The sequence below is a fragment of the Cupressus sempervirens genome, chromosome 11, assembly GCF_028749045.1.
Source record: "Cupressus sempervirens isolate cs-2001-9-10 chromosome 11, ASM2874904v1, whole genome shotgun sequence".
Classification (NCBI taxonomy): Eukaryota; Viridiplantae; Streptophyta; class Pinopsida; order Cupressales; family Cupressaceae; genus Cupressus; species Cupressus sempervirens.
In genome coordinates, this window is record NC_143128.1 from 44,318,176 (window position 1) to 44,390,264 (window position 72,089).

The following is a 72,089-nucleotide window of genomic DNA, read 5'->3' on the forward strand; positions in this document are numbered from 1 at the left end:
GAAGAGATTTGGGATGGAGGATTGCAAAGCCATGTCTGCACCCATGATCACGAATTAGATGAAGGTAGATACATCTAGGGAGAAGGATGTAGATCCCACCTTATAGAGGCAATTAATTGGTTCACTTATGTATTTGGTCAACACTAGGCTAGATATAATATTTGTAGTAAACTCTCTTAGTTTGTTCATGGTTGAACCAAAGAGAATGCATTGGAGAATGACTAAGAATGTGCTCCATTATTTAAATGGTATAGTTGAGTATGGGATCATATATGTTTGAGTTGAAGGTATCAGATTGATAGGCTATACTGATGTAGATTGGGTAGGTAGTACAATAGACAAAAGGAGCACTTCACGGTGTTGTTTTAGTTTGGGATCAAGAGTTATCTCTTGGTTCAGTAAGAAGCAAAAGTTTGTAGCTTTGAGTCCAACAGAATCATAATACATAGCAGGTAGCATGACAACATGTGAAGCTATATGGCTTCAAAAGTTGTTAGTAGCCTTATTTGGTCAGAAGGTTGAGACTACTGTGATAAACTATGACAACCAGAGTTGCATCAAGTTGTTTGAGAATCCAGTATTTCATGATAGGTCTAAACATATAGACATCATATATCATTTCATCAGAGATTGTGTACAAGGGGGGTTGTTCAACTACAATACATACCTATAGAGGAGCAGGTAGCAGACATTCTGACTAAGGCATTAGGGAAGGCAAAATTCATCTTCTTCAAAGATAAACTGGATTTCATGCAGAACACCTTCCTTGCTAAGAGGGAGTGTTAGTTTTAGCAGCTTTGAACAATTGTTCGTCCATATGTGATTAATTAGCAAATAATTATTTTACTAACTAAGGGGTTAGAGTTGGGACAAATATTTGATAATTAATTGAATCCTTTTAGAAGCAACTAGAAACCAACTTAGTTAGGGTTGTTAAGTTATTTTAAATCTCGATTGTCAATTGAGAATCAATCTCAGCCATTGGTTTCCCAACATGAGTAGTATAAAAGAGGGTTAGAGGGTATTTGGAGAACACAAGCTAGAGAAGCATTTGTAGTGTTAGCAAATAAATTTACAGCGATAGCAAATAGTCTTGTAGTGAGCAAGGGTGAAGTGATAGTATTAGGGATAGAAGCAAAGGAATATCAACGAGAGAAATTGGGAGGCTGTCAGAGTTCTGCTAGTAAGAGGTAAGGAATTTTGTATGTCTTAATTTGCTGAAGTTAATATAATTCCTCATTTGTAGAACTGGTTTTCCCTTAGGGGTTTTTCCAGGAATAATTTGTTCGAAAATATTGTATTCATTATGTTTCTTATTTCTTTTTGTATTTTATTGGTGAAGTTGTAGTTGTGTTATTTTACGATATTAGCTACAAATTAATTTTTGACAGTTAAATAATCATTTTAGATAGGAGATTAATAATCTGCAATGGTAATTTTCATAATTATTTTTTCAACTTTAGAAATTGACATGTTTTGTTTGTAAAAATTAATTGTAACCCCACTAAAAAATTAGTTCTTCATAAATAAAAATTAATAAAAAAATATTGTTATTAGCTTGATAATCTTTGCCCTAATAAGCAAGGTGAGTAGAATAAGGCAGGGGTCCCATGGAGGGGGCTTGGGCTCTATTTTCTGGGAGCTGGAGGTCCCATGGATTTTTTTTGGGGGGGCTAAAGTTTTAATTGGAATCTTTTCCTATTTTATAGGAGCCCCTACTTTTTAGCTTTTTCATTTTGAGTGGATGCAAAAGGGGTGGTGCTGGAATTAGCTGCACTAGTCTAGGAGAGAATTATACCACTTGTCAACAACCTATTTTCATTTTCCCACCAAAAATAAAAAAATCCAACCAAAGTTGTGAAGAAATACAATTTTTATATTTAATATTTCATTTTGTGTGTGACAGTGACTGCACATTGCAGAGGGAGTGATGCGGTGCAAGGCAGGAGAATCCTCGAAGGAGATGTCCTAGCCCCCAACAAATAACCACGTAGCGAAAAAACCACAACAAAGCAACAAAATGCAAGATTTGATACTAAATAACAATTCGTTATTCATAAAATATAACTGATTACATGTAATATTCCCGGTTGTAAGGTCTTCCGGGTTAGGGCCAAATACAAATAACAATTACAAAAATCAGTTGTGCAAGATCCAACAAGATCCACTTACAAGCCCAACCTTAGCTAGTCTAGATCCACAACTGGATAAGAACACCAAGAAGAATCCACACTTGTACCCTTAGGTCCACCAAGCAATCCTCTGGTTCTTAAGCCATAGCCCGAGCTCTTCAAAGTTCGCATCTCTTCTTCATTCCATTCCCCCACTCAATGAATGCATGCCTAAAAGATTCCACAAGGCCTTTACTTATACCCAACTAAGCCACAAGTCGTCCCAGTTAATTACAAACATAATTAAATTCCTTACATTTAATATAGGTCAAGCCACAAGTTGGCCACAACACAAATTAAATACCCATACATAAATTAAATGCCATAAGTCGGCTCACAGACAACTCGGCACCAAAAGAAATCAAGACCATGCCGAGCGTCAACAAAAAAAAGTCAAGCACCAGTAAATCCCAAGCCATGCCAAGCAACCAAAAGACCATGCCAAGCTCCAGACCATGCCGAGTTGCCAGACCATGTTGAGCTCCACAGACCATGCCAAGCTCCGTGATCATGCTGAGCTGCCAGACCATGCCGAGCTCCACAATACTTAACCAAAACCCATCCAACATGCAGGATTGCAAGCAAGCATAGAATGCTCCTACATTAAGGAGGAAGCCAACAGAGGAAGCAGAACAAAGGTACTGTTGTTTCCAATGAATATTTTTTTATTTTTCATTGCAGAGAATGTTAATGTTTCTAGTTTTCCTTTTCACTACCTTCACTATAGGATATTTGCAATTGCATTTTGGATGTTTGATGGAATGGAATGTTTTAGGTGTGGGTTTATAGGTTTTCCATAAGTGTTGTTCACTTTTTCTTCATCTGCGATGGTGTTCCTAGTGAAATAGATGTCCCCTTCTCCTTATTTCATTGTTCCATTACCAATCTCGTTAGTAGAGTCATTTTTTTAAGTCAATATTTCCCAAAACTTATTTGATGCAATTTGTGCGGATTGATGCAAGACAACCTATGATATGATTTTGATGAGCGAATGCTTTCAAAGAAATGTGCTATATGTATATGATTTTCTTACGAGGAGTCGTATTTGTTGAGTTGGGTTTGTTTGGTATGTCTTATTTCTTCATCCCTTTCATGTGATGAATTTTAAATTAGGGGATGGGTACTTATTGCTCTATATTTATATAAGATTGATTGAATGGATGTAATGTTATGTTTTTTTTTCATGTTTCTATTCTTCGGCTATGGACTATTTGGCATCTTTTCAGTAGTGGATATGCTAGACTTGTGCATTTCCTAGACCTTTGACTATAGAATGTGAGCACCAGAGTTTTGTTTTTTAGGTTATTTTTGTTGGAAAAGTAGGTTGCAGGAGCAATCACCTTGTTATCTACGCAATGTAGGTTGATGTGTTTTACTCTAATTTTTGTTCTAAACTAAAGAGTTTGAGATTGTATTGCTGGACATTTTACCGATGAGGAAGTAATTGAGATAAATCTATTTTTAGGGTGTGGGTTGCAAATAATGTAGTGACTACGAATCCAAAGACAATTCTCTTTGCTCTTTTCTTTCATAAATTTAAATAATGACCAAGTCCATTTAAAAAAAAGAGGAAATTGATACATAGGGGGATTTGGGTAGTAGAAAGATAATCCTTCTCTCATTAATGTCAAAGCATGGAATATAATATGTGTATAGATTATCAAACCTATATGTGTGTATTCCCAACCTTGTTTCTTTTTGAGCATCCTCTATTTGTCCAACTTAATGACATTTTTTAATACTAACATGGTCAATGAAATTCATAGTTTTTCTCTATTGTCTATAACAATTCAATAGGTTTAACCACTGAGGTTGAAGTGAAGTATATTTTTTTCACTGTAATCTTTGTTCTCATTTTTAGAAATATTAGGATCAAAGTTATGAATTAAATCATCCCAATAAGTGATTATAATCAAAGCTGTCAATGGAAGAAATGTTTTTGGGTGTTTTTTATAAACCAATTAGGATGTGGGCTGGAGTTTGGCTAAGTTGGATGGATTGGAGGTGTGTTGAGATTTGTGTTTTTCTTAGAAGAAAGATAAGCAATTTCAATGACCTTTTGAAATGTACGTGGTCTCAACATTGCAGGTTGAAGTGATTAGGATCAGCCATATGAATTAATTTTGGGTTTAACTTGGGAAAAATAATAAATCCATTATGATATAGTTAGATATTGTTCAAGTGTATTTAAGGTTTAAACGAGCAATGGTGGTGAGTATTTGTTAAAATCAAAATTAGGCAAAAATATTTGGAGGCATATAGTTCATTTGGTGTAGTAAGTCTCATTATTAATTGATAAAACTAATTTTAGAGACCATCTTTTGAATAGGCCAACATAGATTATAAAATAGTTCACCTGATTTTCTACTTCTTAGGCTTCGAGTTCCACTCATATATTAAATATGAAGAGAAAATAGAGTTACTATGGGATACTATATTCTATATAATGGCTTTAGGGCATTGTATTGAGATAGAAGAATCAACTAAGAAGGTATCATACCAAGAAAACATGCTCAGGCTCTTTTATTGAAGCTTCTTCAATCTTATGATGATTGCTTTTTCTATTAAAACTCTTTTCCTTTTATTAAAATCTATCATTTGAATCATTTAGAAAACACATATTAAACGAAAGTAATAGTTTTATCATTCAACACCCCAAGATTTAGCACATCATCCATGAAAATTTAGTCAAGAAATTTTTTGTAGTTCTCAATCAACAATTTAAGCTTGGTATTTATGAACTAGAAGTGTATAAGATTGCTACAAAAGTGCTCAAGTTTTTTTTCCTATTCTTTTCAACATTCTATGCTTCTCGTAGAATTTGAAAGACAACATTTCCATGTTTTACATTGAGGGGAGTAACTCAAGGTTCTTTCACATACTGTAATTGTACTTGTGACTATGCATTAAGATCAAATATAGTATATTATAGTCGTAAAACATTGTCCTAGGTTTATGAGAATTTAAACTTTCATGCTTTTTTCTTATAAACTATAGTTAACAATGATTGATTGTGACATAAACCTTACAATCAATCTGTTTATTTTGGAAATGGTCTATAAAATCAAGAAACTTTTTGGCAATATAACCCAGATTATCTTGAAACAAAAATATTATGGTAGCTGAGTTAAGGCTAGGAAATGGAAGTGGAAGTATATTCGACTATGTTTCAAGTTCAATTTGTACAATACCGTGTAATGGCAAGAGACAAAGAAATATACTTTAAGTTCACTACATTGTTCTCTGTATCAAAATGATCCTGAAGACAATAGTATGATTGTTTTTTAAAATGGCTTTGAAAGTTAAAACTTGTTAAGATATCCATAAATCATTGAAAGATAAATTCTTTGAAAGTTTAAACTTGCTAGTATGTTCAATGAAAGTTTGAGTGACATGGAGCTCTTTTCTTTTGTATATAAATTCTAATGCAACCTTGGCAATTATACAATGTTCAAATTTTTATGTCGTACTAGTTAGTTATTTCTTATGTAACTTATGCATCTCAATCCAATCTTGTTACTCAAAAATTATAAATTTTGAATCTTTATTTACAATGTGAAGCAAGATATATTTTTTGGAGTTATTATGGATCAAAACCTACATCATCTAGTACCAACAAAGAGTGGTTTTAGGAGGTTTACAACAATGTTGTCACAAAATGACATACAAGATGATGATATAGATTCCATAAATGAAGACTTCAATGATTTTGTACCAAGTACTCAGACAATGAATGAAAATTTCATCTCTAATATTTCTCAAAATATAGAGAGTGAAAAATAAGAAAGGATACCATGTACTCCATTTGAACAACAACCAAAAGTTTAAGAAAAGACAACCTATGATTTATTCTACACAGAAAGGAAGGACATGATGGACCATTTTAGACACCACAGTCCTCATTAAAGCAAAATGCAATGAGAAAGACACACTTTCAAATGACGGGCCAATGAAGAAGGCTACATTAGCTACTGAAAAGTGGAAAATTGTGGAAGAATATTGTTCTCATCGTCTTTCAAACAACAAATCAACGTTGAGACCGATGGGAGCATGTTTTGCCAGACTATAAGATAATAAGAGATTACAAGTTACAAATTCCCTCTGCCCATGATTGTTATTGGATTATGACAAGAAAAGAAAGAGCATAAAAAAAATTCCATCAAACTTTCCAAAGGAGCTTATAGATGCAATGGAGACAAATTTTGGGACTGATAGAGTTATTGATCCTAGAAATATTACTATTGACACATCTTCCAACACTTATACATGTAGTGAAAAAAACTCTATTCCAACTTAAAACTCTCTAGGGGATGAATTTGATACAATGAATTTAGCATGTCAAGGGTCAGTACACACAAACAATGAAAGTGAAAAGGGACACTGGCAAAAAGTGGAAGGCAACTTTGAGAACAACTAGCATGAAAAATACGATTCTTGAAAACAACAAACTAGTTGTTTCTACATTATAGTTTGCTGAAGAGGGCCGCATGAAATGTCATGAAAAAGACCATGCTATGATGGAAGGGCAAGTAGAAAATGATGAAAAATTGATCAAATTGGAAGAACAAAAAGTCAACATGCAGATGAGCCTAGTTGTTGCCCTTAATTCCATAGGTAAGCAATGGTTAAGATTTTTGAATCATTTTCAAATAAAAAATGATTCATCTTACTTTTAGTATATATATAGGTTAAAGTTTTGTATGGCATTTAAATAATATTTTGTTTGACATTTGAAATCATTGCACTTGCTTGTCTTGTGCACTAGTTTCATGGAACACTTGTGCTTATTTTCTTTTAAATATTTCATAATTTTATAATCCATTGTCATGTTGTCAAATGTTGCTTTTGCAATTTTTCCAGTTCAACATTTGGTTACACATACTTGCAATTAACATTTTCCATTTGCGAATTTCACAACTTAGAATACAATAGAGATACATATTTGAGCAATTTGGATGTGAAAGCAAATTACTGATTTAGATTAGGCTATAACTCTATTTTTAAGTTCAAAGGAATAAAATTGACTACAAGTTTGCAAGTTGTTTCTATGTCACGATATATCTAATCTATGTATCTCATATAACTGTTGTAATAAGTCAATCATAACAACAATAGCCATGAGAAATATGAACTATGTTTATAGCAGCAATATCTTGTGAATGCAAATTACTAATTTGGATTAGGTTGTAGCTCTATTTCTGAGTTCAAAGGAATACAATTGAGTATAATTTTGAAAGTTGTTGCTACGTCATGATACATCTACTTTGTGCATCTCATATAACTGTTGTAATAAGTCAATCATAGTAGCAACAACCATGAGAAATTTGAACTGTATTTATAACAACAATAACTTGTAATAATTCTTATTAGTTAATACAACAGATTCTTTATCTTGGTTAAAAAATGTTGGTGTATATTATGTTATTGTTATATTCATATTAGAATTGTGTTTCTTACCTTTTTGTTTATGTAATTTCTCAAGTCTTAAAAACTTAATGTTTCTTTGTGTTTTTTTTTTATGGCAGGGTGGAGTTCAATACTACATAATGAATTCTAATTCTACCAAAAAAATGTAATTTCTTCTTGCTGTTGCATCAAATGTTATCTAGTTGGTAATACATATTTGGTTTGATACTCAGATTTCAAAATGTGTACAAAACAATCATAAGAAATGTAGAGTACATTTCTCTAAGAGAATACAATTGTCAAGCATGGAATCAGATGACATGGAAATAGTCCTTCATGCAACCAGTTATGAGCTAGAAGGTGAGATTATTGGGAATGATTTATCTGTTTCTCAGTGGGAATGAAGAATTCAAGGTGAGTGGTATGTCAAGCCACACTCTTTACATTGGTGGAACCACTACATTTTTCAAGTTAGATGTGATGATGAACGTTTTTGCAACATTTTTAGGTTGCCTTATGCATTATTCAAAAACCTTTGTGAAAATTTGAATGATGATGTGAAGGAAGGTGTAATACCATATTCATTGGCCAGTACCATAAAAAGTAGGGTACTTTCTGTTGAGAAATAGTTTGCTATTATAGTTTTACAATTGTCATCAGGAATGACAATGCTTAACATTAGTGAACTATTTGGTTGTGGTAAGTCCACTATTGTAAGAGTTCTAAATTAGTTCATTAATGTCTTTTATACTCAATATCAAAATCATATCTAGTGGCCTAGTAATCAGATGTCAATTGAGCATGTGAAAGAAGGTTTCTGTCAGAAACAAGGATTTCCAAATTGTTGTGGAGCAATAGATGTAACTCATATTCAATTTCATCTTCTACCTAATGAGTGTTCTTCTGATTGGTCTGATCATGATCATAACTATAGCATGTCATTATAGGCAATTGTTGATAGCAATATGTATTTCATGGATATTCTTACAGGATGGTCTGACTTTGTAAATGATTCTAGACTTCTACAAAACTTAGGTTTCTATAGAATGTGTGAAGGTGGAGAGAAATCAAATGGGCATCTAGTGTCAATTGGCTCATTGAATATGAGAGAGTACATTATTGGTGATGTGGTCTTGACATGGTTAATTACGCTTTTTAGTGGAGGTCTAACAACTAGTCAAAGAGAATTCAATTTTAAGTTGTCATCAACACATATTGTGGTAGAACGTGCATTTGGTAGGCTAAAAAAGATGTGGCAAATTTTGGAATAGAAACTATATATTGTTGTTGTGTATTGCATAATATGACATTAAATGTGCAAGATGAAGATGATACATGTGATGATATCTTCGATGAGAGGGGAACAAATTTGTTAACTAGTGAGTCAGCTGATCCAGTTGCAACAATTGCTCAAGAAGCATTAATAACTTTTGTAAATGGTGATATGAATAATGTAAGCATGTAGAATTGTTAAGAAATAAAAGATAAATGCTAATTTGAATTTGCTTTGTAAAAGTTTATATTAATTTTCTTTAACTTTTATTATTATAGGAATGCCAGAACTTTCATATACAGAATTCAAATCAATTTACATATAGCTTCCTTGAGCAATTTAAATGTGTTATAAATTGATATAGTTTTTTCTCATGATGTTTAATATGATTTAAAGATATGAAAATAAATACACAAAATCGATAAAAATGAAGTATCATATAATTTTTAAAACATTTCAAATAATATAAACAATTATTTTTAATTTTTAAAAATTTAATATACTTAAACAAATTACAATATAGATTGCAACACAATTTTTTATAATGTCATGATTGTAAAAAGTTCTTATATATGCAAAATAACATATTATAAAATTAAAAATATAATTATAATTTTAATAAAGTATGAATACTATAACAAAATTCAAATCAATTTACATATAGATTCCTTGAGCAATTTGAATGTGTTATAAATTGATATAATTTTTTCATGATATTTAATATAATTTAAAGATATGAAAATAAATAAATAAAAAGATAAATATCATATAATTTTCAAAACATTTCAAATAATGTAAATAATGTTTTATTTTATTTTTAAAATTTAATATACTTACAAATTACTGATTGGAAACAATTTTTTTAAATATTAAAAAGTTTAACATATACAATAAATTTAATTATGATTATAATAAAATAATGTTATCATAAATTAAAAGTTTTAGCTTGGTTTCATTTTAAAGTTTATGGGACTAGCTTCCTTGAATTTAGGAGCTAATTTTTTAAAAGTGGATTCACATTTAAAAATTCATGAGACGATTTCCTTTTAAATGTTCCTAAAAAATCTCAGGGCCATAAGACCCCAATCTAAGGTAGGGGTCTTATGGGAGGGGCTACTGCTCTATTTTTTAAATGGAAGAGGTCTCATGAGATTTTTTTTGAGGGTTGGAGGATAATTTGGAATCTTTTCCTCCTTTTTAGAGTGCTGAATTTGTAAATGGGGTGGGGGTGGAGAAATTTTAGCCACAAGTCAACAATTTATAGAAATTCTCCCACTAAAACCAAAATTTTAGAAACAAAATTTAAATTTTATTTTTTAAAAATATATAATCAATTACACATTGCTTAAATTGAGGAGATAAAACTGTGAGAATGAAATACAATTAAAATTTTATGAGACACTTTATTTAAACATTCCTAAAAAATCTTAGTAGTCATAGCTCTATTTCAAGGAAGCCCTCATACCCAGCCATAGGTATGCTTAAATTGTTGAAACTGAACATTATTAACCAGTTTTTTGGTTGGTGCAAGATTGCAGGGTTTTCAGATCTCAAGATATTAGGGTGCGGTCCCATGAGGGGGGCTTGAGCTCTATTTTTTAGGAAACAGGTGGTCTCATGAGCAAAACATATGGCTGGGGTCCCATGAGGGGGGGCTACAGGTCTATTTTTCAGGTACAGGAGGTCCCATAAGAATTTTTTTGAGGGGCTACAGGTTTAATTAGAATCTTTTCCTCATAATAGGAGCCCTGCTTTTTTAGGAAGCGGATGAAAATGGGGTGGAGTTGGAAATAGTCCTACCCGCTTAAGGAAAAATCTAGCCATTTGTCAAAAACTGAGACTTTAAAACTAGAAAAGTCTTTCATCATAAAATAAATTTTAGAAAGTTTTTCCTTAAATTTGGAGCTGAAACTCAAATTACAAAATCCATAAGACCACTCAACTTACAAATTTTCAAAAAAAAATCAGCGGGTGTAGCTCTATTTTTAAGGAAGTTGGCTTCCATGGGACCCTAGTCTAATTGTGCTATAGGATTATTCAGAATCTTCTCCTAAAAAGTAGAAGCCCCTCATTTTTAAGAAGCAGGTGAAAAAGGGGTGGGAAATTTTAAATTTCAGCTTATTTTTAATGCACATCTTCCTTAAATTTCGGAGCTAAAATATTAAATATCATAAATCATGAAACAGCCACTTTAAAATATTCTCTAAAATGTAACAAGCGGCTTCACTCTATTTTGTAGGAAGCTGCCTTCCATGGGAGCCCGGTCTTCGCTGCTTTTTTTTCGTTTTAAGGAGTGCAGCAGTTCCAAGAAAAGAGAGGTCGCAAACCCCAATGCACGGTTTGCCGGGAAAATAAAGTTGTTGCACAGATGCCGATTAGGGTTTTACATTTGTTACTTGCAGGCGAGAATGCAACTACCTCTTACACTGTACACAGAATGTTGGTGGCAGCTGCTGTAGTTGGGGCGTTTTGATTTTCCAATACAGTAAGTTTGTCTTATCTGGAATGCAACTTGTTTTTGCAGATTTCTAGCGAAACAGAAGCCAATTTTTTGGGTTTTTCGTTGTTGAAGTTGTTCAGATAGTGTACTGAATTTTTTAAGATAAAGTTTTTTAAGTACCCTTGGAATGGGTGCTTCTTTCTTGTATGCCAACATATTAGAGACTACCGGAATGCCCATAATTTACGAGGGTTTTGTAACAAAATCTTTTCTAGGGAATCATTTGAAACGCTTTCAAGAGACTGAAAAACATAGGTGGGTTGATTTTCTTTTAAAGTAACAGGCTGAAGTTCTCAGGTTCAGAATGCAAACTTTGAGAGTTATAATTTAACTCTCAATTATTATCTGTGGGCTAAGGCTTGTGGAATTATTATAGAGGTCTACCATACTAAAGTTATAGAAATATTGCATGCACAGGTTGATCTATTCGTGGAGGTTATCTGGCAAACAGTCCATAGTCAAATGGTAAAATGCCAAATAACAAAATTTGTAAAGTTAAATACGAAAGCATTGTCTTAAAATATTACAGATTTGAAAAAACTTTGTGGTAAAAATTAAAACAATTAAGCCCTCGTTTTGCAAAGGCACCACTCTGCAGTTTGTTGTATCTTGCCAAAAATATTGAGCTTTTTATCGAGCAATCTCGACGTAATTTCAAACCAAATATCAAGACTAGCTTAGCTCTCTCTTTGAATTTTTTTTGAGGAAAGATTATAGTAATTAAAAAGAAATATCTACTTTAATTTAGTGGCAAATTTGTTGTTGTGACTTTTTGAACATGAAATGCAAGGAGCTCTTTTAAACATAGCTTTTTGGTAACGCAGACCAATGTAAACTTTTTTGCAGGCTTTTACAACCTCGTATCCATGTACTCAAAAAATTAGCGAAGCAAGAAAGAATATACCTAGTTGAATTTTGTGACAAATACAAACAGCTCTTTTTAAAAGAGCTTATTGCTAACATGAACCAAAACTAATTTGTTTTGTTCCAAATGCAAACAACTCTTTTTAAAAGAGATTATTGCTAACATGAACCAAAACTAATTTGCTCTTATCTATTAACTAAAAATTTTAAAAGACCAAGAAAGTATGCAATTTACTATTTTCCTTTTAGTAAACTGAGGTAACCTATGAATTAAACTACGACTATACAAATTTAAAACAGAAGGTTAGGACCAAGAAAAAGTGCAATTTGCTATTTTTCTTTTAGTAAACCGAGTTAACTTCTGAATGGAACTACCACTATACCTATTTAGTACAGAAGGTTATTATCAACTGGGGCACAAAAACTACTATTCTGCTGCTCCATCAATCACTTTAGTCATGTATTGGGTGTTCGGTAGTAATGTTTACTTGGATTGATTAATTTTCTCAGAATTGGCAAACAAAGCCATTAGAAAGAATAAGTAAAGTGTTGTATCCTTCTCCAGTCTCTTTGGATTTGTCAGTTCATGGATAGGAGCTAGCAAGAAAGAGTTGAATTTTATCCATATTATGAAAACCTCTGCATGGAAGAGTTTTCTTGTTTTGGCAAGATAACTTTTAACAGATAGGTTTACCGTTTACATAACTATTTGAATTTTAAAATCATTCTGCACATTTTACACCCTCTAATCATTTATTCAGCACGGTGTAAAATGAACTCCAACAATACCTAAATTTGTTTCGAAAATACAGAGTAAAAAATGAATTCAAATTTAAGCAATTTATTTGTTTATGCCTCTAATTGGGGGACATGCAGTAGCACATCTTTAGGCTCAAGCATCCTATTAAGTGTAGATTACTGTATCCCTCGAGCCTCACCAGCGACTTGGCTAGCATTTGATGCTAAAATGAATTTCTTTGAATATAGATTGTTGTATCAAAAGAACCTGCTACCAATTCTTTTACAATCCAAATCCTGTTTCTTCATAATCCCTAATTGATAGTGGATTGTACCATCATTTTGATACTTAGGGAATTGTGAATTTGAATAGTTTTCGTGTTGTACAGGTTGAGCTTTCTGCGTCACAATACTTAAGACGTACCAGTGACACTGTTTCATATTTTTTTGGAACTATATGAAAATACCCTTATCTTTTGGATGGGCTCTGTTATATGGTAAGAAGTTACAGATATAATTATTATGATTCTGGGACTGAATTATGCCTTCTTTGAATTAATTGTTAATTTAAAGTTGTTAGCAACGAGATGGATATACATCAGTTGCAATACAAGAACTTTGTATTTTTTTGTCAAATGTGAAAAATAGCTAAAGGTTTCTCACATGGCATGGGCATTCCATAGGCGTCCAAATCTAAATTTTGCTGGTATTTTCTCGTTTTGTCACGCTTGCCAGGAACTGCGCTACAATGCAGCTCCTATTCTTAAGATAGTGGCCAAATAGCATTAACCATGATTCAAGGAAACCAGGCTGTAGGCATTGATTTTGGAACGACCAACTGTTGTGTTGGTGTGTATGACAAGGGGCGGGTTAATATAATTGAAGATGAGCAAGGAAATACAAACTTTCAATGCATGGTTACAGTCTTTGGCCGTGACGTTGTAGTAGGTGAAGCTGCAAAGGACCAATTCACAAGCAACCTACGTAACACTGTTTTTGACATGAAAAAGCTTCTTGGGCGAGGCTTTAGGGATGGTGTGGTGGAGATTGGCAGAACTAGTTGGCCTTTTAAGGTGGTTTGTGGGATGAATGATAAACCCATTGTTGAAATGAAGTTTAATGGAATGGAAAGGCGATTTGCACCAGAGGAGATATCGGCCATGGTCTTACTCAAAATTAAAACAATTGCTGAAGGGCACCTAAATTCTATTGTGAAAGACGCAGTGATCACGGTTCCAGCCTACTTTAACAATGTGCAGAGACAAGCTGTAAAAGAAGCTGCCACTATTGCAGGCCTTCATGTCATGCAACTTATGGATGAGCCTACAGCTGCACTAGTAGCCTATGGACTCGACGCCGCTACCTATAACTCTTCCACACCAAAAAAAATTCTTATTTTTGATTTAGGCGGGCATTCTCTAGACATCTCTCTGCTCTCTGTTAAAAATGGTTTGGTCCAATTGCAAGTCTTAGGTGGTGATGAGAATCTGGGAGGCCGAAACTTTGACAGTAGTTTGGTTGATTACTGTGCAGAACAGTTGCGTCTTAAACATAATCTGAGTATCCACAATGCCCAGGTGGCCCTTTCCAATCTTCGCATGGAGTGCGAGAGAGCGAAAATACACCTCTTCTACGAAGGAAACTAAAGTTATAGTTGATTCTCTGTATGAGAGATTCCATTTCATTCCAAAAATTAGTCGCTGTCGATTCGAATATATCAACGCCCGTTTGTTTGTGAAATGCATTAAAGCTGTTGAAAAATGCCTCTTGAAAGCTGGGCTGAAGAGAGAAGAGGTGGACCATGTGGTCCTGGCTGGAAGTTCCACTCGCATTCCGAAGGTCCGAAAGACAATTCAGAATTTCTTTTCTGGAAAGGAAGTGTATGCCAGTATATGCCCAGAGCATGTTGTGGCATACGGGGCTGCTGTGCAGGCAGCGGTATTAATTGCAGAAAAAATAGATTGTCTGTAATTAAATTTAACGCCTTTGAGCTGTGAAAAATCAATTATTGCAGTCACCGATTATTAATTTCTTATCGTAAACGATTATTAAACTGCTGAAAACAAATTCCCAACTAATATTGAAAAATAACACAACTGCAACTTCACTTATAAAATACGGAAATAAATAAACAACACAATGAACACAATATTTTCGGAAAAATTGTCCTTGGAAAAACCCCCAAGGGAAAACCAGTGCTCCAGATGAGGAATCATATTAAACTTCAGCAAATCAAGAGATACAAAATTCCTTGCCTCTCACTGGCAGAACTCCAACAACTTTATAATTTCTCCTGCTGATATTCCCCACTGCTATCCCAACACTAACATTGCGCCTTTGCTAACACTGCAAGACAATTTGCTATCATTGCAAAATGCTTCTCCAAAACTTGTGTTTCCAAATGACCCAATGACCCTTTTTTATACTACCCTATTGGAAAAACCAATGACCGAGATTAAATCAAACCAACGGCTGAGATCAAGACAACTCAACAGCCAATAATAGAATTGGTTGCAAGGTGTCCAAAAGGGAATCACTAAAATTAGTAAATAATTATCCTTGCAACAACTATTTGCTAATTCTTGGCAAGTGGACAAACAGCTGTCCAAACTACCCATAACTAATGCTGCTATACATAGATAAGGACGAACAGCTGTCCAAGCTACCCATAAATACTACTGCTATTTTCGGGTCAGAAATAACAGCTGTCCAACTAACAATAATTAACACTCCCTCTTAGTGAGGAAGCTGTTCTGCATGACACCCATCTTATCTCTGAAGAAGATAAATTTGGCCTTTCCCAAAGCCTTCATCAGAATGTCTGCTACCTGCTCATCTGTAGGTATGTATTTTAGTCGAACAATACCTCATTGTACACAATCCCTTACATACATCGTCATGCTTTGTGCTCACCTCTAGAGCACCTGTCACCGTCTCACGAAGCAATTTAAGTGCTCCATGATGAATATGGCCCATCCTCCTATGCCATAGCTCTCCAAGATCTCTAGGATTACTGTTGCTCATGAATGCCTTAGGAGTATCAAACTGCAATCTATAAAGGCGACCACTTCTAACTCCAATAGTTATGGGTGATTTTCAATCCTTGTGCTTAATCAACACATTTGTCTCTCTAAAGAGTACATTATACCCCCTATCCTGAAGAACAGATACAGATCAAATTCATACCTAAGCCTGACACATATAACACATCATGAAGTAGAATTATTTTTCCATTCTCCTTCTGAAACTGAACAGTCCCTTTCCCAACAGGGTTGAGTTTGGACAAGTTTCCCATAGAAATCTGGATGTTGGTGTCCTCCTCCTTGTAACTGGAGAAGTACTCTCTAACTCTTGTCATATGAAATGACGCCCCACTATCTATATACCAAACACACTATGAGGTTGAGCTAACCATACAAGCTATGAGTGCAAACTCATCTTCCATTCTACTGGAGAGTTCTTCCGCACTTGCTGAAATTGCCACTTGCTTCTTACCCTTCTTCCTCTCTGGGCAATCACTGACATAGTGGCCAAACTCGTGACATCTAAAGCACTTGACCTTAGAAAGGTCGTTCTTCTTCTTCTCACTTTGTGAATTTGATCCTTTGCTAGATCCCTTCTTTGCTTTCTCTTTACCCGCTAGGGCAACGTTCTCTTGTTCCACCTCATTCTTCTGACTCTTGTTGGCCCCATTGACAAGACTTAGTCTAAACTCCTCCTGAGTGAAATCAGTCCATAGTCGATCCCAACTCGATAAAGTATCTCGTCCACTGACAACTTGAACAAAGACACTCCATTGTTTAGTAAACCCATTTAGGGCTATTCTCACTAGCTCGTCATCACTAGGGCTATCTCCAATAGCTGCTAACTCATCCTTGACAAGTTTGAGCCAAGTGAGGTAACTTGTGACGTCTTCTCCCTGATTCATTCGGGTATTCTTTAGCTTCTCTTTGAGAATCAACTTCCTGTTGGTGGTAGCATTCTGGTATAGATTTAGAATGGCGTCTCACATCTTTTTTGTCGTATCTAGCTCTGCGATATGTGGAACAATATGATCCTTGACACCATCAAGGATAATCTTCCTCATTTGGCATCGTTCTTTCTATATGCTGCAAGTTGGGTTGCATCCGTTGGTACAGGTACAACACTGGTAGCATAATTCTTGATACCATTCTCTTCCAACAATAAAAAAATTCTGGCCTTCCAGACACCAAAATTTGAGGCACCATCCAATCTATCTTGATCTCTCAAACCAGCTGAAGCCATCTCAAGGGATTAAAGCAATAATAAATCTAAAGAGATCAAAATTTCTTTCTTAGGGCAAAACTCTTCTACCCTTAACAACACTCTGATACCATGTTCTAGGAGCCTGCCTGAGTCCGTACGATGCTTTCTTCAATCTGCACACGTGGGTCTCTTTGCTGTGTGCTACAAAGCCTTTTGGTTGTTCTATGTATACCTCCTCCTTCAACTCACCATTAAGGAATGCTGTCTTGACATCCATTTGATGGATTTGCCATCCCATTTGTGCTGCAAGTGAGATTACAACTCGTATAGAAGTATACCTGGCAACTGGAGCAAATGTCTCCTCATAGTCTGTTCCCTCCTTTTGAGAGAACCCCTTTGCCACGAACCTCGCCTTGTATTTCTCGATGCTACTGTCTGCCCTGTGCTTTATCTTATAGATCCAACATGATCCAACTACAGCCCTATCTGTTGGTCTAGGTACTACCTCCCACACATCATTCTGCATTATTGAAGTATATTCCTCAACCATAGCATCTCGCCATACCTGATGTTCTACAGCTTCCTGATAGCTAGAAGGCTCACTATTTACCAACTGACTAACTATTGCCATAGTCATTGAACTTGGCTGGTTGTCTTCGTTGTCTAGTACTCTTCTTAGGAGCTCCCACAAACTCCTGAGTATCCCTTTGTGTATCTGGAACCACATGGTTCCCTCTGCCAACTGTAGAGGATGAAATGTCAACCTCTAAGTCTTCTAGATGCATTTCCTGTTGCACCTGTTGCTCTATACTCTGTGAATCTTCACTAACTGAGTCTACACTCGTACTGGTAACTGTACTTGAGCTTTGTTGCCCTTGACTTGGTCTTGGAGCTTCTGTTGGCTGCTCACTCTGATCATCTGTTGGCAAATCCCTGGATCTCCTGAATGCTTTGTCCTCCATGAACTTGACATCTCGTCTGACAATAATTCTTTTAGTCCCCAGAATGAAAATCCTATATGCTTTTGAGGTCTCACTGTACCCAACAAAGTACCCCCTCTCTGCAGTCTGATCTAACTTTGTACGTGTATCTCCAGGAATATGGCAATATGCCAAACTCCCAAATATCCTGAAGTGACTAACATCTGGCTTCTTCCTTGTGAAAGCCTCCTTTGGTGTCATCTTCCCTAGCACCTTGTGTGGAACTCTATTCTGAATGTAGATTGCTGTATTACATGCCTCTGCCCATAAGTAACGGGGCATGTCCTGGTCATGTAGCATAGCTCTTGTTGCCTCCGATATAGAACAGTTCTTCCTCTCAGCAACTCCATTCTACGGTGGATTGTAAGGAATAGTCCATTCTCTCTTGATTCTTTCTCTGGTACAGAACTCCTGGAAGACATTTCCTTTGTACTTGCCTCCATTGTCTGACCGAAGAACCTTTATCTTCTTTCCTGTCAAATTCTCCACAAGAGCTTTGAACTCTTGGAATCGATTGGAAATCCTTAGTCTTCAAGAAGTATATCCAGGTCTTTCTAGAGAAATCATCAATAAAAGTAACATAATACTCATATCCTCTAAGAAATTTTGTCGACATCGGTCCACAAACATCTGAATGTACTAGATCAAGAACACCCTTAGATCTGATGTCACTCCTTGGAAAAGAAGTTTTGCCCTAGGAAAGAAATTTTGATCTCTTTAGATTTATTATTGCTTTAATCCTTTGAGATGGCTTCAGTTGGTTTGAGAGATCAGGATAGATTGGATGGTGCCTCGAATTTTGGTGTCTGGAAGGCTCGACTTTCTTTATTGTTGGAAGAGAATGGTATCAAAGATTATGCTACCACTGGTTTAGTTGTAACTATAGATGCTACACAGCTTGCAACATACAAGAAGGAAGATGCCAAGGCGAGGAGGATAATCTTTGATGGTGTCAAGGATCATATTGTTCCACATATCTCAGAGCTAGATACAACGAAGAAGATGTGGGACGCCATTCTGAATCTGTACCAGAATGCTACCACCAACAGGAAGTTGATTCTCAGAGAGAAGCTAAAGAATACCTGAATGAATCAGGGAGAAGATGTCACAAGTTACCTCACCAGGCTTAGACTTGTCAAGGATGAGTTAGCAGCTATTGGAGATAGCCCTAGTGATGACGAGCTAGTGAGAATAGCCCTAAATAGGTTTACTAAACAATGGAGTGTCTTTGTTCAAGTTGTCAGTGGATGAGATACTTTACCGAGTTGGGATCGACTATGGACTGATTTCACTTAGGAGGAGTTTAGACTAAGTCTTGTCAATGGGGCCAACAAGAGTCAGAAAAATGAGGTGGAACAAGAGAACGTTGCCCTAGCGGGTAAAGGGAAAGCAAAGAAGGGATCTAGCAAAGGATCAAATTCTTAAAGTGAGAAGAAGAAGAAGAACCTTTCTAACGTCAAGTGCTTTGGATGTCACAAGTTTGGCCACTATGTCAGTGATTGTCCAGAGAGGAAGAAGGGTAAGAAGCAGGTGGCAGCTTCAGCAATTGCGGAAGAACTCTCCAGTAGAATGGAAGATGAGTTTGCACTCATAGCTTGTATGGTTAGCTCAACCTCACAGTGTGTTTGATATATAGATAGTGGGGCGTTATTTCATATGACAGGAGTTAGAGAGTACTTCTCCAGTTACAAGGAGGAGGACACCAACATCCAGATTTCTATGGGAAACTTGTCCAAACTCAACCCTGTTGGGAAAGGGATTGTTCAGTTTTAGAGGGAGAATGGAAAGATAATTCCACTTCATGATGTGTTATATGTGCCAGCTTATATACGAATTTGATTTCTGTATCTGTTCTTCAGGATAGGGGGTATAATGTACTCTTTAGAGGGACAAATGTGTTGATTAAGCACAAGGATTGGGAATCACCCATAACTATTGGAGTTAGGAGTGGTCGCCTTTATAGATTGTAGTTTGATACTCCGAAGGCACTCATGAGCAACAGTAATCCTAGAGATCTTGGAGAGCTATGGCATAGGAGGATGGGCCATATTCATCATGGAGCACGTAGATTGCTTCGTGAGATGGTGACATGTGTTCTAGAGGTGAGCACATAGCATGACGACGTATGTAAGGGATGTGTGTTGGGGAAGTTTGCGAAAGCATCTGGTGTCACTCTTTGGAAAAGATGCTTTCGCAAACTTCCCCAACACACATCCCTTACATACGTCGTCATGCTTTGTGCTCACCTCTAGAACACCTGTCACCGTCTCACGAAGCAATCTAAGTGCTCCATGATGAATATGGCCCATCCTCCTATGCCATAGCTCTCCAAGATCTCTAGGATTACTGTTGCTCATGAGTGCCTTAGGAGTATCAAACTGCAATCTATAAAGGCGACCACTCTTAACTCCAATAGTTATGGGTGATTTCCAATCCTTGTGCTTAATCAACACATTTGTCCCTCTAAAGAGTACATTATACCCCCTATCCTGAAGAACAGATACAGAAATCAAATTCATACCTAAGCTTGACACATATAACACATCATGAAGGGGGATTATCTTTCCATTCTCCCTCTGAAACTGAATAGTCCCTTTCCCAACAGGGTTGAGTTTGGACAAGTTTCCTATAGAAATCTGGATGTTGGTGTCCTCCTCCTTGTAACTGGAGAAGTACTCTCTAACTCTTGTCATATGAAATGACGCTCCACTATCTATATACCAAACACACTGTGAGTTTGAGCTAACCATAAAAACTATGAGTGCAAACTTTTCTTCCATTCTACTGGAGAGTTCTTCCGCATTTGCTGAAGCTACCACCTGCTTCTTACCCTTCTTCCTCTCTGGGCAATCAACTATTGCAGTCACTGATTATTAATCTCCTATCGTAAACGATTATTAAACTGCTGAAAACAAATTCCCAACTAATATTGAAAAATAACACAACTGCAACTTCACTTATAAAATACGGAAAGAAATGAACAACACAATGAACACAATATTTTCAGACAAATTGTCCCTGGAAAAATCCGTAAGGGAAAACCACTTCTATAGATGAGGAATTATATTAAACTTCAGTAAATCAAGAGATACAAAATTCCTTGCCTCTCACTGATAGAACTCCGACAACCTCCTAATATCTCCCACTTATATTCCCCATTGCTATCCTCACACTAACACTGGGCCCTTGCTAACACTGCAAGACAATTTGCTATCACTGCAAAATGCTTCTCCAAAACTTGTGTTTCCAAATGACCCAATGACCGTTTTTTATACTACCCTATTGAAAAAACCAATGACCGAGATTAAATCAAACCAACGGCTGAGATCAAAACAACTCGACAGCCAATAATAGAATTGGTTGCAAAGTGTCCAAAAGGGAATCACTAAAATTAGTAAATAATTATCTTTGCAACAACTATTTACTAATTCTTGGCAAGTGGACAAACAACTGTCCAAACTACCCATAACTAATGCTGCTATACATAGAGAAGGACGAACAGCTGTCCAAGCTACTCATAAATACTACTGCTATTTCCGGGTCAGAAATAACAGTTATCCAACTAACAATAATTAACATAAGCATTGGAGTTGCAACCCGATTTGGTGCCAAGTTAGTTGTTCCAAGAAATACACGTATTCCGTTCAGAAAGGAGGTTGTCTATCGCCTAAGAGAAGTCAATAACACTACGAGCATACAAGTTTATCTAGGCGAGAGGCCTAATAATCTAGAAAATCTTTTGCTAGGAGAGCTTTTCTTTGGTGGGATGCCACATGCGTGGAAAGAGTCTGTCACAGTTTGCTTTGCCATGGATGATTCGGGAATATTGAAAGTGTCAGCTCAGCATCAGAAGACGGGCTCAAAAAGCGAGCTTATTATAGATAAGGAATGGGGTAGTCAACTTGGTAAAAATGAGATGGAAAGAATGTTAATTGATGCAGAACGATTCAGTTTACAGGATGATCAATTCATAAGAAACTTTGTGGCACGTGAAGCGCTCGCAAATCAAGTGTATGATATGAGAGAAAAAGTAAGAAAGGAGAAGCTGAAGATACAAGAGATTGAGCAGGACGTTGAGGACGCCATTGCTTGGCTGGATGGAAATGACAGAGCTCCAACATGTCTGCTTGAACAGAAATTAAACGATTTAAAAAATAATAAAAAATTAAACCCACTTTGGGGGTTTGTTGATAAGTGATGTGAATATACTAGATCTGCATACTATTCGGTGCCATTGGCAGTTTCTATCCCTCTAGACAGTATTTTGGTTTGCATGTTTTTAATGTAGAAATTAAAAAAAAAAACTCGCATGTATAGCGCAAAATTTTGTTTACCATCTATACAGGAACTTTCAATAATGAAAGTCAAAATGTTCATATTTGAAATGTCATAAATAATATATATTTACCAAACTTCAGGACGAGCATCGTATCTTTGACATAAACATATTTATTTATCTTCAATTTTATGATACTTTAAATTTCTAATTTAAAGTTTGTCCAATATTTTCAATTTTCAATGTTTCTGATCATATTATATAATTTGAAACATTGTGAGGATGAAAAGTATCATCAACTTAAATCAGAAATGGAAAAACTAATACTATTGACCGGAAATCATGATGTAATGTGTTACTTTTTTTCATAAAATTATGAATATTGTTAGAATATCATTTGCTTGAATATACAGAACATTCCTCCATCAAGTTTCATTGATTTGCGCCCCTATATCTTACGATGTCTGCTCTGTTAGATATTCTTTTGTTATGTTTTAAATGTGCTTCTATGTAAGATATTCAATCTGATTTTATTTTGTTACACGGTAAGTTGTAGTCATTAAATCTTTTCATTCTATTTGTTTATTGAATTATGATTTTTAATGGAAAAAAATTTAGATGTGCTCTCTTTATGTATAGGTGATTACGGACTATTTCTTACATTTTATACAGCGCACCAGGGGCATTTGCTCGCACGAGTGCAACAGAAACATGAACTTACATTTTGGCTTCTCTCAAGTAAATTATTTTTGGTCTCTACCTTTAGGCGGAAACTAATGCAATTGGCTATTAGTCTGTCTTTGGAAAGACACCAACATTTATTCTGGGCCCTGGGGTGATGTTTTTGCATTAAACGGATTTCCCTCGTCAGTTTTGCTTTTCTCTGATTGGCAGTTAATAATTTTCTCCATGGTTTTTTATTTTAAAAAGGAAAGCGTCAGTTCTTAAAATTTATGATGTATTTTTTCTGTATCTCCAAAGTTTCCAGTGCTCAATTTTTTTATTTAGTTGCCAGCCTAAAACTGTTAGTTGATGTCGAAGCTCACTTGGATCGTAACTTTATTATCACAAGGAAAATATAAATGTGTTGGTTTGTAAAATGTTTTGGGGGACGGGAACAGGGAACGGGGGATGGTGAGGGAGGTATTTCCAGGACTTTTCTTAGAGGACCGAAATAGGGGACGTGTTCCTGTTTAACATGGGGGAAAACAAAAAAATATTTGACTGCCTAAAACAAGAGAGATTTGGTAGCTTGGAATGTCCAAAGTCTTACAAACTCTCTCACTCTACATAGTGCAAGAACGAGATAAAAGAAAATTTGACAGCACCTTCATAACAACTTAAAAATATCACGTCCATATTAGCAAATTCCAATTTAAAACATCTGATAATTCATTACATTGAGAGAAACCAAAAGAAGTAAAAGAAAAAGACCGATCATTCATGAACTAAATTCTTTTTAATGTAATGTACTGAATTTCTCAAATCAATTCATTAATTCTCATTGATAAATGGATCTTTACACTAACAAATTATAACTTCTCACCAGAACCACAAAGATTATAGCTGAAACAGTCATTGTGTACTGAATGTGAAGTATCTTCTCACTAATATATAAAATTTTCTCACCAGAATCAGAAATCCTTTTCTGCTAAATGTAAAGTCAAAGCCTTTCTAAGTTTCAGCAAAATCTTCTGCACATTAAGCAGAAAACTAATTTCCCCTAAATTATTATAACAAACTGCTTCAGATTTCTCCGCCACTCTTTAATTTCTATATTATAGCGTCTTGAGCTTTGCAAAATTTTTGTAAATCATAATTAGAAAGCGATCATGAAATTGGTAAGATGATGAATAGATTACATTATAAAATAGGATCAAGATTCAATAAAATCGCCAAACCACTCATTACAGGCACTGATAAGGGGAAATTTTGCCAGCGCAACTGCAGGATCCCTGAACGGATCGCCCATGTTACCTTACCCCAAGAGCAAACTGGCAACAAAAATTTACAAATTCTTGGCTTTCTGCCTTGCTTTCCTCAAGACCTCGATGCTCCAACCTTAGAAGATACATGTTCCAGGCAAAGCTAATATTTAGCTTAGCTTTTCATCGATCTTAAGAAACCTACACGCTTCACAAAAACTCTGGAAATCAAAACGAATTAATGGCGCCTATCAGCCAAAGGAAAAAGTGTAACAAATTTAAATAAAAGCTAAATGATAACTTAGGGTTTGACGCACTGCTATTTTTCATCCGAAATCATAAAAAGTTTTTAACCCGTACTCATCTTAATAAACATCACCGCACCTGCTCGCGAGTTCTCTTCAAGAGCGAAAGAACAATAAAAGGATCACACGAGTATCGCCTAAACTGCAAAACCATTAGTTTTAGACAAAATCCAGTCAAAACATTGACAGAAACATGCAATAGGTGAGAGATGAGTGGTGAAGGAAATAGGTATAGGAGGTATTGGAAAAACTCATAAAAGCCTTCAATCGTGAGAGAGTTTGTCCAATACTCCCATACCAAAAGCCTCCTTTCCACAACACATCTGTCACCAACAACACATAATTCGTTGCAGACATCTGGATACCATAGAACTGGTCGCCTATTTATCGAGTTTCGTAGTTGTATACGAGTCAAATACATGAAATTTCCATGTGAGTTCGTCTGACCGTAGGTAGCACGTAAAATCCATGATAAGTAGTTGGAAATGAAAGTTCCATGTGAGTTCGTATAGCTGTACGTCGCATATAACGACCGTTCCATGATAAACATAGGTAGCAAGAAAGTTCCATCTGAATTCATTTAGTTTTGAGTTTTATTATTACTGCAGGTAGCGGGTAAGTTTCATGCGAGTCATGTGAGCTTCTTGACATTTCATTGAAGGTACAAATTCAGTGTTTGGTTTTTAGAATTGTAAGAGTATTTGTTGATATTGTATTTAATAACTGTGACTTTAAATGATTAAAAATAAAAAGTTTTATAAATATAAATTCAATTTTTAAATGAAGTATTAATTAATTTTATAATCAATTTAAAACTACTATTACTAACTACTACATAATATAAGTTTATCTTAAATTAAAAAATTATTAATAACACATTTTATATAAATAATTGTAGTGTTTAAGTTATGATAATGATTATGTTTATATTTATGTTATTATAAGAATATTTGGTTAGAATTAAATTATGGTTATGGTTTGAATTAGTTAAGCATCAAATAAAGTTGGGGCTAGCATGCAACAGAGAGAAAATTATGGTAAGAGTTTAATTAAGGGTATATTACAAATATACAATTTAGGAATATATTTAGCTTTAGTGTTCAATTTGGTTTAGGATTCTTAGTGTTAGTATTAAAGTCTTACAAAATTTAATATGAGGGTTCAATTAGGGTGAGAATTATGCACTGAGGTATTTAACTCCAAACTTGAGAATGGCTTATATTACAAAAATAAGTCTTGATTACTATAATGTTAATAATATAGTAAGTAAAATTCTATTTGCAATTAAGTTCAAGGCTTATAATTACACATAATTACTCAAGGTAACTTAATACTTGCCTAGTCATATGAACAACACTAGATAATTATTGTGACCATTTTAGTGTAAGACTTTAATTACATGTAGATAACTATTGAATGATAAAATAATTAGAACAATCATTGCGAACAATGTGCTCCCACTTTATTGACATCCATGGAGGAAGATCATTTTTTATAAAAATAAGCCACACTGAGTAAATAGATCTCGTTTCTCCAAATAGATTGATATTGTCTGTTGTCAATCAAAGCCTAAGATTTTGAGGATCTTTTGTAAGGTGTGACCACTTTTTGTCTATGTTCGTAAATGTTGAACCATTTTCAAGCATTTGAATAATATTATCTTGACTTTTATTACATGCATGGTAATCCATAAATTGGGTCAAGCTATTACAATTGAACAATTGTTGCAAATGTGGAGTAATGAGGATGTAACGAAGAACTTTGTGAGACACCATTTTTTAAATTTGATCTGGTAGATATCTACTTGTATCACATTTAGGACATTCTGTTGCAAATTCATGTTCTTTATTGTAAATAATATGATCATTGGGACAAACATCTATTATTTGATACTCCATTCCAATATCTTTCATAGTGGTACATAATTTTTGGTACGAGTGAGGGAGAATATTTGATGGTGGTAAAAAAAACTCACCTATCAATCTACAAAAAAACAAGTATGTTGTTAATATAAAAATATAAATGGTACATGCTTAACCCTTTATTTGTTAGCCCTAACTAATCATGCTGAAGATAATGGAGATAATGTATGTGGAATAGTTAGATCAATTGTTATGTTGTCATTGATATCAAGACTGAATATGTAAGACATTATGCTAATTCAATAAGGTACCATATCATCTGAAGGATGTAGTGTTAATTGATGAAGAATTTTTTTAAAGATAATGATGAAGAAGAAAATAGAATGGAAGAAAGTGTTGACGAGTATAAGGATTTCAATGGGCACTTGATGAGTTATACTTTGAGAGTATAATGTTGATTTGATTGTTTTACCTAATTTGTTTAAGTGTTGAAGTGGAAAGATAAAGAAAGAGTGAGTTACACTGAGCTAGTTAGTGAGGTCGGTAAATAAAGGAACTAATGGTTATCAAGCTATCATAGTAGTCACTAAATGTATGTTAATTGAATGAAGAATGAACTATGTTAATTGAGAAAGTCTAGTGTTAACCAAGTTTAGTATTGATCAAACGAGTGTAGGTTAATTAAGCAAGGGAAAGATTAATAGTTTTTAGAAGAATTGAATTGAAGGCTAACATTTAATGAAAATAAGGATTGATCGAGAAGTTTCTAAGATAAGGACAAAGCTTGTTATGAGATCTATGGTTGGCAAAGTTCAAATAAGATTAGATGGAGTATATTTAATGATTTGAAATGAAGCTCAAAGTTCAAGGAGAAAGTGTGATACTTGAGTGTCTAGATTCAATATATCCAAGTTGGATGAAGATCAAACAATGGTGATTAAACAACAAAACATGTAAGATTTTGCTTCAAAATAACCTATCTTTTTAAGAGATGAATGAGATATTCATTGTTGTTGAACTAAAGGGGTCACCGAGCAGAGCATCATTGTGAAGTCTAGAAGAAGTGTGAAGTCAATGTGTATGTGAGTGGATCATCTCGTAGGAAGAAAGAGGAAGAAGAAGAGAAAAAGGATGAGCAAAATAGAGATTTGAAACAACAAAGGTAGTTGCATTTATTAGATCATTTAACTATTACTCTCTTACAATTATAGTAGAAAATATCTTAATCGAGTGGACTTAACAGTCTTATTTGTAAATCCTTTTTAAGGTGGCATTCCTTTGAATGTTTGTAAGTCCTTTAAAGTAGGCCACTCAATTGAAAAGTGATAAGGTCAATGATATTTGGGGTAAATCTTGAAAATAGGCAACATTAATAGTGTGCATGTAACCTTTAATCAAGTTGGCTCCTAACAGAGCTCACTTCAAAAGAGTGAAAATTTTGAGTTGTTGGTTCCTAGGTGTTTTTTCCATTAACATGGTTTCTACATTAAAAATGTGTAAAATTGTGTGGATGATTATGTTGCATGTTTATTTCATGTTGCAACTCAGTATATGGAGTTAATAAGGTTTGTAGTTAACTTTGATAATTGGTATACATTAATATTTTACTAGTAAAGCTTGAGTTAGACAACATTGTGAAGTTTATATCTATTACCGAGCTTGTTTATTGGAAGTTGAAGTTGTTAAGTTGTTGAAAATATCATTAAGGACCTGCGGGGTAACTGAATATAATTGATTCCCCCACTCTTAGTTATCTAACATTATTGACTAAAATGACATATATGACAAACCTTAGCATCGTTAACATTGTTATGTTCAATAAACCATTCATAACCTTAAAATTCACCAACCAACAATACAATAGATAGAAGAGTTGTTTGAGAGACTCTATAAAGGGTTGCATTTGCCTTCTCAAGTAGAGGTATATCATAGATGACATCTATGTCATCATGATCATCATTGAGCACTTGAATGTAACATCATCTTCAAATGTTTTTTTTGCACATTATCATCATCTTCTATGAGATCATGACCTTCAGCTTCTATATTTGCACCTCCATGTTCCTCCGGTTCCAAAACCATATTCTCCAAGATGTGGTGGGCCATATCACATACTGCCTTGGGGAGATCAGGCTATATAAAAATGATGAACATAAATAAACCATGATCATGCTCTCATCATCAAGTGATTTCATATGCATATTGATTCTTAAAATAATATAACAAACAACTTACCACTGGATGATAATCAAACCCCCCTTCAATGTGACCATTGTCCTTGCAATGTCTCCTATCTATTTTGATTAGGATTTTTCTATTGTTTAAGCCCTTACAACTTTTGTAGGGACAATAATATTTTTCATCACATTCTCTTTGGAAGTTAGACGACAATCTAGCGATCGTCTCCCTATATTGATCTAATTCGCTTATATTATTTGACAAGCAAAAATTGGGCTATGGAAACTTTAGTTTATAACCTTCAAAAACTAAGAAAAATGATGTTGAAAGTCAACGAATCTTCTTAGGCCTAGTTATATATAGATATTGAAAAGTTAGTTATGGAGAAAAAAATAGATGCCTTTTGAGTATTAGGATACAACACCAGTCACATAAAACATTGCTTCTTTGCTAACATCTTTCTAGAGACTTTAATCCTCAAACATTCAACCCAATCACCTTTTATAACAATCAATTAATTACTGTAGACAAATTTATGGATAATATTATTTTTAAAACATTTACCAACTACATGAAGCTCTCAATTGATACTCAACATTATATATAATAGCACTTGAAAGTAATGCAAAGAAAGAAAATATAGAATTACCTATTGATTTTTTAAAAATGACTAGTAGAGATCTCAGATAAAAATCTTTGTCAAGCTATCAGATCTTTGGAAACCTGCAAAAGATCTCAGTATGTTAGGTAAAATAGTTTACTATTTTATCAACCCATTGGTATCTTCTTTTATTGCATCTACCATCCTAAATCATACATGTACATATCTCTTTTACATTATATTTAGGAATTGACACGTATATAATTCATTAGTTTTGTATTTTGCAAATAATATTTGGGTAAAAGCACAGACCCGTGTCACCTTTTTGTAAAGGAAAAGGCTAACAAAAGTATAAATATTCACCTTCAATGACATAAAATTAGTATTATTATTTAGAAGTTGAAAATGAAGTAAACTAATGAAATGTGTATAAATGGTTGAAGTTTGGGATTATAATTTTAATAATTATTTGGAATAAGAAATAAATATTTTCCTAATTTTTATAGATAATTTTTTAGTTGTTGTTAGGGGTTTAGTTCCCACCACAAAACTATATGGAAATGAACTTATTTCTATCTAAACTCAAACTATGTTATAAATAACACATATATCTAGAACATTCAAAAATTAAAGTTGACTTTAGACCTATATTTTCTCTTTTATATTGATTCAAAATTCAATTCACCCAAAATTGATAGTTCTCATATCCCACCACATTTTTCAAAAAAAATCTATTCTAACCAGAAGAAAACTTATACATTCTAAAAGAGGACTCTCTCCTCTAGAATGTCGTATAATTTTTAATTTTTTTTGATATGATTTAATATTTTTTCTTTCTCAAAATTAACATCTTTTTTAGTGTTAAAATATGTGCTTGTAAATTTTTTTAATTACAATATACTATATCTAATTAAAACACTATAAACTCTATACGAGAATATTCTTCACTTTGAGCTATATAAAATAGTGTTTTTATTTTACTAATTTTTTTTTGTGGATCGATAAGAGGTTGAAGCCAAGACTCATTATTATTATGTGATTTATTATTATTTATTAAGCTTGTGTAGAGTCCCACCTAAGACCTCTCCAATAAGAGGCTCACAATTTACCAGTCATAAAAAATAGTAAGAGTTATTGAAACATCAATTTTCTAAAATAATATTTTTATTTTAGCAATTGGATACAAATCAATATAGAACATGCATTTAATAGACATTTCCAATTGGAAAACTATGAGACCATATATAACTTAGCTATAATGAATTTATCTAGATCATATGTTTGAGAAAAAATGATTTTTGGATAGAAATACTCAAATTCAGTCATTCTGATAAGTTAGCATGAAAAGTATCATGCCTTCATGTTGGTCTTAGAATGGTTTTGATATTTGAGTGTCAACACACTTAACCACTTTTTACATAGAAGCCAAATACACTATGTATCTTGAGCTACAGTATGTGCTGAGCTAGAAATTCAATAGGTGCCGAGCATTATATAGGTGCCAAGTGGTATATAGGTGCCGAGTCACAGTTGATGTTGAGCAAGTCAGAATGTTTCATGTGCCGAGTGAGCCAGAACTATACATGTGTCGAGCAAGACATAATGTAATAGGTGCAAAGCAAACCAAGATCAAACATGTGCCGAGTAACATAGAATCAACATATGAGTTTGTGGCTTCACAAACTTAAATGTAAATCGTATTCTGAGCCGACATAGAAGGATTTCGAAGGATAACAAGGATAAGAACAAATCTTTTACATTTCCTATGCAATCAGCATGCAACCAATTAGAAAAATGGAGAAAGCATGCAATCTATGAGAAAAGTGCAAGGAATGAGTGGGAATTCAAGATTCAATATGGATCATAGATCCATACCTAACCCTAAGTCTACGAAGTCTTTATAAGAAGGCTTAGACCCCACAATTTTATGTTGCTAAAGAGAAGTCAAGGAAGTTGCTAAGCAGAAAGCAAAATTGCAGAATAGGGAAAACGACAGGGGCATCATAGACTTAGTGAATTGAGCAACAATTACACATTCAGTTGATCAGCATAGTACAAGAGATGCAAACATATATCAGATCAAGCAAGGATCACATCAAAATGAGTAGATCAAGTGTTTGAAATCGGCAATTGAAGATTGTAAGCAATCAGGTCAAAGATTTCTAATACTCTCTAGTAATTGTATTAGATAGTGAAAACCCTATGATGATAGCTTAATAACTATTTTGTAGATTCTTTGAAGAGGTGCCTAAATCCTTTAACACGGTGACACTTATGTAAAGTGTTTGTAAATCTTTTAATCAGGTCACTATTGACAAAGTGTAAAACTTTTAACAAGGTAGGCCTTTCATAGGGCAGACCATCAGAAGTGGTCAAACAATTATTGTTGCAGTGATTTTGTGGGTATCATTCCCACCCCAGTTTTACCTTCTTATTCATGGAGGGCTTCTGGGTTACCAAATTCTAGTGTTATGTGTTTACTTGCATGTGTTTACTTTATGTTCATTTAATATATCTACATGCATGCAGTTTACTTTCAATTATTTGTTTTTAAAAGATTTGAAAAGGTTCAAGTGTGGTACTTCTAATTCACCCCCCCCTCAAAAGTACTATTCTCATTTGAATATTCCAACAATTGGTATCAGAGCAAAGGTTCTCACAAGGAGAAGCCTAATAGCTTAGAGAAAAGATCTAAAGATGGAAGTCTTCAAACTTGGGAAGATCATAGATAATCCGGTGATTGATGTGCATCTCGCTCTATACAAATTGGAGGAAGCTAGAGAGGAATTGAGAAAGTCTTTAAAAAGAAGGAAGGATATAGCCATAGCTAAAAATGACATACACTACAAGGAGATTGATACCACATACGTGTTTTCCAATGGAGATTCCAAGAAATTTGATGCAGCAATAGTTGAATTGATGGAGAAAAATAGAGAACAAGATGAAGAAATCAGATTACTCAAGCTTGAACAAGAGTCACAAGCCATACTGCTTTGTGAAGTGACTGAAAAAAAGAAGAAAGCTATTGAAGATAAGGCCATGATAGAAGGTGATAAGAGAAATCTTACCAATAGAATGGAGGAGAAGACAATTGAGTTTGAAAGAATCTCAAACATGCAGCTTGACACCTTAAGCCAGATGATGAATGCTCATCATGAGCTGAATATGAAAGACATTGAGATTTCCACCTTGAGAATGCAAAATGAACAACTATAGAATGAATTGAGAAGAGAGAAGGAGATAGCAGAAAGCTTCAACAAACCCAATGAGGCTATCAAGTACTTTGAGTAAAAACTGAAATCACTAAGGGCTAGTAATGATACTTTAGGACTTGGTTACACCAGCATTGAACAAGGAGAATCATCCAAGACTGCAGAAGAAAGGAGTAACAAAGGTAAGAACACTAAACCTTCTTGTCATTTCTATGGTAAAAAGGGACATACTTCTAATGTATGTAGGGGCAAGGATGGTCATCACCATGATAAGCCTAAAAATGCAAGCTTTTGTTATAGGTGCAAAAAACAAGGACATCAAGTACAGGAATGCAGAACCAAGACTATGAGGACACCAAGATTTGAGGGTCACTACTACAACTGCAAGAAATATAGACATAGACCTTTTGAGTGCAGATCAAAGCCTATGTGGACACCTAATCAATCTACAAGAAAAAACAACCATGCATACCACTACAACTGGGATTACAATACCAAGTATAGCTATCACTATTGTCAAGAGTATGGACACATTCCTGAAAATTGCACAAGGACACATTTTAGAGGGAATTACAGCAGATGGTTAAGTCAAACCACATGTTTCAGTTGCTTGAAGATTGGTCATATCAGTAGGTATTTCCCAACAAAGTCAAAGGCACCCAAGTCATAAATCAACAAAGGAAAAGAGAAGGTAGATGTTGAACAAATCAGAGGACAAATGAACAAGGTTTGGAAGAAGAAAGATGAGTGCAACACATCAAATGGAGGGATCACTTCACCCAAGAGGTCAAGTAATCACACCACATTCAAATAAGCATGAATAGGTGTATGAGACTGATATACAAAGTTATATCATACATCAGTCCCAAGACACAAAATTACTGCAAAGAAGAAATCAGCATGAGCAAATATGCCAAGTCAAAATTTGAAGTTTTTGCAAATATTACCGAACTGTCCTAAGATGTCGAGTTGCTAATAGCGACTGAGTTGATGGTTGATGTTGAGTTAAGAAATGTTAATAGAAGCTGAGTGAAGTGGAAATCTGGTGGAAGCCGAGTGAACGAAATCCAATGGAAGCCGAGTCATGTTGAAACCTTCAAGTGCCGAGTTTACAGCTGTATGCACTAAGCATTTAATGCTAGGTTTTGAAAGGTATAAGGTCAAATTTTGATCATTTTTATGCCATTCGAACAAAGAGCAAAGACAAGAAGAGTGCAAAAGCGATCATACAACAACCTTGAAGCCATTTGCATCAATTTCAATAGCGATTCAACATACATTTCAATGATCTAAGGTATTTATCAAGTGCTGAGCTATGTAGTATTGAAGTTTTTAATATATTTGAAACCCTAGTTTGGTATAATGTCTTCTAGTTCAAGAAACCGCAAAGGAAAGGAAAGTTATGAGGTCCAGCTAGTCAGTAATGAAGTAAAACAACCTGAGTTTAGACCCATCCTAGAAGTCGCCTACAGAAATGACCCTGCCGATGCATTGTCCATAATTCCACCAAAGGTTGTCATGGTGCAAGACGTAAGGAAGTGTTACAATTGTAAAATAGAAGTAGTAAGAGACCTTGAAATATTTCAAGCCTATGACAAATTGTGTGAAAACAAAATTTTGAAGGACGGATTTCAGATAGTTGAGAAGAAGGGTTTGACCCACACCCTAGTTTACCCTACAAGTTTCAAAACAGAATGGATACAAATTGTTTTAAGCAGAATTCATAATGGATGTTCGTGGTTGGAAACATGACCAATTAAGATTACCAAGAGAATAGTACATAAGGTTATGGGTTTCCCAACCCTATATCAGCCTAAGACCTTGCACAGTGATTCCAAAGAAGTTATTGAAAAGAATACAGGAGCTAAGTGGAATAAGAGGGTTATGACTATTGATACTGTAACAAATCCTCTTCTAGATTTTGTAGTGAGAATAATATCTCATAAATTCTACCAATCCAGTAGATTGAACAGTGTGCCATGTATAGTTGTTGATGTAGCTTACAAACTTATGAAGAAAGATCATACATATGATCTAGTAGAACTAATGTTGCAGCAAATAAATGAGAACCTAGGAGTAATAAGGAGGTCAAAGGGTGCTCAATGCAAGTTTGGTTCAATTCTTATGTGCATATTCTTTTATGTCATGGAAGAGTTTCATTCTATTGGGAAGGTGAATTGGAACCCAAACAAAACTACAATCACACAAATCAATGAGTTCATTGATTAGATGGGTGATAATTTTGAGGCCCAAATGACAAGCTATTTTGAGGATTTTAAGAAATCCATGAAGCAAAGGTTAAGAATACCAGTCTTCCTAGTGGAAAAACATATCAATGACATATGCTTTTTGGTTGACATTGACTATACCTATATTCAGGTTGCAATTCCAAGGGTAAGATGGCTAAGGCCATTGGGATATGAACTTGATGTAGATGAAGCCTCAACAACAATCACAACATTTCTTGCAGAAGAGATTGATAAGGAGGCTCCTCATTTTGGCACATATGATGTTGTCAATTCTAAAGTTAAAACAGAATTGAAGACAACCTCTATAATTAAGAGGAAAGATAAATTAGTGAAGAAGATAAAGAAGAAATTTGGTGTAGATATTAAAGGAGAATCAGGTGCTGAAGAAGAAGAAGAAGGAGAGAGTGAAGAAGAAGAAGAAGAGCAAGGGCAAGGCCCACTGGAGTTAATACAAGGCTTAGGATAAGACAAGGAGGAAGGTGCCGAGGAAGAAGAAGCCAAGGAAGCACCTACACAAGCCGAGCAAAAGAAGGGAAAGGCTAAAACTCAACCTCCAGCTTAGCTCAAACCCAAGAAGGTAACCAAGCCTGCACAAGCCAAACTAGCACCAACAACAAGAGCTAGCACAAGGGCATCTACACAAAAGGCCAAGGAACAAGCAAAATAGAAGAAGAAGGCCAGTGAACAATTTGATGAAATGCCAAAGAAAAGAAGAAAGTATGTGGCAAAGCTAGACATTGATGATGAGAGAATAGAATCAAAAAAATATCAACCAATTCAAAGTGGTAAGCCATCCTCCTAAATCTACTATAGATAAAACATGTGAAAACATTAAGAATACAGATTTGAATGATTTGAAAAACCTTGATTTCAATAAATTAAGTGGAGAAGAGCAAAACAAAATAGAGGAATCTATATATGTCATGATGGCTGAATTTAAGAATACACCTCTAGAGCTAGACAATACCATGCCTAGAGAGCTATATGAGATAATTGAAAACAAATGGAATTATTGTCTAAAAATGGAAAAGGAGATCAGAGAATCTACCTTAGCAAAAGTGATGCCTGACCCGAAAAGAGGTCAAATAAAAAAGGTTAATAAGAAACATGGTGGCAAATTTGCACCTAAATATAGAGCCTTCAGCATCCTACAAAATAAGATTGAGGATGTAGTAAATAAATCCACACAATTGTGGAAGACAATCTACAAGATAACCGATGACAAGGATGAAGAAGCAAATAAGGCAGAGGCCAGTGCCAAGGAGAAGATAGAGAAAAAGAAAGTGGAAGAGAAGCAAGTAGAAGAGAAGAAGGAGGAAGCAACAACAAAAGGAGATGAGGAAAAGAAAGGAGAAGAAGAGAAGAAAGAGGAAGAAGATAAGGAAAAAGGTGAGGAGGAAGAGACAGAAAAGGGAGAAGATATGGCAATAGCTGAATAGCAACAAGAAGAGGAATAGTGTGTGCAAGACACACAAATGCCACCTCCTAGCCCTCCTCATGTAACCATCACACCTGTAGATACAATAACTATCAAGGATGTTCTTGACACTTCTGCTCAGAATATTAATCCCTTAACTACAGAAGATCTCTCCAAGATCCTTCACCAATCCACTCTACAACAACAATTATGCACAAATCCTATATTGGTGAGTGTAGATGAGCTACAGAAGGCAGTAGTAGAACCAAAAAGAGACAAGGTGAAACCACAAGAACCACCTTTCACCTATATAGCTACTAGCACTCAAATTTTAATGCTTCCACCACCTATAATAACAGGTGATAACATTCAGAAGCCGAGTGCAAGAGAAGGGAAGTCTGATGAGAAGGATGATACATCAAAGGAAAAGGAGCAGGCCGCTATACAAATATTGCTAGAACTACCAAAAATAGGCACTCCTACAAAAACCCTTCAGAAGCCGAGCACTGAAGCCATACCTTTGCAAATCTCCACACCAGGCTTGAGTTCTACAAAGGTGACCAGGGTACTTCACTATGAAGACCCTAAGTTAGATGAAGACATTGTAATACCTGCTTATGACTCAAAGACTATCACAATGGAGCAGATTACTGAGATGCAAGATGCATTAAATAGGAGGAAGAGGCAGGAAATACTCAAAAAAGAGTATAAACACAAGCAAGCACTACATGAGATTAAGGAAATCTTTATGGATGCCTTCAGCTTGTAGTCACTAGATGAGTCAAAGCCCATAATGGAGCAATTATCAGATATAGTTGACCAGGTGACTAGTGAAGACCAGGATACAAATGTTAAACTTATAGAATGGTTTGAGAGGAGATTTCAAGGAAGGGTGAATGAGAAAATATCTAGTGGTATAGCACTTGAAGTAGAATTGGCCAAGAAAATTGACAAGGTCAAAACTGTACTTGAGAACATTTTTTCATTGTACAAAAAGCTGTGTGATTTTTCCAACTTCACACAAGAAATAGGCTTGAGGATAATGAGGTTGGAGAGAAATTTGAAGATTTCTAGCATGCAATTACCAAGGGATCCAACTCAAAGTGAGAAGCATTTTGCCCAATCGCTTCACACTCAAAGAGAATTAGTTGCACTTACAAGTGAAGAGGCTCATATAAAGGTCAAATTAATGTAGATTCAATCCTCCATAACCCCACATTTGGAGGTCCTCTAGAAAGAGCAAGTCCCTGCTGAAACTATTTTAAAGAAAGATCCTAATCTTTCTACATTAGATGCACTTGTACATCTTGCTGCAGGAACTGCCATCTAGCATATGTCACTAGACATTGCTTTGGAGAATTGGGATGCAGCTCTGAAAATGATAATGGAGGTAAACAACACATTTTTGGCCAAATATGGTATTACTCATTAGAACCCTTTGACATAAGTGTCAAAAAGGGGGAGACATAATAACAAGGAAAATATAACTAAGGGGGAGAATACTAAGTATTCTAGTAATTATATTCTTTCATTCATTCTTTTGGAGAATAAAAAGGGAAAAAATTGTAGAATGAGCCAAAAAGGGGAGATAAGTCATAATGTGTAAATAGTATGGGGGAGAAATAATGTTTTGGGGGAGATATGAATAAAAGAGAAGATAAAAATCAGTACACAGGTACAAATTACAGATACAGAGCAAAGACAAAGAATATTAGGTACATTAGCACAAGAATTTTGATTGCAAAAATGAAAATGGCACAATCAGCTCAAGGGGAGTTATAAGAATTTTAAGGTATTTTGAACAAATTTTGGAATTTTGTACATATGCAGAGCAGATTGGATAGGGTACTCATAAGGACAGATCAATAATGTCTAGTTAAGTGTTTTTTGACACTCATGTCAAAGGGGGAGATTGTTGGTCTTAGAATAGTTTTGACATTTTAGTGTCAACACACTTAACCACTTTTTACATAGAAGCCAAGTACACTACATATGCCGAGCTACAGTATGTGTCAAGCCAGAATTTCAACAGGCGTTGAGTAACTTCAGGTGCCGAGCATTATATAGGTGCCGAGTGATATATAGGTGCTGAGTCACAATTGATGTCGAGCAAGTCAGAATGTTTCATGTGCCGAGTGAGCCAGAACTATACATGTGCTGAGCAAGACATAATGTAATAGGTGCCAAGCAAACTAGGATCAAACATGTGCCAAGCACCAATAATCCAGTATGTGTGAGTAACACAGAATCAACATATGAGTTTGTAGCTTCACAAACTTAGATGTAAACCATTTTCTAAGCTGACATAGAAGGATTTTGGAGGATAACAAGGATAAGAATGAATCTTTTACATTTCCTATGTAATCAACATACAACTAATCAGAAAAATGGAGAAGGCATGCAACCTATGAGAAAAGTGCAAGGAATGAGCGAGAATTCAAGATTCAATATGGATCGTAGATCCATACCTAACCCTAAGTCTATGAAGTCTTTATAAGAAGGCTTAGACCTCACAATTTTATGTTGCTGAAGAGAAGTCAAGGAAGTTGCTAAGTAGATAAGCCAAATTGCAGAATAGGGAAAATAATAGGGGCATCATAGACTTAGTGAATTGAGTAGCAATTACATATTCAGTTGATCAGAACAATACAAGGGATACGAATAGTTATCAGAGCAAGCAAGGATCACATCAGAATGAGCAAATCAAATGTCTAAAATCAACAATTGAAGATTGTAAGCAATCAGGTCAAAGATTTCTAATACTCTCTAGCAATTGTATTAGATAGTGAGAACCCTATAATGATAGGTTAGCTTAGCAGCTATTTTGTAGATCCTTTGAAGAGGTGACTAAATCCTTTAATAGGGTGACACTTCATGTAAAAAGTTTGTAAATCCTTTAACTAGGTCAATCCTTTAACTAGGTCACTATTGACAAAGTGTAAAGCTTTTAATAGGGAAGGCCTTTAGAAATGGTCAAACAATTATTGCTGCAGTGATTTTGTGGGTATCATTCCCACCCTAGTTTTACCTTCTTATTCTTAGAGGGTTTTTGTTTTACCAAATTTTGGTGTTATTTGTTTACTTGCACATGTTTACTTTATGTTTATTTAATATATCTACATGCATGCAATTTACTTTTAGTTATTTGTTTTTAAAATATTTGAAAAGGTTAAAGTGTGGTACTTCTGATTCACCCCCCCTCTCAAAAGTACTCTTCCCATTTGAATATTCCAACACTTCAAAAATAGAACTATGACATTCTGCGGTTCTGTTAAACTAGAACGATGGAACCGGTTGTTTCGACCCATCGATTATATGAGTAGAGTTGTAGTAAGTAGGGTCCTGGGAGAAGGGGTTTTCAACTATGAATACTCATGGAGAACCAATAGTGAAATACTGGGATTATGGATAGGATGCCTAGCTAGGGCCGAAGTAGAAAAATTAGACATTATCAGATTGAGCCTTAACCTCTTCGACTCAAGCTGGTTGATAGGTTTGAAGGAAGTAGTTTTCAACATTGATGATAAATTAAAAATCCCTTTGCCTGAGGTTTATATGGAGTATGAATTAGGCAACCCCGAATTAGTAAGAAGCCCTAAACACCCTAGCTTGGTTATTAGAGACAACATCCTTTTCTTTAGGGAATGGCCGAGAATAGAGGCTAGCATGCAATTCTTACTGTCATGGAGAGCCATCAAAGAGGACCCAACAAGATAATGGCTTATGAATTACTTGCAGGCTTTTGATGCCTACATTCATCCAGAGGTGGATTTCTTTGACTTGGAAGCAATAGAATTTTTCCTACCCAACTATGACAGGTCAAGTAGAATGAGGAACGTGTACGAATTCCCACCGGGTTCTAGGGAAAAAACCCTCCAAGAAGCCACTAAGATTATTATGGTCTTCAAGAAATGAAACTAGGAAGTATAGTCAAGATTGAGGGCAAAATCAAAGTCTTCACTCTGGTTTTTTTCTCTCTCTCATCACTATAGTTATAAGCTGATATTATTGTTGTTAGTTTAAGGTTTTTTAGACATGGATTGGCTGCATTTTACCTTGGCAGCTTATAAAATGTACATAGTTTAGTAGTTAGATGTTGACTTGTTGCATTTTACCTAGGCAACTAAGATAGTTATTTATAAATAGGGCTACTTTAACGCCTATCTCGGACTAGTTAGATATTTTTTTATAAATTTGACTGTATTAATATAATATCCTTTTTTAGTTTATCATGACTCAAATTAAAATGGTCTGGTTTGTCTCTCGGCCGGTGTGTCTTTCTACCGAATCTGGGATGTGAATCAATTATTTTCTTTGTTATTTTGAAATTAATCCCTATCTTTCATATTTTTGATAATCTTCACACTTGTAATCCTAAACCTAGTATACAAGGTTAAAATTTGACATGGGCAAATAAAATAATTTAATTTCATACAAAGATCTTAGAGGTTGAAATTGTAAATTAGGTAGCAATATAACAAAACAAACATCAACAAAACAATTTCTAGTAAGAACACTTCTCAAAATTGGATAATTTATAATCACCCTAAATTAATTGCAATTTAATCCAAAAATCAAACTAGATTTAGGCTTCAATAAACCCAAGTATAATTAGACTTATGAGAGAGGTTTTTTACTTCTTCTTTTGCCACTCTCACTTACATTTTCAGGATTATCCATCAGATCTGTTTGGCTCTTGGGTAGCTTATTTTCTTTAAAAGATTATTCTTCCTTGGGCTTTTAAATTTTTTTTTATTGGATTAGCGTTTAACACTATTTGGTGGTTAGTTTGTGTTGTTTCCTATTTAAATAGGTCTCCTTCTCTTATCATAAGGCTGCATTCCTTGGAGTGCTCATGGATTATTCACACTAAAAATTATTGGTGCATAAATGTATGCATAATGTTATTAGAATTCTTTGCTCAATTTTTTGACTAGGGTATGTCCCTTTTATTTCTTATATAATAGTGGACTTCGGTCCTGGGCTAGACTGGAGGTTTTCTTACTCCATGCTTTCCTACCAGTACCCATCAGAACAAAGAATCTTGTAATCATTTATTATTTTAATTAATACAATATAACGCTTCGACCGTTTACCGATTAAAAAAAATTTAGCGTGAAAGGTGACACAACTTCGTACTTTTACCCATTTCCAAATTTTCCTTTTGCAAATTTTCACAATCATCCTGAATTTTTAGTATATTCATTATGCTTTTTGTTAAGCTGAGCATAAATAGAGAAAATACTATTTAGGAAATTCAAATACAATTTGAAGTGGTATGCATGGTTGAATCAACAACGAGATGATAATCCTCTAAAGGTTGGGTGCCTTGGCATTGAATATTTCCCACTGTTTATTTGCAAAACCTTCTGTTGGATTGAGAGCTTCTTTATAGAACGATTGTGAAAGTGCTTGTCATACATGTCTAATATCAAGTTCAAAAAATATTCCTAGGTAACACCTTATGTGGAAGGTGAACTTTGAAATTTGATTAAAAATCTATTACAACAACATATACACCTTGAGGAAGGAGCTTCTAACCAAGAAAATGAGGCACTAAGTGTAACTTATTAAATAAAAAAAAAGTTTCCAATTGGGCAATATAAACATTGAAATATGTTAGATCTAATGATTATGGGAAAACAAGTACTAGAGATGCATATAAATCTTCACAACAAGAAAAGTCCATCGAAAAAATTCAAGATCAGATACAAAATCTTATCTTAGGTTGGCGTTTGGGATAAAGAATCAACATTGTTGTTGATTTAGAACCAACTTCATAGAAAGAACTCAGAAATATATGCGTGCACCAAAAGACATTAAAAGGTAAATACGATGCTTTTTTGAATAGAACTAGGGAGTTGGCAGATCCTCTACTTCAGCTCAAGTCAGATTGGAAGAAGGGCTGCATAGAATATCCATTATCTGTTGCTCATAATTGAAGGGAAACAAAATAGGAAAAATCAAGTCAAATATTGGATGGAGGATAAGAAATTAAGTGAAAGTGATGAGCAAAAGAAGTCAACATGAAATTAGGTTGAATAGACAAATATTAATGATCACTTTGTGAATTATTCAAACTCAACTTGGGTGGGCCCAATTATAGGTCAAATTCTATCCTTGGACTTGAACCCATAAATAGGTCATATTCCAACCTTCCTTGGGGCTCAATGAGGCCCAAGGAGGTCATGAATTCCATTTTGCCTCAGAATCCAAACATTAATCCACCACAAACTCATTCAACTCTTCTCTCCAATTTCTCCCTCAAGACAAATGCTAGTTGGCCATGAGAGAAATTTTTATTTTAAATGCAAATGAAAAATCATTAAATAAATATGAGAAACTACTTAATAAGGCCAACTAAGAGGTAAGAATAATAAATGATTTAAAGATTTGAGAATAAGAAACCATGAGATATGGTTGGACATCATCACTAGACACACCTCTTCACTCAATGCCTGTAAAGAGGCAATTGTGACCTCATTCCAATCACAATCACAATTGGAATAAGAAGATCAAGTTGAGATAAAGACCCAATTTCAAGACATCAAAATAGAATTTGAAGAGAAAGTACAACATCATGATCAAATCTACAAGCATTTGTGAATGATAAATGTCATCTGACCTCCTCTTCTATTCAACTTTAACATTAGTTGACAATGAAAAGACAACATTGAGTAATTTTTGCATCAAAATGCTATAGTACCAAAATGCTTGTAGAATTAGTGTCATGTCTATGAATAAAACACAAGAATATAAGATAGCTATAGCTTTATTCTATGAGGTAGTATATCCTATGGTAGTGCCTACCCTAGTTTTCTTTATGTTATATTGCCAAATTATTTTAGGCTATTTTTCATGATTATGTGATTTGATTTAGTGGTACTTGGTTACCTAATTTGGTTGATACTATTTATATGTAAATGGATTATATATATTTGATGAGCTACTTTGGATTATATATTTCATGTGTTATTGTTGTTCATAGTTATTCATTTGATGATGATGTTTTGCATAATCCATATAGCAATTTTATTTGTTTCATGATGAAAGTTATATGGATGATTTATATGTAGTTTTATGGATACTTACCCCATACTTGCATGTGTATTGTGAACATGTATGTTTTACTTTATGTTTGACGTATCTGATGTAGTGGAGGGAAGGAGTTGTAGTCACCTGCTATTTGGACTATACACGATGTACCACTTCCCACCATTGCCTATTTAGTTTTGATATATACATATGTACATGTTCAAATTTTATGCATATTGCAGGTACTGGGCATCGACTTCCCTAAATTGTCAGGATCGTATTCTAGTATCTCAATGGTAAAAGGGGTGAGATAGTTCTCAATTGTAGTTTTATGGATACTTACCCCATACTTGCATGTGTATGGTGGACATGTATGTTTTACTTTATGTTTGACATATCTAATGTGGTGGAGGGAAGGAGTTGTAGTTATCTACTAGTCGAGATCTATATGATGTACCACTCCCTGCCATTGCCTATTTAGTTTTAATATATACATATGTACATGTTCAGCTTTTATGCATACTACAGGTACCAAGCATCGACTTCCCTAAATTTCTAGGATCCTATTGTAGTATCTAAATGGTAAAAGAGGGGAGATAGTTCTCAATTGTAGTATTGCACTTTTTCGATTCACACTAGATCTGTGAGACCCCATAGAGATCACATTAGGCAACGTCCCTCTAGTAGACCTCAAAGGTGACCTTCTAGAGTACCTGATTGTTCTAATGCCCACCTTTCCATTATGGACTACTTCTCGCCTATCAGGAGTTCTTAGTTGTTGTTATTCCTTTTTTTGGTTCTTTCTGTAGACATTGTTTGGTGCTCCCTTTGTTGGCGTTTGCCCTTTTTATTATTTCCAATCCCTTAGACCCTTGTTGGTCTCCTGTTGGACATTAATAAATTTATCTTATTTTATCTTATCAAGCCCAAATCCTAAACCCGAGCCTAATTCACCTAAGAGAAAGGACAAGTATCTAATTTCTTTACCTTTCCAAATTAATCAAAGTGACGTGAATTGAGATCCTGAGCTTTGAGTTTGGTTTCTCAGCTTGCCTTTTAGTCAAGTTTCTTATTTGAGTATGTGGGTCTTTTGTGATTTTAAAGTGTAAATAAATCAACCAAAGATATTATTAAAATGATTTAGTTAAATGAGAATTTTAAGAGAGAAAAAATCAATTAAATAATAGAGTTGAAATTTAAAAGATTTAATTTAAAATCTAAACTTGGAAATTAAACCTATTATTTTAAATCTATTAAGGCTAAATTTGACGTAATTATATTAAATTAATTTAACAATAATAAATTTAGAAGTTACATTTAAATAATAGATTTTAAATATTAGTATTAGTTAAAATAATAAATATGTTTTCTAAAAATGTTATGCTAATTATAAACGAAGTGGGAATAATTTAAGTAAAGATTATTCTAATTAAAGGGCACAAAACATGAACAAATCAATTAAAAATGAATTAAAATTAATAAAATTTTATTTTAGCAAGAGGCATTTGCATGTTTGTGAAAATCGAAAACCCTAAGTAGGGTTAGTCTCTTTATTAAGGGATCATAGTTCATTTCTCCACACAATGTTTGGAGCAACGATTTTCAAATTAAAAGATGAGACTTTTTTGAACATTCTGGGAAGCGAGATTTTTGCAAGCACAGAGTAATTACTAGATCTATAGCATCAGATGGAGGTAGGGTTTTGTAGAACCATTGTAGGAAATCTCTTGAAAATATATGTCTTCTTCGTGCCTATTAAATAAAACTTTCTTATTAGAAACATACTTGAAATTAAAACACTTGTTCAAAAGTTGATTGTTCTTCATTATTGAAACATTTATAATTTTTTTAAATTGAAACCCTTAATCAAAAAGATTGAATTTAGAAAATGGATTCATGGGCTAGGATTTTGAATCAAGAAAATTTTATTGTTTTATAAATTTGACTGGTTACAAATAATTTCCCTATAAGATCTATATTGAAAAAGTTTTTAAACATCTATGGTAGTTACCACAGTAATAAAATATCACTACAGTAACCACCCCTTTTTACTAGCTTCGATATTTGAATGGAGGGGATTCTATTTTATTTAAAATATAATAAATTAAAAAATTAAAAAACTATATAATTGGGACTCGGGGCCACCAACCCACTACCCCCCATCGTGCCTTAGCAACATGTGAGGGCTACTGCAATAACCCACTGTTGGAAATGTAAGTAACTAAAAGTGGAGGGGTGAATCAGTTACCCCAAAAAATAAAACATTGTCCCTTAGATGCCAAAACAAACTTCCATTGATCATGCAAAACTAACTAGCTTGGTTAACATTAGAATTTTACTGTCACTTGGTTAATAAAGCAATCTTAAGATTATTATTCTATTTTAATCTTTAGTAACTTAGTTGTAGAAACATAAAGCATAAGAAAAGAGCATGAATACATATGACACCAAGGTTTAACGTGGAAACTCGATTTTGGAAAAACCACCTTGTAACTAGTCACAAGAATTTTCACTCTTTTGAAGTGAGCCTTGTTAGGAGCCAACCTTGTTAAAGGTTACAACATACTTTTAAGTATGAACCTATTAGAGGATTTAGATCACCTTGTTAGGAGTGGCATGGTTAGGGGTCTTTAAACACTTCAATCTTGAAATGTCACCTTGTTAGAGGATTTATAAAATGAGTTAAGTCAACTCTGTTAATAGATTTCTTTACTGCTACAATGATTAGAAAATAACAACATTTTCTTTTGATGAATAGTCATTTTCTATTAAAAAATATACTATGAATACAATTCACAAAAAAGCGGTCGGGGGATACAAGATCACCTCACGAATGAGTTCACATGATCGAAGCCAGACTAAAAACACAGTCACAACCAAAAATATAAACTATTCATTAAAAAAAACATATAAAGCAACCTTAGGTTGCTAAAGTAGTGCCAGCTAAGGGTGGTGGATCATATTTATCATGAAAACCCCAACATCTCTGGGATTAGGGGGTAGGCTAGGAACAATCTAGCCATCATCAGCAATAGCAGTAACCAAAGGATCAGTGGTAACCTTCGCATCTTTAACCTTTGGCCATGAAGGAGAAATCGCCAAGTCTAAGCGAGGCCACTTCTCAGAATGCGCTCGACGAGTACCAGGAGGAGGAGCTGGGGACCGACTAGAGCTACCATGGGGTAGGGAAGCTGAGCCACACTTCTATCCGCCATCACCACCATTGGGAGAGCGGCGACGGGAAGCCTGAGAGTGTGGGGTGTGTGAGTGGCGGCCAGAGGAATGGTGTCGAGGACGACAACTATGAGGCGTCGAGGTATCTGCTGAGGCATCATGAGGAACTTTAGAAATAGTGTAGGGAGAATTGCCCCAGTGGTTCAGAAGCTCTTGCAGGTGAGCTACCTTAAGGGCAACTTTGTTAGCTTGCACCTGAATCTACATAAATACATCATTATAAATGCATGCTTTAGTGTACATAGCAATGTTAACATCCAAAAAACTATGTGTGAAAAGAACAACATTCCTATCTTTCCACAAAGAAAAAAAAAATTCCATCCTAAAGGTATGCCAAATCTGGGTGAACTTTCGAGGAATTTTAGGGGAATACCTAGCAAGATCATGTGCCAAGAAAAGGGTTTAGGCCTGAATGGCTTGAAAAAAACATAAATCCAGTGCCAATAATTTTGAGCATGCTTACAAAACTAGAAAATATGCAAGAAAAACTCTGGTTGTCCACAAAAGGGGCATCTAGGATTAAGAACCCCAATGTGTTTGAGCCAAGGCCCCAAGGGAAGACCTTGGAAGGCCAGGCACAAAGCAAAATAAGCAATCTTGGGTTTAGTTATAGCATTCCAAATGGTATCAAAGCATTTTCTCCATTAAGAAAGAGAAGATTGCAAATGCCATCTTTGGTTGAGTGTGTCCACCATTGGAAGATGGGGCGAAAGCCATTTGTATCCCAACTTTGGCTTGTAATTGGAAAATGGAATGGCAGGATACCACTTCCAATCATGTCACCAAGGTCAAATAGACTGAATCCCCACTTTATAAACTAAGTGCACATGGATGGAAGAGAATAGAAGGTCAAAAGTTTGTCGATCTGAATGAATAAGGTAGTACTGTATTTGCACATCTTCCCAGGACCTAAAAATCATGGTGACCCTTGAAAAGAGGTCCTTAGGAGTTTTGATGCCACGTTTGAAAAAATGGAAATCATTGGCGCGTTGAGTCTTGAGGAGGGGAGTACCCTCAATGGAAAACAAGGAAGACCACCAAATGTTCTGTTGATTCAAGGAGACGCCATTGTGAAACTCACCTCCAGCCCAACAAGGCCAAGGCATAATAGCTTCCCAGGCTTTCCATATGCTCTTGATGACAAATGAGCCCTGTATGGCCACTGGCTCATGCATGATGAGAAGAGTTTAGAAATCAATCCCCTTCCACGCAAGCCTGTTAATAGGAAAGCTGGAGGAAATGCAGTGCCAAACTAGAATCTCCCAAGCTTCATCCCCAGAAATAGCTCAAATAAACCATTTTGTACAGAGAGAAAAGCCTTGTTTATGAGTGGAAAGCAGGTCGAGACCATTGAATTCTTTTGGGAGACAACAAAAATCCTAGGCAACTCTATGAAAGCCATGATGATCAGAACTAGAGGCCCAGAGAAAATCCTCGAGAAATCTTTCCAACTTCAGATATGAAGCTTTAGAGGGAGCCTAATAGGAGGAATAATACACATGAGTGGTCATTAGAATCTTTGAGCAAATCTAGAATTTCCTAGCAAGGGAGAGTGGTTTTGTGATCCAATAATCAAGCTTCTTGCTAATCTTGGCCAGCACAACATTCCAAAGTTCCACAAGTTAAGCTTGGAAAGCAAAATGAATGCCAAGAAAGTAGAAGATTTCCCCATGTGTAACCCATTTCCACTCAAACTACCTGAGCCAAGGTGGAGCTGGCAAAAATGACTGGCAGAAGTAGAGGCTTTTATGCCATTGAATGGTAGATCCAAAGGCTTGACAAAAGGTGTTTAGGCAACTTAAAGCATTATTGATGTTTTCTTCGTCCTCTAAAAGAGTAGAAAGGAATCATCAACACAGTGTCCATTGACTAACTAGGAGGATGATTCAGGCAAGGAAATGCCACAAACCAGTCTTGAAGACATAGAATGAGCTAGCAAATAGCTAAAACCTTCAGCAACAAGGACATAAAGCGCTGGAGCTAAAGGGAAACCTTGCTTGATTGAATGAAAAAGTCCAAAAGCCTCTAATTGTGAATTATTGATGGTAATGCAAGCATTAGCATCTCCAAAGAGCATTTCCACGGACTAAAGGAAATTGGGACCAAAACCCAGAGCCTAGAGCATAGCCAAGATGAAGGGCCATTCAATGCAATCATTGGCTTTAGCAAAATCTATCTTTAAAAAGATAGCCTTCTGATTGGACTTGCAAGCCCATTCCATGCCTTCCCAAACATCAATAATTTTGTCAAGAATATATCTGGACTTGATGAAGCTAGTTTGCTCAGGCCGCACAATTAAAGGCAACATGTGCATGATTTTGAGAGAGAGTGCCTTGAAAATAATCTTATAAGACACATTCAAAAGGGTAATGAGTCTCCAATTGCATATGTCCTCTGGATCACTGGCTTTAGGTATGAATTTGATATTTCCTTTATTTATAATGGCTCCTAAGCTTTTAGAATGATAGGCTTCAAGATAAACTTTGTGCAGATCAGGACCTATATGCTCCTAGAGGTGTTTGTAAAATTCACAGGGAAACCCATCACACCCAGGGGACTTGTCATAAGCCATGGAATAGACAGCCTCTTTAAGGTCTTGGAGGGAAAGAAGTTGCTCACAAAAAGCACGTTTCTCAACTGCTAGGCAATTTGGAGTAACGGAGATACACTTTCTGAGAGCTTCCTCCTGAGCAACTAAATTTCCCTATGAAGCAAACATGTTCTCATAGTGATGAACAAATGCTTGCAGGATGTCGAGGAGACTGGATAGAAAAACAGTTCCTTGTTTGATCTTTGTAATCCCAACATTGGTATACAGGCTCGAAGAGCCTGAAAGAACTCCTTCAAGGCTCTATCGCCAACCTCCAACCAGTGGAGACAAGATTTTATTTTGGCTCCTCGAGCAACATAGTTATTAGCAATTTGATTGTCATGGCAAAGTTTGGCAAGCTAAATTTGTAAATCCACATAAGAGGGATTGAGGGTGAGAGCTTTACAGGCTTTTTTTAGGGCAAGGGTGTTGGCTTCATATGACCATTTTCTGAACATTGCCAATTGATGCCCATAGATGTGCAAGAACCTAGTAGTTCTGGTAATGGCAATATTCCACCATTGTATCCATCCCCTTTGAGAATGTAGATATGGCTCCAAATTCTAGACATATAGGATGTGTGAGATGGTGGAAGTATGCATCAGCATAGACGTGTTGAGGAAGAACTAAGACTTGGCCACCTTCAAGATAGCTATTTTCCAAGAAATGACAAAATAAATGTGATAGTGGTCAGAGAATGTCACATCTGGCAGGGGAATGACAGGTAAATCTCGATCCTTAGAAAAGGAGAAAAAAGATTATGCAGTGATCATAGCACGATCAAGACATTTTAAAATGCGATTAGAGCCAGCTCGAAAGTTGGACCAAGTGTGGGAAACCCCACTATCCTAGTGGCGATTGGTATTGGGATAAAAAAGGCCCAATTTATTGCACATGTAATACCAAGCTTCTTTTTCCCCAGCTGTCCAGCGAAAAGACAGAATGTCGTCTTTGTCAAAGGCCACTTCAGCCACATTGAAGTCCCCACACATGACCCAAGTAGCTGTAGGAAAATTGTCAGCTAGCTAGGCCCACATTTGGGATATTTCCACAGTATCATTGGAAGCATAAACATTAATGACTCCAAAAGAATGATTGTTAATGGAAAGAAAAAGCCAAATAATTCTATGCGTGGGGTTAGAACCGTGCAAAATATTAGTGGAATGAAGGCAAGGTGACAAGAGAGTAACTACACCACCTCGGCCAACTTTGTGCTTAGAGGAAAACATAATGCCATCCTGCCAAATGATGCAATATGCCGAAGAAAGCATGAAACCAAAAATCTTAACTTCTTGTAGATAGAGAAAATTTAAATTACCAAGTTTATGATGGGCATCCCGAACATAGTACTTTTTGGGGAGGTCTGTGAGACCTCAAACATTCCATGATAGGAAGTTCATGAAAACTCTTTCGTATCATCCTCATCCTTAAGAGAGGAGTAGCTATTCTGCAAGAAGGTAGAAACTTGGTTGAAGTCAAATGGAAAACCCTCTAAACTTATAGCCTGTCATTTCACCTCTAGTATCTCTACACGTTCAGGAAGACTGTAAGAATGCTGCGTCATTGGTGGCGCTATGGAAGAAGCAGCAAGTGGAGTATGAACCCTTGCCAAAGTAGAAGCCCTGGAGGTTGCCTTTATCCCCTACGCACCAACAGGGTTTGAAACTTGTGAAACCCTCAGAATAGGTGCTATGAAAGCCGTTTGTGTCCCTGCAGTGGCTAGAATTGACGCTCCTATAGGGACAGGAGGAACCGCAATGACCGACACATAGGATTGCTTAGGGGGCAAGGGATTCAAGGTATCCTTGCCCTTGCACCCAACAGTAACCCATTCTTCTTTTTTCGCTTTAGCCTATTTGGAAGGCACTTCTTTAGGTGTGGGCTTGACCCTAGGCATAGCCAAAGGGCAATCCTTGATCTTGTGTTTCATAGACTAGCACCTATAATAGGTGTTGGGGAGGTTCAAGTAAAGCACCTTTTGGGAGAAGGTTTGAGCCCCAATCTAGATTTCCATAGAATCCTTAAGATCCTTGGAAATATCAACCTCGATGCAAATGCATCACTATGGGCGAGCATTAAAAAATTTCTCAGGCTCCTTGGTGGCAACTTTTCCATGGGCTTTGGCAATAGACTCAATGAAAGACTAGTATTGCAAGGGTAAACCTGGGAACTCCCCCTACACAAGAACCCTAAGCTTTTTATCATCTAACACTGTGAAGTCTTGTGAACATTTTTGAAAAACAAGCAGAGAAGAATACACAGACCAAGGTCCATTGTTAAAGATTGTGTCTACTTGCGACGGGTTAGTGAAGCGAAAAAAAAAAAAAAAAAACTTTGGTAAGGTTTTGCACAGTGTCAAGGCAGACTCCATTAGGAGTCCAACTCTTGTTAACCCATTCTTGGAGTATAGCTTCAGGAGGAGTCCTACCCACAAAATAACCTATCAAGGTATGCTGTTCTAACCAATCACATGTAGCATCAAATTCTTGCAAAGGAAGGATAATGTTAGGATTACCTCATGAAAAACCTTCAAGACAAACTTGCAAGAGCATTTGTTCTATGGTGGCACCATGGCAGTCCAAAGCAGCAATGTGAACACCAGAAACAATTGGTTCACCGCTGGCCGAAGCCATTATATCCTAGCCTAAAAGTTCTCGCAGTAAATGTAGTGTGACAAGTGGTGACTACAGAAAGAAAGCTCAGACAAAGAGTCGTACACAAAAAAACTAAAATTTTTCATGAAGCAAGAAACCCTAGTAGAGCCAACACATGTGCTCGCACCAAAACAACAACATTTTGACCTAATTGATAAAGCAACTTTCTTTGTAGATTTAGATCTTTGTTTTGACTTGATCTCTAGATCCTTCCTGATCAGATGTTCTTTGCAGCTTTTCTTCCACACTTTCCTGCTCTACCTTTGATTCACTCACATATCCATCTTATTTCATTTTTCCACTTCTTACATTTAATCCTTACAACTTGACCTTTCTTATATATCATAAGATAGGAAAATTTGGCTTGAATGCCCTTTCAAAACATCAATAAACATCCAAATAGTTGGCCTCAATTAATAAAATATTTGACGATTACATTCTGCTATCAGTCAGTCAATACTAGGATTGAACACTCAGTTGACACCGTGACTCCTTTGATGCCTAACCACTTAGTCAATACTGCACACCTTTGATGCTATCACTCAATCAATACTACAAGCATGAATCCTTTTATTAACCGACTACTCGATTAATACTAGAAAGTCTTCTTTACCCAACTGCTTAGTTAATACTGAGATATACAAGGTTAATATTGAAAACTCTCTATTGCTTGGTTAATACTGATATTTGTGTAAACATCAATGACGATATACAATTGAATAATTATTTCCAATAAACTCCCTATTTGGCATTGATGGCAACACAACATGTCAACATAAATTGATAGAAGTACGAGCAATTAAATAATATCCTCAGTTTCATTATGATTCTCATCCGTACTAAATCCCTTTGATATTCTTCTTGGATTTGTCTCTACTATTTTCTTGTCAATACTCTATTATAATGTTCTCCCTCTTAGTTGTACATTCCATTATTTGAATATCAAGAATCTCCCTCTTTCTTATTAAAATGAAAATTCCCTCAATCTTCCATGAGGACACTAAAATATTCCTCTTTGACATCAATTGCCAAAGGATACAGATTTTGAAGTTACAATGTACCTTTTATACTTATTTATATGCAATAGGCTCTGCATTTCATTGCATCAACTTGATTGATATTTAATGGAGCTTGGTTGATGCTACACTATCTTTTGCTTTAGTGAGCATCAAATAGGGGAATAACCCTTGGTTTACCTCTTAGATACATAAATGCATCCTTAGGTAAAGCTATAGTAAATATATCTTCTATCTGCTCCTTGGTGTTCACATACTCCAATCTCACCTCTTTGTCTTTAAGGAATTCCTTTAGGAAATGATATTTGAATGCAATGTGTTTTTTCTTTGTGTCCATCACTGGATTTTGGGATATATTAATTGCACTTGTGTTATCATAATAGATAACCATTGGTTCCTTGATTTCTTCCTTCATTCCTGACATCAATTGCTTCATCCACATTATGTTAGAACAATTAACTACTGCAACAACATACTCTACCTTTACTATGGATTGAGAAATGCAATTCTTCTTTTTTACTTTTCCAAGACACTATCCTCTTTCCAATATAGTACTTTTCTTGTCATCAATTCTTCCTACCCAATTTGCATTAGTAAAGGCTCTTAACTCAAGATTTCCTCCTTTCTTATACCATAACTCATATTCTTTAGTTCCTTTTAGATATCTCAAGATTCTCTTGATTGCCATAATGTAATTTTCTTTAGGATTACCAAAGAATCTTGCAACTATGTCAACTACCAATGCTATACTAGGTATGGTGTAAACAACATATTGAAGTTTCCCAATCATTGATCTATTAGTAACTTGATTTAACTCCTTTGAATTATCATTCTTTGAGAGCTTATGTCTAGTAGACATAGGTGTCCCAACTGGTTTGAAATCTTCCATTCCAAATACTTTCAATGTTACCTTGATATATTTTGATTGAGTGATGTATATGCCATCCTTCATTTGATGAACTTGTAGACCCACAAAGAATTTCATCTCTCCAAACATAGACATTTTGAATTCTTTCCTCATTGCTTCAACAAATGATTTGCATAACATGTAATGCCCACCAAATATGATATCATCCACAAATACTTCTGCAAGCAATATGTTGTCATGTCGCCCTTCCTTAATATACAAATTCCTATTATTATTTGTCTATTCAAAACAATCAGCATTCTAGAATAATCATCAAAAAATAGAATGAAATATACATCTCCACAATAGATTTCCATAGTTATTGGGCCACAAAGACACGTGTGAACAAGTTCCAAAACTTCTTCAGAATTGTAGGACTTACTCTTGAAACTTCTTTTACTCATTTTACCAATTTGACATTGTTTGCATATGCCCATTTAAGGTTTCTTTAGATAAGGTATGCCTCTTAGTCTTTTGTTCTTGCTCATGGTGATAAGGTTATCAAAGTTTACATAACACATTATTTTATGCCATAGTCAACTTTCCTCTAACTGCACTAGTAAGCATGAACTTTTAGTCAGATCTAGGTAAATTTTTTTTCCTTTTGTTTGATTTCTAGTTCCAACTAGTTTTCTTTTTCCATCCAATAGTTTAGCTTTGCCATTCATGAATTCAACTTTGTATCCTATATTGTTTAGCTATGTTACTTTGAGTAGATTATGTCTTAATTCTTTAACCTAATAGGTATTCTCATATTTGATTCCATCAGTTACTATTATGATTCCTTTTCCTTTTACATAACATGGTTCATTCTTCTCAAATATAACACTTCCACCATTACAGTGTTCCAAATGTTCAAATTTAGTTTTATCACCAGTCATGATGAGAACAACCACTATCTATAATCCATGTACATTTTTTGCTAACATAAGAGATAAGTGTCATCTTTTCATTTTCCTTATCATCAGATTCATCTTTAACAACAATATAAACTACTTCATCTTCATCATTATCACTATTAGAATCTTTTGCAATATAACACGATTTCTTACCTTCTCATCACATGACTAGTGATAAAACTAAATTTGAACATTTGGAACACTTTGATGGTGGAAGTGTTAGATTTGAGAAGAATGAACCATGTTATGTAAAAGGAAAAGGAATCATAATGGTTACTGATGGAATCAAATATGAGAATACCTATTAGGTTGAAGAATTAAGACATAGTTGAAAATACACACTTATCTCTCATGTTAGCAAAAAATATACATCCACATGGATTATAGATAGTGGTTGTTCTCATCACATGACTGGTGATAAAACTAAATTTGAACATTTGGAACACTTTGATGGTGGAAGTGTTAGATTTGAGAAGAATGAACCATGTTATGCAAAAGGAAAAGGAATCATAACAGTAATTGATGGAATCAAATATGAGAATACTCCTTTTCTCATCTTTCTCATCTTTTCTCATCTTTATCTTCCTTGTTTGAGCACCTTGCAACAATGTGACCAACTTCTTTACATTAGAAACAAATCAATGAAATTTTACCTCTGAATTTTCCTTTTCCTTTTCTACTCTTTTTGCTAGAAGAGCTTTAATGACTTCAAGATCTTCATCTAATTGATCTTCTTCTTCACTGTCAACTTGTTTTCTTTTTTGTATCCCTCCTTTTCTACCAAGGGTTAGTTTTGCTTTGAATGCAGATTCAAAATTGTTAGAAGGAGCATAGTTATCAAAGTTATCCAACTCAAAAGTAGTGAATCTTCCCACATGAGTATCTAGTGTTAAATCATGTGTTGGATTGCATCTCATTTTCTTGAATAATTGCACCTCTAATTGCATAAATAGGAAGAAGAGTTCTTAGTTCTTTGTTGATTACTATTTCATCACCAACTTCACCTCTTGCAACTATGATTGCACTTACACTTTCGTTGATCCTCTCATTGTATTGGGTAATATTCTCACCTTTCATTTTCAATCAATCAAACTTACCTCTTAAACAATCTACCTTTGCTCTTTGCACATTTTTTGTCACCTCCAAAGACTTTCTTTAGCTTTTCCCACATGTCAAATGTAGTAGGACGATCTTTGACTACATCAAATTCATAATAGTTCAAAGATGATGCAATATCAATCATCATATTAATATTGTGATCCTTTGCTTCTTTTATTTTCTCCACAATCATAAGTTTGGGTGGTGGCACATATTTGTTTTCCAAGTAGAACACACCAACATCACTTATGCTTGATATATATAGCTTCATCAACTCCTTCCATGCTGAAAATTTCTCTTTTTTTAGCTAAGGGATCTCCCTTTTGTAAGACATCTTGATCATTGGCTTAGGTGCTTAAAACATTTTCTCGCAAGCACCAACTGCTCCAATACCAATTGTTGGAAATGTAAGAGAGTAACTAAGAGGGGAGGGGTGAATCAGTTACCCCCCAAAAAAATTCTTGTCCCTTAGATGTCAATACAAAATTCCACTAATTATGTATAACTGACTAGCTCGGTTGATATTAGAATTTTATTGTCACTCAGTTAACAAATCAGTCTTAATATTATTAATCTATTTTAACCTTTAGTAACTTAGTTGTAGAAACATAAAGCATAAGTAAATAACATGAAAAAATATGAAACCAAGATTTAACGTGGAAACCCAATTTGGAAAAAATCACCTCACAACTAGTCACAATAATGTTCACTCTTCTGAAGTGAGCCATGTTAGGAGCCAACCCTATTAAAGGTTACAAAACATACTGCTAAGTATGACCCTATTACAATATTTAGATAATCTTGTTAGGAGTGGCCTCGTCAAAGGTCTTCAAACACTTGAATCTTGAAATGTCCCATTGTTAGAGGATTTACAGAATGAGTGTTAATTCAACTCTGTTAAGAGATTTCTTTACTGCTACAATGATTAGAAAGAAACACTAATTTGACTTGATTGATGAAGCAACTTTCTTTGCAGATTCAAATCTCTATTCTGGCTTGACCTTTGGATCCTTCCTGATCAGATGTTCTTTATAAGTTATCTTCTACACTTTCCTACTATGCCTTTACTTTGCTCACATTTCCATCTTATTTCATTTTTTCACTTCTTACTTTTTATCCTCACAACTTGACCTTTCTTATATATCATATGCTAGGAAAAATCGGCTTGAATACCCTTTCAAAACATCAATAAACATCCAAATAGTTGGCCTTAATTAATAAAATATTTGACAATTACATTTTACTATCAGTTGGTCAATACTAGGATTGAATGCTCGGTTGACACTGTGCCTCCTTTGATGCTTGACCACTCAGTCAATACTACACACCTTTGATGCCCAACCACTCGGTCAATAATGCAAGCCTTTGATGCCTAACTCGATCAATACTACAAGAATGAATCCTTTTACTATACAAGGTTAATACTACAAACTCTCTATTGCTTAGTTAATTAACATTTGTGTAAACATCAATGACAATATACAATTGAAGGATTGTTTCCTACACTCACGTGATTCTACAAAAACTAAGGTTGTCGTAGTAGTCGTGAGCTTTGCAAAGTAGCCTCACAAGTTGTCATAGTGGCTAGCCTACGAGATTCAAAAAATAGGTAAGAAGTGTCAGTGCAAGAAGTTGGGTCTCACTTTTGGCCAAAAAGTGGAAGTGTTTTCATATTTTTGAAATATAAATTATCCATTGATGCCAAAATTTGAGGCATTTAAAGATTAAATATGAAAGAACTTCATACATAAAAATTATAGTACCAGGAATCGCCTTTTTGAATATGTAATTTATTTGTATACCCATATCATAGATTATTTTTGATATGGATCTTTAAAAACTACTTTTTCAAAATGCCTATTTTGGACCATACCACACTCTTGTACAAACACCATAATTTGACACAACTAAATGAATTTTTGTGAATCCTTTTAAAAGAAGTTACCTAACATAACAAAGATTAATGAGAATAATTTTCTTCAATTATTTAATGATTTTTTAAATTTATTTTTAATTGTTGATGTATAGACACCATAATTTAATAAAAATTTAACTTTTTCAATTTTTTTAAAACTTCAAAAGGATTATGTGCAGATAAACGACATGTAAATTAATTGAAGAAATATGAAAAATAAAAAAAGTTATTAAAGTTTTAGTGAATCTCACTATTTTATGTTTAAGAGACACTTTTGATTAATAAATAATGCAAAATAGGAAATGAACTCATAACACTATAAAATTTACATTTTTGAAATCAAAACAGTAAGACCTATAATGGGTTTTTTTGTTTTGTCAAAAAATTCAATAGGGAAGACTGCATAAAAATTATGACAATCCCTGAAATTGTCGAATAATTATCTTAGTCAAAATTTGATACATAAAGGCACAAGGTTGGTCCCACCAAGCCTATACCATGCCTTTCCCCATGGCAAAACCCGATGCCAAAGGGGAATTCCTGCCCATGGCTTTAGAATTGGGCACCTAATTCTCAATTCAAAAATCGGGTGCCCAATTCTAATATAGTTGTTGTACAAATTGGGCACTTGATTGTTAAGTACCTGTTGGACCCCAAATGATGACCCACAAAGCACTTAACAATCATTGCATGATTGATTGATAGTTTCAAGCTGCAACAATGAATTTCTATCATAATTATTCTATTTTCTTGTCATCTTCTACAATTTACAAGCTGTTGATTTGAATTCAAAACTAGTGCACACATGGGATCAAAACAACAAAGAAAGAAGAAAATAAAAGTTCTCACAAATGAGGATATTTCAACAAACAAAGAGAAGGAAGCAGAATGTCAACGAGAGAGAAGACAAAGAAATAGAGAGTTGAGTAATGTTGGGTCTTCAATTTAAAATATTATTTCAGAAGAGAAATACATTGAGGATACCACAATGGATAAAGAGGCTGAAGAAGAGAACCCAATACAAGGATATTTAGGTGCACATTCTAATCAAACATTCAATATATAGGTGTGTCTCCAAACCCTTGAATTTCTCCTCATGATGAAATTGGTGATTTTATAGAAGCAAATTATGATTTAAATGATTTAGGTTTTCTTCATGAGAATAGATTGTCAAATGATCATGCACAAAAAATTTCAATGGAAATGCAAGCCCCAAAAGAAATACTAAGAAAAAATGAAAATGAGATTTAAATTTCAAATGACATTGAAAACGAAATGCCTATTGAAAATAAAAATTATATGAATATAGACATAGAAACACCAAGCACCAAACAACCATGTTTGAATGATACTAATGTGTGTGGACATAATTTTCATATTGCTAATTATGTGCTAGATAATCTTCATGGATTGTTTTCATGGAGACAAATTAGGACACATGCTAATAGATTATATAGACATTTTTTTATAATAAAAAATTTGGGTTTCAATGTTAGTTGATGTTGCAACTAATTAAAATGTCTAAAATGTGAAAAGTGATGAAAAGGTTAAGAATGTATGCAAAACCTAAGAATAAAAATGAGTCTTTAAAAAAAATTGTATCCACTATTGCTAGTGCCTTAAATGTTATAGGAAAGAGAAGTTGCTCCAAAGATAAGAATACAACATGATGAACAATAACAACTTTAGTTAACAAATCAACTTCTGATCAAAGATTGATTAGTAACATAAGTGGGTATCTTAATGTGAGTCATAAAACTTTAGAAAGAGCTCTAAAAAGAAGCGTTAACTTTGAATGTGATCCAACAAATAGTTTGTTGACTTCTAGCAGTAGACTCCCGAGATCTGATATGAAACTTACTAGTGAATTCAAAAGTTTGGTTGAATTTTTTTGGCATGATAACACAAGAGTATCATCTAATTCGTGAGATATTTCTTAAATTTAGAGTTGGCTCAAAAATATGTGATCCACATCCTAAACACCTTTTGGACATGACTCAAACTTAATTATTTAGAAATTTTTTAGATGATAAGGTGTTAACTATTACCATTAGTCAAAGATCTTTTGAAAATTGTAAACCATGGTATGCAAGGATTAATAAGGAAAGAATCACATGTCGTAAAACTCATGAATAATTCCATTACCGTTATGATGTATTTTGATCTATACATAGTACCACGCATAGTAAAGAACTGTTGCAAGAATGTGGTATAAAAATACCACCTCAAACTGTAAAGGATTTCTATAACGTTTGTTTTGTAAGCCACCTAATGATCAATATTTTCTTTTCAATGCAGGTCTTTTTGGTACATGTGATATGTGTGGCAATCTTTCTTTGTTAGATGCATGTTTACATGAAATTTTTTTGACTAATTTTGGACAACACTTAGTTGATGTAAAAAGATCCAATACTATTGAATATCCATTGAAGGATGGGAAGATTGGAAGAATGTGTGATCTAGTTACAGATAAAGTTAATTTTCATGCATTTATGGATGAGTTTAAGAGTGCGATCATACCAAAATATGTTAAACACTCTCAATATACTAGATGACTTGGTAGATAATTTTGCATATGTAAGAATATGTTTCCAATTGTATATTTCAGTTGTTTACTTTACAAAGAACTACACACTTACACCACAAGATAAGGTACAAGCACAATCTTACAATTCAATGCGAGTAGCAATTTTTGTTAATATAGTTTATAGGAAAGCACTTGATAGTATAGAGAAAGATCAAAAAATATTGAGAGAGTACCATTTGTATATGAGTGATAATAAACTTCATTTATCTAAGTTTGTCCAATATTGTTTCAATGTCTTTTATGATAATTTAAGAGAGTGATCTGATTAAGATCTAGGACTATTACAGAGGAATGCTAATTGATTACATAGAATTAATTTAAAACTTTTAACGAACCAAATTAACATAAATGAAATAAGAGAACAACAAAATTAAGCTGATAACAAAGAAATTGAGAGAAAGAAGACGCAAACAATTTGATCTCGGAGTTCTTTCGCATGGACTATGTCTCCAGGTCCTGCTCCAATAGGGGGACCCATCTGATTATCTCCAAAAATTAGGTACAAATGTTTACAAAGTCACTCCTTTGAAGTACAACAGCATCACGTTGTTTCAAAGTACATGAATGAGCACTTCAAAAATCTCCCTTACTCTCAACACTTGGACGTTCTCTCCTTTTTCTGAATGCCCCTAAGAGTCTTCTAAACCCCCTTTTTATACATGAAATTAGCCAAAATAGGGCTACAAGAAAATTTACAAAAATAACCCCTTCAATTAATTCCCCTCTCGGAATAACCTGTTAGCCATTTTTAACAGATTTGGCTCATGTCAATTTTGGAGTAAGAAAATAACAAATAACCTTAATTTGCTAAGGCTGGCAGATTTATGGTCAAAGGTTAAATAAAAACTTGTGCATCATAACTTTTAAGCTTTGAAATAGCGCAATGGTGAAATCTATTTTGGGGCAACTGCCGGTCGGGTTCCAACCTCGTCGGTGGCTTGCCTTGTTTAAAATTAGCAGTAGCCAATTCTTAAAATGTAATTGCCGCTCAATTGTTTCAAACTTGATTCTTGGTCAAGTGGTTAAACAATTAGTTTTGGAGGCAACTGGTCATGAGTTCAAATCCGACCATGAACTACTTTTTTTTCCACCTTGCTAACGTCATGATGACATCATTGATATTTATCTCTTACCTCGAACTTCAAAATGTCATAACTTCCACATACGAGCTCCTTTTTTGATGAAACAGACACCGTCGGAAAGCTCTCGACAAGCTCTTTGTTTTGAAATCCATTGTTGCCCACTTTGGAGATGATTTTGTTTTTCACCTTTTTGATGACCTTTGTTCCTAGTTTGACCAACCTTTGATTGACCATAACTTTTGCATATGGACTCCATTTTTGTTCATTCAAATGTTGAAAATGATTGAAATGATCATAAGTAAAGTTATTGGAATAATATATGGAACTGGTAAAGAATGTCCTCAATCATTGTTTTGTCATTGATGTCAAACTTGCTACTTGTAGGAATGACAATTGCTTTAGTGATTCAAATACTATCAATTAGTTGACTGTCAAGGAGGAGGCAATCAATAAGATGTAACTAGAACACCTAGAGAAAGGTTGAAGTTATGATTTTGTAATGAAGTACAAGGATCAGCTAAGCCATTGATGAAAAAGTGTATTTGATGACATACTATAAGATACAAAGAATGGGCATACTGAAACATATCAAAGATTTAAGGCTTTAGCTAAGTCTTTTTGTAAAGCTTAACTAAGTTCATTAGAAAGAAGGAGCCGAGCAAGCTAGTAAGAGCCAAGCAAATTCTTCGTTGATGCTGAGTAAACTTCAGATGCCGAGTGACACAGAGTTTATCAAGTGCCGAGTAGAATCAAGTGCCGAGTAGAATCAAGTGCCGAGCAGAATCAAGTGTCGAGCAGGTATAGGTGTTGAGTAACACAAAGGTGCCGAGCACTAGTAACTCAATAATGCCGAGTTGCTGCATTATTTTGGAAATCAAAGATTCACCAGATCTAAGCTGACAAGGTTGTTATCTAGAAATTTGTAAATTAAAAGGAAGATAAGAATGATGAGTTGGTGGCACAGAACACCATGTAGAACATTTTTAAGGATACAACTGACGAAGTTTCTAGAAGAGAACAAGATATGGGGTAGATACATTGTATCCTACCTAATCCATTTTGAAACCCTAAAATTGGAGAGGGAGAATTGAGCGGCAAAGGCAAATCAGTTTTCTATTTAAGGAGACATAAGTTAATGAAAAAGTGAGAGAGAGAGAGAAGTGGTCAAGCATAAAAGCATGAAGTACTGAAGAAGGTGCTAAGGAGAAGAAAGCATAGGAACCTCGTTTGGATAGATGACCACAAGGATGATTGTATTGGCAGAATGAGTAAGAAGACTCAAGGAGACGAAGCTTGAGAGGAAGACAAGCAAACAGAGCTAAAGTGATTGAAGCCAAGCATAAGAATTGAACTAAAAGTGTGATCTGAAATCTGAAAAGTATGTTTTAAGTTGTATCAGATGAAAAGACCATTATCGTTACTTTCTAGAAATTGTAACAGTAAGTTTAAATCCTATGGACTTAGGTTGGTTTAATAGCCATAAGAGAAATCCTTTAACCGGGTGACATTCCAAGTGAATGTTCTAAAGACCTTTAACCAGGCCCATTCCTAACAGTTTGGTGAAATCCTCTAACAAGGTCACATTTAACAGTGTGTTGTAAGCCTTTAACAGGGAAAGCTTTTAATAGGGCATCACTTTAGAAGAGTGAGAATCAAGTAGCATGTTACTGGTGGTTTTTCCCAAATTGGGTTTCCACGTAAATCATTGTGTCATGTGTTGATCTTTGCATGTTGATTTACTCTAACTTGCTTATATGATTGATAAAAGCGTATGAATCCATTAAAAGTAGAAAAAGGGATTAATAGGACATTTGGACCTTGAATAACTGATTCACCCCCCCTCTTAGTTATTTTAAAGAATTCTAACAATTGGTATCAGAGCTGACTATTGATTCAGTTTAAAGGGACTACAAGCAGAAAAGATCGAAATGTCAAAGGGAGAAGTTCCCAAGCTCAACAAAGACAACTTTGTTGCATGGCAAAGTTTGATGAAGCCACATCTTGGATCCATAGGAGATTACGCCCAAAATTCAGTTGTCACTAAACATGTAGATGCAACAGGTGCTCCTACTGTAGAAGACATGAAAAACAAGCAAGAACACAATCAGACGATGCTGGAAATTGCCTTTGCACTCAGTTATGCTGAATTTGATGATATCAAAGGATGTGACACTGCATTCAAAATGTGGAAAGCCCTATCAGACATCTATGGAGGAGATCAGAATGTACAAAGAGCAAAAAGAGAAAGTCTCAGAGGAAAGTTTGATGACATGAAAATGGAAGAAAATGAGAATGTTGCTCAGTATGGTGCAAGAATAAAGGAAGTGGTAAGTGCAATAAGATGCTTGAGTGGTCAACTGGATGAAGATACTATTAATAGTAAGTTCTTAAGAACCTTGCTCCCTATCTATGCTATTAGAGTATCAACAATACAAGAGCTAAGATGTATACCAGAAAATAATCTAAGCTTTGAAGGTATAATAGGTAGACTCACTGCATTTGAGTTATCAAACTTTGGCAACTACAGACCTGAAAATGTTGAATCTGCTTTTAAGGCCAAGTTATCACTGAAAGATGCTAAACAGGTAAAATCAAAGAAAGGAAGAAAAATGAAATATGTATCTAGTGATAGTAGCACTGATGAGGAAGATGTGGAACAATTGGAAGAATTGCTTGCTAGAAGATTCCACAGGGGCAAAGGAAAATTCAAAAGTAAGATGCCTATCATTTGTTTTAATTGCAATGAAGTAGGTCATATTGCTGCAAGGTGTCCACAGAAAAAGGATTCCAAGGAAGGAAACAAATACAAGTACAAAAGAGATGATGACAAGAAAGATTACAAAGAAAAAGGTAAGAAGTGTTATATTGTTGAAGAAAATTCTGATGACAATGATGATGAAGTTGTTTATGTAGCTATGAAGGACCAATTTGATGAAGAAGAGACCACAACACTAGTAACATGTATAAACAAGAATGACAGATGGATCATAGACAATGGATGCTCACATCACATGATAGGAGACAAAAGTAAGTTTGTTAAATTTACTCAGTATGATGGAAATAGTGTTAGATTTGGTAATGATGCTCCATGTCAAATCAACTGAAAAGGTTCCATTAAGATCACATAACAAATTTCATGTGACAATGCATACTATGTTGAATGATTAAACTAAAATTTACTAAGTGTCTCACAGTTAGGCAATATAGGTTGCAAAGTGGAATTTGGAAACAAAACTGCAAAAATCTATGACATTGATGGTAAAATGATAGGAAAAGGAGATCAAAAAAAGAGTAATTTGTTTTACCTTAATATGGATGATGTTTCTTGTTTATTTGCAAAATTTGATGATGAATGGTTGTGGCATAGAAGATTATGTCATGTCAACTTTGACAATCTAGTCAACATCAATAAAATGAAGAAAGTCAGAGGTTTACCAAAATTGAAGAAGCCTGATAACATCATGTGCAAACAATGTCAGCTAGGAAAGATGACAAAGTCAAGTTTCAAAAGCAAAAACTATACATCTAAAGAGATACTTGAGTTAGTTCACACTGACTTATGTGGTCCAATGGAAATACAAAGCTATAAAAGAGATAAATACATAATGCTATTTGTTGATGACTATTCCAGGATGATGATTGTCATGTTCTTAAAACAAAAATCTGATGCTTTTCAAATGTTTAAGTGGTATGTGGCTAGAGTTGAAAAAGAAATTGGAAAAAGCTTAAAATGCCTAAGATCAGATAGAGGTGGTGAATTTACATCAAATGAATTCGAGATATTCTGTAATGATAAAGGAATTAAAAAACAAACGTCAGGTCCTAGAACTCCACCACAGAATAGAATTGCTGAGAGAAGAAACAGATCTGTGATTGATTGTGCCAGAACACTAATGATGGAAAAGACTGTTGCTCTAAAATACTGGAGAGAAGCAGTAAGTGTAGCTGTTCATACACTGAACCAAATACAAGTCAAGAAAGGTACAAATACAACACCTTTTGAATTATGGTATGGTTACTCACCCAATGTAAAATATTTCAAAGTGTTTGGTTGTAAATGCTTTATCTTTAAAAATGCTCGAAATGGAAAATTTGATGCAAAAAGTGATGAAGGTATATTTCTTGGTTACTTCACTAGAAGTAAGGCATATAAGTGCTTGAATATTAACACTAACAAAATTGTGGAAAGTGCAAATGTAAATTTTGATGAGCACACAGAAGTCCAAGCTAAAGTACCAAAGAAAATGGAAGAGTACAAAACCTTTGTGTATTCTTATGAAGGAATGACTGATGATAAGGATGATGTCAATCAAATTGAAACTCAACAACAAATTTCAATATCAGTCGAGTCTCAACCAGTGAATGTCAAGTTGCATTCAGAAGCGGAGTTGCAGAATGAAGAAAATGCACAATCTGATTCTGAAGACAGTACACATAATGAAGAACAACCTAACAATGAAGTGCATAGTGATCCTGAATCTGAAAGATCAAACATGGAAACAAGGACAGAACCAAGATTATCCAAATATTTAAAAAGACATCACCTTGCTGAACAAATAATTGGTGACAAAGATGCAAGACCAATGACAAGGAACAAACTAAGACAAGAATCATGTCTAATCAGCAAATCTGAACCCAAGACAGTATATGGTGCACTACAAGATGATGACTGGTATAAAGCTATGGAAGAAGAAATTGATCAAATAAGAAAAAATAAAACCTGGAGTTTGGTTCCTAGACCAACTGACAAGAATGCAATTAGCACAAAATGGGTATTTAGAAACAAACTAGACGAGAATGGTGAGAATACCAGAAACAAAGCTAGACTAGTATGTAAGGGTTATGCTCAAGAAGAAGGAATAGACTATGGAGAAACATTTTCTCCTGTTGCTAGAATGGAAGGAGTAAGAAATTTACTTGCATATGCTGCCTACAAAGATTTTAAAGTCTATCAGATGGATGTAAAATTTGCTCTCTTAAATGGTATACTAGAAGAAGAAGTCTACATTGAACAACCAGAAGGATTTATTGATAAAAACAATAGGGATATGGTGTGTAAGCTGCATAAAGCACTCTATGGTTTGAAACAAGCACCTAGAGCATGGTATGAGAGACTTCACAGGTATCTAGTGCAAATTGGATTTGAAAGAACTGATGATAACAACAACATGTACATCAAAGCAAAAGAAGGTAAAGACATTATTGTATTTGAAATCTTTGTGGATGACATAATTTTTGGTGGTAAGGAAGTACTTTGCAAAGGATTTGCTGACAAAATGAAACATGAATTTGAGATGTCTATGTTTGGAGAAATCAAATTTTTTGTTGGATTGCAAGTACATCAACTCAAACATGAAATATTTGTGACACAATCAAAATACATCAAAGAAATTCTTAAAACGTTTGGATTGGAGAAATCCAAACCAGTTAGCACACCAATGGCAACTGGAAATAAGCTGTCCAAAAATGATGAGTCAGCTGAAGTCAATCAAACAATATACAGATCCATGATTGGAAAACTACAATATGTTGTACATAGTAGACTAGACATAGCATTAGCAGTTGGAATAGTGGCTAGGTTCTCTGCTAATCCTAAAGAAAATCATCTGATAGCAATGAAAAGAATAATGAGATATCTTAAAGGAACATATGACTTTGGTCTATACTACAAAAAAAATGGAAAATTTCAGCTCAATGCATATACAGATGCAGATCGGGGAGGAAACATTGATGATAGAAAAAGCACAAGTGGAGGTGCATTATTTCTATGTAAAAGGCTGGTCACCTGGACTAGCAAGAAACAAACATGTACATCTTAGTCCACTGCAGAGTCAGAATATGTGACAGCTACAGTCAATTGCACAAACATTGTATGCTCACACATCTATTGGAAGGAATGAAAGAAGAGGTAACAAAACCTGTGATATTGTATTGTGACAATACAAGTGCTATAAACATATCCAAAAATCCAGTGATGCATGCAAAAACTAAGCATATTGCAATGAAGTATCATTATGTCAAAGAATTGGTAGAAGACAAACAAGTAAAGTTGGAATACATTCACACAAAGGAACAAATTGCAGATATCTTCACCAAACCATTGCCCAAGGATGCCTATGAATATCTTAGAGGCAAGTTGGAGGTAATACCCCTAACTCAAGTAGTTTAAGGCAACAAGGAAGCTGTCCTGCATCAACAGGAATAAATCATTGAAATATTAACAAGTTGATGCAAAGGATGACAACAGGAGCAGAAACTCCAAATCAGTCACAAGCATGGTGATAGAGGGAGAAAATCATCAAGAAGCCAAAGCTTATATTTTGCATGATGAAGATGCTACATCTTTGGCATTTATGTCAAAGTGGGAGAAATATGCAGAAATCTGATCAATACAAAGAAAGAGGGAGATATATATGAAAGAGGGAGATATATGAGATCAGTACAACAAGACAACGTATACAATCTTGGTGGTAACTAAGTTGATTAATTGATCAGTTTGGTTTTCCATCAATGCCAAGGAGGGAGATTGTTGGAAATGATTGAAATGATCATAAGTAAATTTATTGGAATAATATATGGAACTGGTAAAGAATGTCCTCAATCATTGTTTTGTCATTGATGTCAAACTTGCTACTTGTAGGAATGACAATTGCTTTAGTGATCCAGATACTATCAATTAGTTGACTGTCAAGGAGGAGGCAATCAATAAGATGGAACTAGAACACCTAGAGAAATGTTGAAGTTATGATGTTGTAATGAAGTACAAGGATCAGCTAAGCCATTGATGAAAAAGTGTATTTGATGACATACTATAAGATACAAAGAATGGGTACACTGAAACATATCAAAGATTTAAGGCTTTAGCTAAGTCTTTTTGTAAAGCTCAACTAAGTTCATTAGAAAGGAGCCGAGCAAGCTAGTAAGAGCCGAGAAAATTCTTAGTTGATGCCTAGTAAACTTTAGATGCCAAGCAAGTTCAGATGCCGAGTGACACAGAGTTTATCAAGTGCCAAGTAGAATCAAGTGCTGAGCAGAATCAAGTGCCAAGCAGAATCAAGTACCGAGCAGGTATAGGTGCCGAGTAACACAGAGGTTCCGAGCACCAGTAACTCAATAATGTTGAGTTGCTGCATTATTTTGGAAATCAAAGATTTTCCAGATCTAAGCCAACAAGGTTGTTATCTAAAAATTTGTAAATTAAAAGGAAGATAAGAATGATGAGCTGGTGGCACATAACACCATGTAGAATGTTTTTAAGGATACAACTGACGAAGTTTCTAGAAGAGAACGAGATATGGGGTAGATACATTATATCCTACCTAATCCATTTTGAAACCCTAAAATTGGAGAGGGAGAATTGAGCGGCAAAGGCAAATCAATTTTCTATTTAAGAAGACATAAGTTAATGAAAAAGTGAGAGAGAGAGAAGTGGTCAAGCATAAAAGCATGAAGTACTGAAAAAGGTGCTAAGGAGAAGAAAGCACAGAAACCTTGTTTGGATAGATGACCACAAGGATGATTGTATTGGTAGAATGAGCAAGAAGACTCAAGGAGACGAAGCTTGAGAGGAAGTCAAGAAGACAGAGCTGAAGTGATTGAAGCCAAGCATAAGAATTGAACTGAAAGTGTGATTTGAAATCTGCAAAGTATGTTGTAAGTTGTATCAGATGAAAAGAGCATTATCGTTACTTTCTAGCAATTATAACAGTAAGTTTAAATCCTATGGACTTAGGTTGGTTTAATAGCCATAAGAGAAATCCTTTAACCGGGTGACATTCCAAGTGAATGTTCTAAAGAACTTTAACCAGGCCCATTCCTAATAGTTTGGTGAAATCCTCTAACAAGGTCACATTTAACAGTGTGTTGTAAGCCTTTAATAGGGCAGGCTTTTAATAGGGTATCAATTTAGAAGAGTGAGAATCAAGTAGCATGTTACTGGTGGTTTTTCCCAAATTGGGTTTCCACGTAAATCATTGTGTCATGTGTTGATCTTTGCATGTTGATTTACTGTAACTTGCTTATATGATTGATAAAAGCATATGGACCCATTAAAAGTAGCAAAAGGGATTAATAGGACATTTGAACCTTGAATAACTGATTCACCCCCCCTCTCAGTTATTCTAAAGAATTCTAACATCAAATTGCATTAGGTTTAGAATTTTGAGAACTTTAACTTGATGCCATTTATTAGAGTTTTGGAGATACTTCAATTTTGACGAAAATATCCTCTCGGATCAAGCGTCCCCACTAAGAAGCTTTTGAACCACCAAAAGTTTAGATTACTCAGAAAGTAGGTGAGGGTATACTTCCCTCACTTTACCAATCTCCATCCATCTTGCCTTGCTTGGATGCATCCCCTTCAATCCCACTTGGAGGTATTCAACTGGTCCTCTTCGTGAAGTTCTAACATTCTTGTCTAGGATAACATCTTTTGGAAATTATGACATGTACTCTGGTGAACGATCATCAACTAATGGAACCTGAACACTGACGTCTTCATCCAAGATCATTGGAGGCTCATATAACTTCAGATTCTCAACATTGACAACTGAGTAAATTTGCATGTATGGAGGAAGATTAAGGCAGAAGACATTGGTACCAATCTTTTCCAAGATCTCAAAAGGACCATACCTGATAGGCTTGAGCTTCCTTCTTTCACCTTGCATTCTTTCCTTACTGATATGTAACCAAACTCTATCACCAACTTGAAATTGGTGATCAATGCTATGTTTATCATGTCGAGCCTTGTATTTTGCTTGGCTCTGCTCCAACTGTGCTTCTATTGCCTGATGGATTGCTTGGACCTTCTGGATGAACTTTAAAGCCTTTTCCACATCATGGAATCCATCTACAACATGATCGTTCCCAAAAGAAAAATCCATTGGTGTCTTAGGCAAGTAATCAAAGCAATTCTCAAAAGGAGACCTCTTTGTAGAAGAGTGTGCCACATGGTTGTAAGCATGCTGCACATAATGAAGAATTTCATCCCACAACTTAGGATGTTTGTTACAATAGCCTCTAAGTAGATGCACAATTGTCTTGTTCACTACATCTGTCTATCCGTCCATCTGCGGATGGAAGGCTGTACTCTTCTTCAGCTTGGTGTCCATGAGTCCCCACAAAGATGACCAAAATTCCCTTAAGAATTGAGAATCTCAATCTGATACAATAGAAGTGGGTAACCCAAAATGAACCCATACATTTTGAAAGTACAAATGAGCTGTCAGTTCAGCAGTGACCTGCTTTTTGCAAGGCATTAAAATACACATTTTGCTAAACCGATCAACTACTACATACAAATAATCATGACCCTTCCTAGACATAGGTAAACCTCCCAAAAAGTCCATAGACACACTTTCCCATGGACGAGATGGTACAGGTAATGGTGTGTACAAACCCAATTTCTTGTTACTTGGTTTGCTGGTTGCACACATCACACATCCTTTTATATAGTTGGTGATAGTTTCCTGCATACGAGGCTAGTAACAATATTTCTGCAATTGAGCTAATGTCTTACTTACCCCAAAATGCCCTGTAATCAAAGAAGTGTGTGCTTCATGGATTACATGTGCATGCTCATCTTTAGGAATGCATAGTTTTCCCAAGTGGTACAACAAATTATCCTGCACATAGTAATCTTTCTGTTCCACATGTTTACCCTGGATTAAAGCTGCATAAATATCCTTAAAGTTCTTATCATTAGCATATTATTCCTGGAAACTTTCATGAATCATAGAACTATTTTGAAGGATTATCAAAGCATTCTGAACAAGAGGTCTAGATAGCATATCTGCTACTTTGTTATGGGAACCCTTCTTATACTTAATTACCAAATGAAACTGTTGTAGAGAACCCATCCACCTAAAGTGCCTACTTTATTGCAACTTAGATTGTGAGTGCAAATATTTTAGTGGCTGGTGATCAGTGTGGATTACAGTTTCTTTTCGCATTAAGTAATGTTTCCATTTTTTAACACTCTGAACTAAAGCATAAAGTTCTTTATCATACGTAGGATAGTTACTTACTGCTCCTAAAAAAGTTTCAGAGTGTTAGCAGACTGGTTTAACTCCTTGCATGAGTACAACTCCCATGGCAAACCCACTCACATCTGTCTCAATCTCAAATGGTTGATGTAAATTAGGTAGAGCTAACACTGGTGCAGTACTCAACTTTTCCTTCAAAGTATCGAAAGCCTTCTATTGCGGACCTCCCCACTAAAAAGTTGCCTTGGTACTGGTTAATCCATGCAACGACGATGCAATAAAAGAGAAGTTTGCAATGAACTTCCTCCAATATTGAATTGCACCTAAAAAGCTCTTGACTTCTATAATTGTACTTGGCTTAGGCCATTTTACAATACATTCGACCTTCGCAGGGTCTACTTTCAATTGACCATTCCCTATGACATAGCCTAAGTACACTAAGGATCTCTTAGCGAATTCACATTTTGACATCTTTACATAGAGTTTTTCTTTTCTCAGTATATCAAATATTTTCTTTACATGAATTACATGATCATCCCAAGACTTATTGAATACAAGAATATCATCTAAATAGACTATGACAAAATCATCAATAAAGGGACGAAAGACATCATTCATGACTCTCATAAATGTAGCTGGTGCATTATAAAGCCCAAATGGCATGACCAACCACTCAAAAAATCCTTGTTTTGTCTTAAAAGCAGTTTTCCAAATATCACTTTCTGCAATTCTTATTTGATGATATCCACTACGTAAGTCTAGCTTAGTGAAATAAATTGCATGTTTCAACTGATCAAGTAAATCATCAATTCTAGGAAGAGGGTACCTATTCTTTACCGTTATCTTGTTCAGAGCCCTGTAGTCAATACACATTCTTCAAGTCCCATCTTTCTTTGGAACCAACA

General features: G+C 35.0%; 1 protein-coding gene and 1 long non-coding RNA gene across 6 annotated transcripts; one reads left to right on the forward strand and one right to left on the reverse strand.

Annotated features, from left to right (window-relative positions):
* Positions 1-11,041: 11,041 nt before the first annotated feature.
* Positions 11,042-23,438, forward strand: LOC149528164 (uncharacterized). The gene is made up of 2 exons (XR_016358711.1): positions 11,042-11,335; positions 23,075-23,438. It is a non-coding gene; the product is annotated as an uncharacterized LOC149528164 (long non-coding RNA).
* An 816-nt stretch (positions 23,439-24,254) lies between these two features.
* Positions 24,255-25,338, reverse strand: LOC149528165 (uncharacterized). Of its 5 annotated transcripts, none has more exons than XR_016358710.1 (2): positions 24,721-25,338; positions 24,255-24,568 (listed from the first exon to the last, which is right to left on the reverse strand). XR_016358710.1 is itself a non-coding variant. In XM_089809868.1 (2 exons), the coding sequence occupies exons 1-2, from the start codon at positions 25,243-25,245 to the stop codon at positions 24,531-24,533; spliced, it is 552 nt and encodes a 183-aa protein (XP_089665994.1). In that variant the 5' UTR covers positions 25,246-25,311; the 3' UTR covers positions 24,255-24,530. The 5 variants fall into 5 exon arrangements, 3 of the variants coding, with proteins under 3 accessions (XP_089665994.1, XP_089665996.1, XP_089665995.1); XR_016358709.1 differs by having other exon boundaries at positions 24,678-25,338; XM_089809868.1 differs by having other exon boundaries at positions 24,255-24,581; positions 24,745-25,311.
* Between the last annotated feature and the right edge of the window lie 46,751 nt (positions 25,339-72,089).

Bases quoted from the DNA above. Each gene is read 5' to 3' on its own strand.
- LOC149528165 (XM_089809868.1), bottom strand. From the start codon at position 25,245: ATGAATTCAGATGGAACTTTCTTGCTACCTATGTTTATCATGGAACGG. The intron at 24,582-24,744 runs GTGCGGTGATGT...TTTGATTTCCAG, and splicing joins TGAAGAGAACTCGCGAGCAG to AGTTTTTGTGAAGCGTGTAG.